The sequence below is a fragment of the Papio anubis genome, chromosome 12, assembly GCF_008728515.1.
Source record: "Papio anubis isolate 15944 chromosome 12, Panubis1.0, whole genome shotgun sequence".
Lineage (NCBI taxonomy): Eukaryota > Metazoa > Chordata > Mammalia > Primates > Cercopithecidae > Papio > Papio anubis.
The window spans coordinates 117364467-117436555 of NC_044987.1; the positions used below are offsets into that span (position 1 = coordinate 117364467).

At 44.4% G+C, this 72089-nt stretch overlaps 1 protein-coding gene across 8 annotated transcripts; it reads right to left on the minus strand.

The window, feature by feature from the left end:
- Nucleotides 1–1002: 1002 nt before the first annotated feature.
- Nucleotides 1003–60021, minus strand: KMT5B (lysine methyltransferase 5B). 8 transcript variants are annotated; one of them, XM_009185479.4, is made up of 11 exons: nucleotides 59913–60021; nucleotides 36875–37110; nucleotides 32409–32556; nucleotides 26484–26552; nucleotides 21418–21583; nucleotides 20208–20317; nucleotides 17973–18139; nucleotides 17662–17681; nucleotides 17445–17581; nucleotides 13098–13294; nucleotides 1003–5318 (listed from the first exon to the last, which is right to left on the minus strand). In XM_009185479.4, exons 2-11 carry the CDS (start codon nucleotides 37032–37034, stop codon nucleotides 3835–3837), a joined length of 2658 nt encoding a protein of 885 aa, XP_009183743.1. In that variant the 5' UTR covers nucleotides 37035–37110; nucleotides 59913–60021; the 3' UTR covers nucleotides 1003–3834. The 8 variants fall into 8 exon arrangements, with proteins under 8 accessions (XP_009183743.1, XP_003909494.1, XP_031509629.1 ...); XM_003909445.3 differs by lacking the exon at nucleotides 59913–60021 and adding an exon at nucleotides 59574–59767; XM_031653769.1 differs by lacking the exon at nucleotides 59913–60021 and adding an exon at nucleotides 58966–59300.
- Between the last annotated feature and the right edge of the window lie 12068 nt (nucleotides 60022–72089).

Consider the following 72089-nt stretch of genomic DNA (forward strand, 5'->3'; position numbering starts at 1 on the left):
GAGACCTCACCTGCCTTTGCAAGCGAGGGTCACACATGCCGTAGTCACAGGGATGCCCTGGAGCTGGCGACTTGCTTGAATTCTGCTCTGGGTGCGACCGGGTTCTGCAGTAGGGTATGCGATGGTGCTGCAGGTCAGTGACAGAAAGCTGACATTTGTGAAACGAGTCACACAAGGGTTCCAGGCAAGTTAGCTGCCATTGGCTATTGGAAGAGTAGAGAGAAAACCCAAGATGCTGAATAAGACTCCTAAGTACTTAACAGACATGCCACGCTTAGCCTTTTTCCATAATGGGAACCCAAGTTTGGGTGGATACTTCAATCAATTAGGAAAAATCAATAATCAATACTTGACTAGTCCAGTGTGTGCACCACTCACCCAGATTATCCTCAAGAGTGAATGCAGCTCAACCAGAAACTTAACTGATGACGGGACCAGGCGTCCACACTGACCTCTGACACAGAATGGTGCTAGGTGCTGGGAAAGAGACATGCAGATTAAGCAGCTTGCTCAGGGATACTCAGAGGTTGCGGAGTTGGGCAAATTCAGGTTTCCTCCCTCTTGTACAGTCATATTTCCTTTCAATAGTAAATGGGAGAAAAAAGGATCCAGGCCAGTTCTGGGTATGCTAACTTGACCAATACGGTGAGGGGGGGTGGGGAGAACCTCCAAGTAATCAGGAACTATTAATGCATTTGGGTTGCAAAAGCCTTCAATGTTCTTTTGCTCCATATTGAGGGCAAACATTGCTTGGGTTCAAGGACTAGGAGGGTATGTAGTTTAGTGTCCCTACTAAAAGAAGAATGAATGTTTACCCTCTCTTCTCTTAAAAATGAGTGGCACCAGACACAAGAGGAGACCAGGGCCCAGAGAACTCAACACTCACAGGTATTGAAAAGCTTTAGAAACTGATTTTACAAGTTCTGTTTTACATGAAAATTTTGTGGAGAAAGTCACCACTTTGATATTTTTTTTTTCCAGATACAGTGCACACTGGCCAAATTGTTTTAATTTCCGAATTTATTAAAATGATTAACCTCAATACTGCAAGTGCATGTACAAAATATTTGTAAAAAATGTTTTTAATGAAACGTTAAAGAACTTACCTCAAATGCTGAAAAAGTCCTTTTTCATTCTTTCAGTACAAGGAATACATTGTATCTCAAAAGTATTACAACTCAGCAAAAACAATTTATAACAGTAATTTGAAAATGATTGAAAATTGAATACTTTACATATATTTCTATGATCATCTCCTAATTCTTACAATGCCAAAATCTTAACCAATCATTGCATAAGCTCAAGCTAAGAGTTTTATTGAACGCAACCTCTTCCAAACTGGTCAACGGTGTGTGGATGTCACCATTCCACATGGTGAAGTTCTACAGCAGATCCAGAACAGTTCTGAGGCCCCTACCTTTACCAACGGAAATTAGGTTTCCCTAGAAGGCATCAACAGTGGCTGCTGAGTGCTTGTGCATACCGACTCCTGAGAGGCAGTGATCCACTACCAAATGTCACTGCTTTGAGACCTATGGGAAGGTCAGCCTCCAAAGAGGAGGCCATGATAAAATTAAAACATCATAAATAAGTTACTAAAATTAAGCTTAAAAATGAAGAAAAATGGGAAATGCATTTTGTCACTTTTTAAGATTGAAATTCCCAAAATAGCTATTGTTGGTATTCAAATAAGGTTTAAGGTTTAGTCTCTGAACCTCTTTTAAAAACAACCCAAACTAAGATGGGAATAGAAGAGGCGACCCTCTGCCCTCCAGCACCTCCAGACACAGGGTCTACCTTCATCGTCCTCAGTGGCAGGGGTTCACATTGCTATGCAGGGACCCCATGAGGGCTGGATGTGCTCTGAAAAGTGCTCCGGGTGCCTCGGACAGGTGCTCCTGAGAGGCTGTGTGGGCTGCCCTACTTCATTGGTGAAGACCTCCAGACGCAGCGAAGGGGGGTGTGGGGGAGTGTGGAAGGAGGTCTACCACATGCTTTCCAAATGCCTGAGGAGTTTGACTGCACCACAACAAACAAGGATGAGACTATGTAAGACTACAGAAGTAGTTCCTTAGAGAACCAGGAGAAAACAATCTACTTTCTAAAAATGTTCATAAGTCTTATTAATTTCTATTTGGAACCTATGGGCAATCAATAGTCTTAAGGAGCTTCATTTAAATAATATCCCCCCAAACCTGGAAACTAGTAGGAATCAATTAGTAGTAACAGTAAGCATTGAGATTTTCTCCACTGGACTTTTCATTACCTTCAGATTCCTTTTAATATTTTAAGACATGGGCTACTTTCCTATAGACACTACACAAATCCCCTAAATTGATTTTTACTTAGGAACACTGTATATCAGAAAGTACATGTACACATTTCCCAGAAATAAGAGAGACCTACTGGTGTCAAACACCTGTTACAGATTTATATTCCCAAATTCTCTGTCCAATGATTTGCAAAATAATCCAGAGAAATGAAAAGAACCTGGTATGGAATATAAAGTAGTAATAAAAATTTGCTCATTAAGTTAATTAAAATTAATTTCTCAAAGTGCTTCAAAAAAACAAATTAAATCTGACTCCTTGTTGTTTAACTGATAATATAGTCAAAAAAATCTGATATTTTCTTAATAAACTAACATAAGCCAAGAACTCCCACTGATGCAGTGCTTAAAACTATATATTTATAATTTCCTATTTTATTGGCATGAATATTTCTAAACTTAAAAACCTTCCTGGTAAGTTCTTTTAATTTCTTATGACAAAAATTTCTCACAACACACAAATATTTACAACATATACATTGTTTTCAGTTCTTTACATTGAATCTCAAAGACAAACTTTTTTTATAGGTTACCACAGAACAAAAGCTGTGACTCATGTTTTTATTTCATAAACTATTATAAGTTAAAGTGAATAGATTTTTTTTTAATATTCCTTGTAGCATTTTACAAGTGCAACAGAAAACTTGAAGAACCAAATTAAGATAGCTGTAGTTCATTAGATAAATGTTGCTTGTTGTCATCACGTTGTTCACAGCAAATTTTTGAAAAAATAAGCACCAATCATTCTTGCAAAGAACAATTTTATCTAAAAGGATTGAAAAGAGTTAAATACAAGGTTTTTAATTTACATGACAAGCAATAAATACGCCGTATCGAAACTCATCCCACACACTGCTACCCTCGTACGTATAATGTACTGAAAAGTGAGCTCTCACATAGGTCATTGTATTTTTTTTTTTTTTTAAGAAACCAATCTGACTCCCAACCAATGGTTTGTGATATTAACAAAGGCCACAAACAGTACACCTGGGCCAGCAAACAGTGTGAAACTGACAAAACTCCAAGGGGGAAACATCTAGCAAATAAATCAAAAAGCCAAAGATCATTGCTGGTGATATTAGCATACTAGAAACCCTTAATATGCTGCTACTATGATTTGTTTTAAATTATTGTTTAGTCATATATTAAAGAGCCAGCTGATGCTCTTACAGTTAAAAAAAACTGTGTAGCCACATTACTGTTTTCAACGTCCTGTGTGGAAAGTTGCTATCACTGTACAATTTTGCTTGAGCCTTTATTTTACAACAGGGCTTTACCTCTAACTCAGAATTGCACGTAAGAAGGCTATTTAAAAAGTACGATAAAAATTTGCACAAATCAGACTTAAGAATTGAGTCAGTACGCTGTACACTTTCTACAATAGTATGCTGATAAGTGAAGGGACAATAGAAGTGCTGCCACTAAACTTTCAGTTGAGGAATAATTGACTGGAATTTTTTTATTTCTTTAAAGTAGTTATCCCAGGTCAAATGAAGACCAAGAGCTTAGGCATTAAGCCTTAAAGACTGATCTTCTCTTCTCCTTGAAGAAATGTCAATATCTATAGAGTCTTTTCCAACTATTAACCTCAATCGCTTAGCTGGAGGAAGAGGAATAAAATCGTCTTCAAAGTCATCATCATAGTCATCCTCCTCTTCGTCGCCCTCAGAAGAGGAGGAATCATCTGTACTTTCTTCCTCATATTGACTATAGTCATCCACCTCCATTCGAGACTCCAAGAGAGAAAGAGGATCACTGCAGCACACCCCATTTTCATGAAGCCCTTCTGTATAAGACCCCCTATTTTCCTCATCTCGTTTTAGTTGGATTTTTAATTTTGTAGAACTACTGCCTGATCCTGAGTTAAATCCATTATTAAGCTTTGCTACATAGAGATTGTTATCGTTGTCATGGTCTTTGCTTAACTTGATGCTTATTTTTGAAGAATTCATTCCATCATTCTCTTGGTCATTTGTCTTGCTGCTGCTATCATGACGCCTACGAAGAGTCAATTTGGGAATCCCAGAGTTATTTTCTAGGATTAACTGTGCGTCATACCTTGTGATTCGCCTCTTCTTTTTACTTTTTGCAGTTCTAAAGCTGTCTTTTGTTTTGAAGCTATCTGATGTCACAACTGAACAACCGACGGGTGAAGGAGCACAGTCTGTGTAGTTCACAGGCATGCCCACAGTGCCACTGTGCTCGCCCTGGTCAGAATGGGGCCCCATCAAATCTGGTACCGCATCGTCTTTTCCAGGAGAATCACGCACTGGAGTAGATTCCTCTATTTTCGCAAACTGTTTCACAAGTTTTCCTTGTCGTGACTTCTTTTTGGACATGCCTGTGTCACTCTTATGACACTTAGCCTCCCCCTTTTGCGCAGTCTCATGAGCCAGTTCTTCCTCCTGCACCACGGGAGCTGGCTGTGGCTGTTCCCCACTGTCAGGGCAAGGTTCCGTCACACTGCTTTTATAGCCATCCAACGTATTTGGTTCAAGCTTGATGTCAGAGGCCTCCTTCAGATTTGTTCTTGTCCTCACTGACCGCCGGGTTATGTAGGTGCAGGGCGAGCTCTCCCCCTGCGAATGAGCACCTCTCACAGGATTCTGTCTGTGTTCTCTCGCCGCATGTCTAGTCAAGCACCCGCTGGCAACTGCGGCTTGGGCTGGTCCCTCTGGCTCCTTATCTTTTTTAATGGGCAAATTTTTATATAGAACTACTTTAGGCTCTTTCAGTACTAAGTTTCCCATTTCGAGTTTTCTTGAAGCATTCTTTTGCTCCAGCCGCTTGCAATGATTTCTCAATTTTATCTTTGAAAGTAAAGGCTTTGCAGGCTTCTTCAGTTTCTTTGGTACCCTGGAATTATTTATATGAGTTAGCTTAGATGAGGTAGAGTTGGAAGAAGCTGGAATTCTTGACATAGATTGCCTCGTTAACGTTCTGCTCTTGCTATTCTTTTTTACACCAACTGAAGATTTTCGGTTAGAAGCTGTAAGGTTAAAGAGAAAAAGGTGAAAAACAGCCTTGGTAACACCAGAGTTCAAGAAAAGAATGCCCAAACCCAGGCTATTAGCTATACCGCGTTTAGATTACACAAACGCCAACACGGCTCCTGCTGCAGATTGTGCCGGCGCACCTGCATTCCCTGCACTGCTTCTCTTTGAAGTTCTTTTCTAATTTATGGGGCATTTATTCATTTTCGAGGTAAGCAGTTGTATGGTTAAGGAGCTTTTAGCACAGCAGGGACCTAGATTCCACTCTAAGCTTCTTAATCTGTCATGACACTGGCCCAAACAAAGGCTTTCTTCTCCTGATTTAGGAGTTTCCCACATAAAAGATTTGAAAGAAAGTTAACATTGTTTTTTCCTTTCACAGATTCTCCTTAGTCATTTAAAATGTTTCTAAAATCCATTACTCATTAACCCAAAGGAAGTACAGCACTTGGCCATTAACATAGAATAGAAATATAATACTCATGGGCTCTAAGGAACAAATACTATCGTAATGGTTTCAAACAAGAAAAACAGATCTTAGATCTTAAGAACCACATATTATCACTCTGAAAAGTCCAGTCACTATCAAAAAAGAAATGCACTATTCTAAATTGTCCCCTTCAACTCCGTGAGGACCAGAAGAGGCAACCAGTGGGCTGTCAACTTAGAAGAGCTGCAAAGCTTACTTGGCCCCATCCCTTCGGTGACTGCCCAGTGCCAACAATCACAGTGAAGGAAGATGCATGCTGCCAGAATTGTACTCTCTCAGGACAAAGGGAGATCCAACTTCTTTCCTCCATGGCCAGGACAGAAAAGGGTTACAACTGACCCTAATGGTAATCACAACCTGAGTAGTGATGAACATGTTTCAATTTGAGAATGAGTGTATTCTTATCCACTGGAATTATACCGAACTACTAGGTAGAAAATATTTTTTAAAACATAAGGATATTTAGATAATTCTTTCGCTACAGAATTTCTTTATGCTTACAAGTCTTGCCTACAAGGTGGATTGAGTAGATGTGCTGTCAATATAAGGAATAAAGTTGAATGGCTTCTCAAAAGGCTTCATATGTGACTCAAGCTTAAGCTGCTCCTGTAGTGTCTCTGACCTTGCCACTGACTTTCTGCTATGTTCATTTTTCCTCTGTATTGACATGCTGGACTATTATTTATAGAAGTTTATACAAGTCAGTGTCTCAATTACCTAGTTCCTGCATGTCCAGTTGAAAAACTTCTTCCTAATCAAAACACTCCATTTACAGATTTGCTAGAGAAGCCAAGATAACAAAACGAATCATCACCACCTCTCACCAGAACAGGGAGAATAAAAACAATAAAATACGGGTAAGCTCAGCACACTGCCCACCCAAGTGAGGACCAGGATCCTGCAGAGAAAGTCTCTGTCGCTTTCTACATGCCTCAGTTTGCCAGGGAAACTGCCATTCTGCCCAGCTAAGCAAGTAAGTTACCCTAAGTTCAGTTTTTATTGAGAGGAGCAAGAATGCATCACAAGCATTCCAAAAATTATCAAACCACCAAGAATAGAAGGCTCTGTACCTGAGGTCAGGAGTTCGAGACCAACCTGGTCTCTACTAAAAATATAAAAATAAGTCAGGCATGGTGGCATGTGCCTGTAATCCCAGCTACTGGGAAGGCTGAGGCAGGAGAACCACTTGAACCTGGGAGGTGGAGGTTGCAGTCAGCCAAAATCTAGCCATTGTACTCCAGCCTGGGAGGTAAGAGTGAAACTTCATCTCAGAAAAACAAGAACAAAAATAAAGAAGGTCCTGCACATACAGACTGACTCGTAAGTGGCTTCGGGGTACATAAACCAGAACGCACAGCAAGGAGATTCACGGTTTGAACCAAGAACATACTTACACATGTGGGCTGCTACCAAGGTGGTGCCCTATTTTTAGAACAGTAGGAGTGGTGAAGTTTGAATATGATTCAATTTGAGAACAAGTGATTTATTATCCACTGGAACTATACAGAACTACGTGGTAGCAAATACTTTTTTTTAAAATAAGAAATTTAGAAAATAAGAAAAAATAGGGAACTCTTTGGCTAAAGGGTTTCTTTATGCTTACGAGGCTTGCCTACAAGGTGGACTGAGTGGACGTGCTGCCAACATAAAGACACACTAGTGAAGAAAGGACCGCACTGCTTGCTTCCCTTCACTTGGCTTTCTCAGATGTGGCTACGATGATCCTTTGCTCATTCTATGCCTCTGCAAGGACCAATTTATGATCAATCTTAGTGGTTTCCAACCTTTTATTTCTCCTCTTTCCATTCCACTCTCATGATGCACCTGCAAGCATTCTCCACAGCAATCCCCACCGTCTGGGTCCAGCCTGCTCCTCCAATGAGACAGCCTTTGGTGATCCGACAACTCCTTGTCGTCAAATGCAGCACACACTCTTCAGCCCTTCCCTTTCTTCATTTCTCTGAATGTGACACTGACAACCACTTTTTCTTGAGAAAACCTTTCTTCTCTTGGCTGTCAGAGCGCACTCTCCTGGTTTTCCTTCTCCATCCCTGGCACCCCTCCTTCATCGGCCCCCTAGACTGTTACTCTTCAGGTCTGTGCAATCCTAGACCCCAGGTGATAAGCACCCATTCTCCCATGGCTATTACCACTTACAGGCTGACAGTTCCCAAACTCTAGCCAGACTGTCTCCTAAACTGCAGACCCAGGTCACCAAATACCGACTGTCTCTAAGCCCCTAAATGGAACTCACCATCAAGTCTCCTGACGACGTCCCCTTTTGAGGTCTCCATCTTGGCCAATACCACCACCACACGCCCAGCTGCCGAAGCAGAAAGCTGAAGGCCCTCCTTGACTCCTGCTCTCCTTGACTGCCTCACCAAGCCAATCACCATGTGCCGCGGAGTCCACCCCTGCAGTGTCACTGCAACCTGTCTACTCTTCCCTGTCTGGAACACCACAGCCTCCTGCATTGAACTATGGCAGTTTTGTTTTTCCTATTGTTTTCCCAACAATCCGTTTACCACCACATAGCCAGGATGACCTTCCTAGTGTATCATGCAGCTTCTGGGTTTTAAACCTTTCAGCAACCTAATGTCCTAAGAATGAAGTCTAAAATTTTAACCTGTGCTCACATCTTTCTTCTTTGCCTGTACTCGTCATGAAGAAAAGCCTTGACTCAAACTCCCCTCTGTCTACAGAGCTGTCTGAAAGGCCCTCTGCTTTGAATATGCTTCACTTGGCCAACTTCTCATCCCCCTGTAAGACTCAGCTTAGGCAACAACTCTCTCAGGGAGCCTCTGGGGACTTTCTCTGCAATGCCTTTTCTATGTCTTCTCAGCACCCAAGAAGCTCCTTCCTTGGTACTTATTTTTACGCTTTGGATGACTCCCATTTTACGGTGATTCTGAATTCAGCCCTCCCCATCCCATCCCTCCTTCCAAGACATTCATTGTTGACAACAGAAAACCAAAGCACTTTTATGGGTTTGTGTCTAAACTAACATAAACGCTCCATTTTTGAGCACAAAATGGATATGTATTGATGCTATGTATTGTATTAACACAGAGATTTCACTTACATGTTACCAATGTATTCTAAATTTTTTCGAAAAGCATTTTCTCATCAAAAGCCCTGTCAAATGGTATGCTCATCAAATCAAAAGGAAAAAAACGGCAAAGAATATGAGAAATGTGACAAAGATGAGGGTCCAGTAGAGTGACAAGAGTCCTTCAATGTCCAAAGAAGCTGCACTGTCCTGGCAGGGGTTGAGAATTTCAGACAGTGAAGGCTAAAGGAGGAAGACAGTGGTCACAATGACAAATTAAAAGTCAATGATTTTTAAAAGTCCATCAAGAAACCAAGGACTAGGACCTAAGTGGGGTAAGCGCCTGTGTTTGAGCTTGCTCTGGCACTTACATGCCTCATATGACTCTTCCCCTAGTGGCTGGGACAAATCTCAAATGCATGGACCTGGACAGTAATTTTAGGTGGAGGTACACATTCTTTTCAGCAATTACTACATGCTAGGTACTGTGCAAAATGGCCACACTCATCCTAATAAATGCCTTTGGAAGGAAATGCGATTAAAGCTACGTGAAAACCAAGCTCATGTGGACTACTGTGCCTAAGGTCATCCATCTGGTGAACAGAAGAGATGGGACTTGTTAGGCTTCCTGAGCATTAAAATGACTCTTATGCTGCCTGTAAGGCATACTACAGAAGAATTATGGTGTTGGCCTCAACTTATGGGTAAAGGCCCAACTGCATGGCTGTTACGGTCACTTCAGGGTATCCTCAAAATCATAAGGCAGGGTGGCACAAGACTTCCAGCCAGACAAAAGAGTTGTGAACGACAACAAAGCCTTCCTGAGTACTCAGGCTGCACTGGAAATGCGCACCATCAGCGTGAACTAAGATAATACAAGGGCCACAGTCGAGCATCTCCAGAACTTGAGGATCCAGAAAGCCTCTGACAGGACTTTAAAGACCTCGGTCTCAAGGGGTTTACTCGGCACAAGCAGCTTTCATCTGACGTGACCAGCATAGACTGCCAATGGCTACCTGGAACAGGGGGTTAGAACTCGGAAGCAGCCCAAAGGCTCAGCAGAAAACAGTGTTCAGATCAACTGATGACATCAGTGACAGGGCAAGAGTGAGAAGCAGCGCCCCAGCCTCTGCATCTAGGACGGGTGCTCCATAGCTAAGATCAACTTCTCCCTCTGGCTGATTCTTCCGGGGCTTGTCCTGACTTGTGGCACATGCAGAGACCCGTGTCTGCATCTCCACAGACTGCTCGCGAGCTTCTCTCTGGTCTCACATTCCCTATCACAGCACTAACTTCAGAGGGGGCACACCAGTCAGCGAGGCATGAGGCCTGAAAAACCAGACTCCTCCAGTCCTGGCATTATAATTCAGACGTGGGGACTGGATTTGTGAAAACGGATTCCTTGTTGTCTCTACTTCTGTATGCTAAAGCAGAGTCACACTGTAGCTCTCAAGGTACTTTCCAAAAAAGCACCTGTATGGAAGAAAATTTTCTTCCAACTACTCAAAACATTTCTTTATACATGTGTTCAAAGAAAGCAGTTCCTCTATCAGCTGCTAAATTCTAAACGAACCACAGGATAAAGACCAGCAGCCACACAGAAAAAGCACTCCACAAACACGCACAGCATGTGCATCCACCACCCTGGGAGGAGGGCCTGGCAGTGCTGGCTTTCTGGCAGGCTGTGTCTTCCAGAGCCTTTCTTTCAGACAGGGGGAGTGGATGGCTGAGACAAACACCAAAATAAATACAGCCTAAGAGAACACATGTAAGAACTCAAGAAACCCTTATGTGAACATAACATACAATGGTCTCAGAGACAACTAAAGCCTCCAGCTCCTTCAAAGAGAGCACTGAGCCATGCCTATCCACTCTGCCCATGACCTCAGAGTTAGTCACACTGACCCCTGGATTGCTCCAATCATGCTGTGGAAAGGGAATTGGAAGAAGGCAAGCACCCCAATACCAGCAGTCACTGCAAAATGTGCACCTTTCTTCTGTAAGGCTGAGACTCCAGCTTAAAGCAATTATTCCATCCCTCCAAACTTGAAAGCCTGTGCCTCCAGTCTGTTCTGCTAACTTGTGCACCTTTCTTCTCCTGGAGCTAAGGCATAAGCTCCCTGAGGAAAGGGCCCGTCTCAAACATCTTTGTATGTCTTCAAGAACTAGCAGGATTTCAATAAGTATTTAGTTTATTAATATATATTCCCAAATATTAATTGGCTTAATAAATATTAATAAATGGTTAATTAGTATACCCAACATCTTCCAAAAATTATCTGTATTCTTATCTTTTAAACTAAGTAGTATATTGAGTTCAGTAGCTTATACACTAGTAATAAAGTTACTACTTAAGCATAAAACACCTACATCACACAGCCATTCAACATGGGCAACTCTGTGGCTGTCTCCACACACAGACGGCAGCACGAACCTAAGTGTTTTTGTTTAAAAAATCACAGGTCTCTGGCCAGGTGCAGTGGCTCACACCTGTAATTCCAGCACTTTGGGAGGCCGAGGCAAGGCGGATCACCTAAGGTCAGGAGATCGAGACCATCCTGGACAACATGGTGAAACCCTGTCTCTACTAAAAATACAAAAATTAGCTGGATGCAGTGGCACATGCCTGTAATCCCAGCTGCTCGGGAGGCTGAGGCAGGAGAATCGCTAGAACCTGGGAGGTGGGGGCTGAGGCTGCAGTGGGCCTAGAGTATGCCACTGCACTCCAGCCTGGGGACAGAGACTCCGTCTCAAAAAAAAAAAAAAAAAAAAAAAAAAGGACACAGGTCTTACTATGTTGCCCAAGCTGGTCTCAAACTCCTGGGCTCAAGTGATCCTCCCACCTCAGCCTCCCATGTAGCTGGGACTACAGGTGTGCCACCATGCCTGGCTTTTAAGTGTTTTTATGTCTGCATTGATAAAATGGGCTTCACAAGTCTCCAGTTTCACCAAGGAACCAGACTCAGAAAACAAATGTTCGTTATGCTGCATTTATTATGAGAATCAACAGTCAACAGTTAATGATTGACTAACTCTTGTTCACTCTGGACATTAACGAAAAAGACTGGAATAGGGCTACAGCACTGCTTTTACGCTACACGGGTTATGCTTGGACTCTGACTCCCAGCAGCAGGTAGATTCAGGAATTCATGGTAGTGACATTCACCATCATAGGAAACACCTTCCCTTTTCTTCAGGATTCTCTGTAGTGGAAGAGAGCACCCAGTGTTGGGCTGAGAACATCTGAAAGTAGGGAGAAGAACCTAAAATAATCAGTATCTCAGAGGGCTCTAAGGTGCCAAGAAGTCTCACTGGACATTTAAGTGCCAACAAAGGCATACTTTCGGAATCACCAAGTCAAAACTTTCTAACTTCTGTCTCTCTCAGAGACAAGTCAGACTCAAGAGTCTACTGCTTTAGTGGCAACTACAGAAAACTGATGGTACCCAGAAAAACAGGAGCAATTAGAATGGTTCCAATATTTCAAAGCTCCACAAACAGGATGTGCTTTCCTTTGCCCATTTAGGGTTTCTTCTCTTTCCTTTCTCTTTGTTTAGTCTTCGTTCTCTTTTTCAGTTTCCATCAGATCTTGCCCCCACACACCACTGGAATCTCAGAGGTTGCTTCTTTCTCCTTTCCATCTTTACTCCTACTTTCTGGAGTAGCCAATACAGCATGTCACAATACGGCACTGTTCAAAATGCTCCTCTATCACAATTCTGAGTCTGGTACTGGTGGTCTGTTGAACTGAGTCAGTTTGTTTTGAAAAAGGTCAGCAAGCAATGAAAAGGTGGAAGCCTTGAGGCCAGAAGCTATGAATTCCCCAAGTCCATCATCTTTTCTAACAAACTGGCTAGGTACTGGAATGTACAGAGCCTAGTAATTCTACTCAGTCCTTTTGTCTTCTTGCAGGACCTAGCGACATCATCACAGTCTCTAACACCTTGAAAATGTTTAAAACATATGATGACCTTGGAACATATGACGAAGAACTCATATCCAGTTACCAAGGTATTCAAGAAAAATAGTCTAGAGGACGGTACTGAAGTTGGAGGTGGGATACCAGACTGTGCCTCTGTACTCAAATCATGTCTAGAGCCTTGAAGTGCTGCCAAAGCTCACAAGTCCCAGTCTCTCTCAGTATTTAAAAGTTTAAAACTACTGAAGCACACTTTATAAAGCAAATTGTGTGAAAATACTTTTAAAAGATATGCTTATCAAATCTCCCTTACTTACTTGCATTGTTTTTTTCCTGAGTGGTATCTGCATCAGTGTTAGAGCTGACAGATTGACTGTCTGAATTTTTGCTGCTGTCACCTAACTTTTTAAGCCTATTTAAACGTTTATCTGTTTCTCTGAGTCCATATTTGCTATTGATAACAGGAGCAGGCGCAGGCAGTCCCACTCTGGATTTAAAAGCACCAGTTCCCCGTCTGAAAGAGAAAATAGCACAGGTTAAACAAACAGAACACACTTTCTTATAATAAGCTTAACTGCTGAGGGTACTTGGCTACAGGTTAACAGATGTGATGAGCTGCTGAGGCCTTAATCACCCCTGGAAACCCAAGACTTGAACTCACAAAGGAAATTAAGCATCTATATTATAAAATTAACTTTATACTTAATAAAACAACTTGTTATGAGTATTATCAATCATTAATAGCCTATGAGAAACTACCGGACCTTAGAAAATTTCTTTTCCTTTTTTTTTTTCGAGACAGGGTCTCACTCTACCGTGCAGGCTGGAATGCAGTGGCATGATCATAGCTCAATGCAGCGTCAACCTCCCAGGCTCCAGCAGTCTTCCCACCTCAGCATCCCGAGTATCTGGGACCATAAGAGTGTACCACCACCAGCAGCTAATTTTTAAATATTTTTGTAGAGATGGGGCCTCGCTATGTTGCTCAAGCTGGTCTCCAACTGCTGGGCTCAAGGGATCTTCCCAGCTGGATCTCCCAAAGTGTTGGATTTACAGGCGTGAGCCACCACACCCAGCCCTTTAATAAACATTGCCACATTACTTTGCCAAAGGAATAGAGTAAATCATGGTCCTACTAGCATGGTATGAGTTCCTGTTTCTCCATATCCTCACCAATGGTACACTGTACTCCTTAAATTTTGCCAAAGTGGGCCGGGCACAGTGGCTCACACCTGTAATCCCAATACTTTGGGAGGCTGAGGTGGGTGGATCACGAGGTCAATAGATAAAGAGACCATCCTGGCAAACATGGTGAAACCCTGTCTCTACCAAAAACACACAAAAAATTAGCCGAGCGTGATGGCGGGCGCCTGTAGTCCCAGCTACTCGGGAGGCTGAGGCAGAAGAATCGCTTGAACCCGGAAGGTGGAGGTTGCAGTGAGCCAAGATTGCACCACTAAACTCCAGCCTGGCAACAGAGCAAGACTCCGTCTAAAAAAATTTTTTTTTTTGCCAAAGTGATGAGTGAAAATGACTACCTAACCTTGTTTTAATCTCCTTGTTTATGGTCATTTTTTTTCCTGTGAAGCATCTCTGCATCTCTTTCTCCTTTACCTTTTTTCCTATTTGACTGTCTTTTCCTTATAAGCTTATAGGAGCTTTTTGTTATCAGAATTTTTGTTTTTTTTTTTTTCCTGCGACACAGTCTTCCTGTGTCGGCCAGGCTGGAGTGCAGTGGTACAATCTTGGCTCACTGTAACCCCTGCCTCCAGGGTTCAAGCAATTCTCCTGCCTTAGCCTCCTGAGTAGCTGGAATTACAGGTGTGCACCACCAGGCCTGGCTAATTTTTGTATTTTTAGTAGAGATGGGGTTTTGCCATGTTGGCCAGGCTGGTCTCGAACTCCTGACCTCAGGTAATCCACCTGCCTCGGCCTCCCAAAGTGCTGGGATTATAGGCGTGAACCACATGTGTGTGGCTTTTGCTTTAAATTTTCTAGAGTACAATGTGCAGTACTTGTGAACATACTACAACTACTATTGTCAGTACAGCGTAGCACAGAAACATGCTTCAAACGTATCCTGGAGAGTCTAGCGCAACTCAGTGTCTGCACACGACTCCATCCACTCCATCCATTCTAGCTTCTTCAGAGAGCCTCTTCCTTTTACCCTCTGGCTCTCGGCACAGTGTGTGTCCCCTTCACTGAACTGACCTGACAGCTGGCACTGTGCTGGTCTTGTTTATCCCGCATGTACCTGGCCTAACATTAAGTAACTGCTCCGTTACTATGTAATGAATAAGGGAATGAGCTCCTAGATGCATCTTCCCAGCTAATTTCTGTAAAGGCAGAAATAATTTGGTGTTTCTGAGAATTTCTTTTTTTCTTTTTTTTTTTTTGAGACGGAGTCTTGCTCTGTCGCCCAGGCTGGAGTGCAGTGGCCAGATCTCAGCTCATTGCAAGCTCCGCCTCCCGGGTTTACGCCATTCTCCTGCCTCAGCCTCCCGAGTAGCTGGCACTACAGGCGCCCGCCACGTTTTTTGTCTTTTTTTTTTTTTTTTAGTAAAGACGGGGTTTCACCGTGTTAGCCAGGATGGTCTCGATCTCCTGACCTCGTGATCCGCCCGTCTCGGCCTCCCAAAGTGCTGGGATTACAGGCTTGAGCCACCGCACCTGGCCGAGAATTTCAAGAATATATGCAGCCAATCTTGAAATCAAACTGCTCAAACAGTCTGACAATAGCCATGGCCACTATTCTGTTCCATTTAAAAAGGACTTCCACATGTTTCTATTTCTCACACTAACCCTGTGGAGTAGGTGGGATTATCCTCATTTTCACCAGTGAGAAAACAAAGGCTCACGAAAGAGAACTAAACCGCTCAATGAAAATGGCTATACCTGCAGCTCTAAACCAGGGAAAGAGCTGTTTCAGTGTTGGTTTGGAATCCTGAGTATGTGGTTAGGTGTTTTCAGGACCGCCTCCAAAAACTTCATCATATTTATTTACTCTATTCATTTGTTTACCAAATATTTATCAAGGACTTACTATGCGCCAGGGTACTGTTCTGTATTCTGGGGACATAGCAGAAAATGAAACAGATACAAGCCCCTGCCTTCATGGAGCTTATATTCTAATGGGAAAATAACCAGAAACCAATAATTATAGTTAACATGTATGTATTAACTGTGTGCTATTCTACATGCTTTATAGGAAATAACAAATTTAATCTTCATATCAACCCTACAAAATAGGTTCTGATGTTATCCCCATTTTACAGATGGGGAAATTAAGGCACAAAGCAGCTAAATGACTTGCCTTACACATCACATAGCTAATGAAATGCAGAGTTGCAGGATTCCAACCCAGGCAGTCTGATTTCAGATGACAGGCACTTAACTGTTATACTATGTTTCCTCTACAAAATGATTTTGAAGCATTATTGAACTATAATTAAACTACTTTATAGATTAAAGGGTATGTTGTGGACTGGTCAAAGATCTAACCAATGTGAATAATTTTTATGTAGAAAAAGGTAAATTTTATGTCCCTCTGCCCTGGCAAAAATTCAGCAGCACTAGGAACTGGTTTTCTGCCACACCTTTATGGTAAGGAGCCCACTCAACGCTGGGAGAGAGATGGCTATGGTCGCACTGTGACTTTATGACTCCATCCTCTCTCACTAAACAGATGGAAATCCCTGGCTATCCAGAAAGGAGGGAAATGGTGACTGGGGTATCTGCCCACTGCAACCTCTAGGCTGGCTATTTGTAGGTGTTTTAAAGTGGGAGAGGTGACACTAATAACTTTGATCGTATCTCCAAAAGCAGTATGAAGTAGAAAGAATGAGGACTCTGAAGTTAGGCTGACTGGGGTCTGATACTTATGTTTTGGTACTTGCAATGTGGGCACCTCCTAGCTCTTTCATGAATACCTGTGAGAACTGAACAAAGTGAGGTGAGTAAAGTGCCTGGCACAGTGCAAGCTGTGCAAAATGGACTTCAGGTTTCCTTCTCTGTGGCCTGTGTGGTCTGCACTGCCTTTGAGGGGACTCTTCCTGCAGCCCTTGCCTGCCTGCGCCTGTGGCGCTCCCTTCATGGTGCTCTCATGTACAGAAGTCACTATGATGAGCAATATGAACTGCTGGTCCTGCCAATGCAGATGTGGGGGGTTTCTGTAAAGACTCCAGGACTCTGGATGAGGATGAGACACAAAAAGAGGCTCCTTATTGAATGACTGATAGCAGGTAACAAATCTTAAGAACTGTAAAACTAAAATTCCAGAAGACACAGCTTGATAATATGCAAGATGGCTATCAGTGGGGAACTCCACTTGACATTATGAAAGGGGCAGCCCCATTCTGGCACTGCGTGTGTGATGTGTGGGAGCTATTAGCCATTCTCTCCTTAAGCACAGCTGTTTTCTGGCCCACTCTTAGCTGGTAATATTAAGATTTTAAAGGGCAATTTAAAATTTATTTAAGGACATTCCAGTGTCCCTAAATAGTTGTGCAGCATTTGACTGTGTTCACATACATTGCACCGGCTGCTATGCTAAAGAACATAAAGACTATCTCTGCATTTAAACAATGAAGAGATGTGAGTTTAATCCCCAAAATCAGGTTGTTAACAAAAAATGTTGAGGCTGAACATTTTACTTAACACTTTACCTTTCGCAAGTGTAACACTCGCAGAACTCATTATTTTCTCCAAAGAACCCATCTCCATAATAACAAGAAATTTCTTCTCCAGGTTCAATATCTCTCAGAGCCTTCACACATGCTGTATCTCGACCAGTTGACACAAACTAAAATAAAAGTAACTCAGTAAGAAACTCACACCTGAAGCAAAAACAAAATACTTGAAGAAATTTTTTTTAATGCTTACCTTACAATTAGGTCTGCAATCTGAAAAATGTCCAAAAGATAAAGTCAATTAACTGTTGATAAGATCAGAAACACGAACAATTACAGAAATCTGAAATAAGCTTTCCATATAACTTTACAACTTTTGACAGGAGTTTAGATCTCAAGTTCAACTAAAGGAATATACATTTATTTTAATAAGTTTGTGGAAAAATTTCTATTTCAAATTCTCCTTTAAAGGAAGATAAAGATTTGACTGAGGTTGACGAGGCCATTCTAGCCGTTAGCAAGAACGCCCAACACTAGCGCCAACACCTTGGAAATACAGCTTACCATGGTTTATAAATGCAGCAGGACCCAGCCAGAGTTGAGCACAGTTTTTCCTTGTGGAATACATGACACTGAAGTCGTTTTCTCCATGTCTAAGTAGCATGTTCTCCTCAATTTCTGAAAGTTCGGCAATACAACCCACCAGTAATTCTATTTTGTCATTTCGTTTCCTATTTAAAATATGTGATGTGTTAAAAATTACTAGTAATTAAAAATAGTAAGGCTTCTTTTAATAAAATAACCCTGACAATAAATATCAGAAACTGAAAAGGCCTATACTTTAGTTAGCTCACTGGGATCCCCACCTGGCTATCCTTCTCTTCCACCTTGGAGCTCCACAGCCTTGTGCCATGGTTACTTGTGTACCCATCTTATTCCTGCAAGAGAGCGGAAACTCAACCAGGACAGGGACTATGCCACCTACGTCTCTGAACTCCCTGGTGTGGTGTTTTGCAAGCAGAAAGTACTCAAATACTTGCAGCACTGAATTAAACTTTCTGACTGCTGGATGAATGAAGCAGGCAGGGACCAGTGGCAGTAAGGGTTATGAGGATCCGGAATTGTGGTGCCACTCTTTAGAGCACACCATCCACTAGGAATGTAATGCAAGCTAAATTTTCAATCTTAAATTTTTTAGCGGCCACATTAAGAAAGTTAAGTGAATATAGGTGAAATTACTTTAACAACATATTTTATTTTATTTTATTTGAGACGGAGTCTCGCTCTGTTGCCCAGGCTGAAGTGCAGTGGCGTGATCTCGGCTCACTGCAACCTCTGCCTCCTGGGTTCAAGCGATTCTCCTGCCTCAGCCTCCCAAGTAGCTGGGACTACAGGTGTGCACCACCACACCCAGCTAATTTTTTTTCGCATTTTTACTAGAGATGGGGTTTCACCATGTTAGCCAGGATGGTCTTGATCTCTTGACGTCATGATCTGCCCACCTCGGCCTCCCAAAGTGCTGGGATTACAGGTGAGCCACTGTGCCTGGCCAACAATATATTTTAACCCAATATCCAAAATACGATTTCAGTAGGTAATATAAGAACCACGAATGGGAATAAAATTTAATATGAAATCTGGTGTGTATAGCACACTTACAGTGCTTCTCAATTCAGACTAGCCACATTTCAAGGACTCAAGGGCTGGTCGCTACTGTACTGGATGGCACAGCTCTAGGACCCTAGATCTCAAACCTACACACCCATCTGCAACACAGGCAGCCACACAATCCAACTAGCAGGCTTAATACATTCTGAGGTAAACGAGGCACATTTCATGTATGCACACTCACCCCAGAGGCCTGGCAATAAGGTTCTTTTACCTATTCCATTTTCAGATATCTGACCCCCAAAATTTTTGCTGTAGAAATATTGGAGAATGGGTACATAAGGAGCTACATGTCTTTCCTGGGAGATAGTATACGGAACAGGCACGACAGGAAAGAAAATAGAGTAGTATATATTCTCTTTCATCTGTAATTTTTATCCCTCTTAGCTGGGCTCAACTCTGATTTTTTTGAGATGGAGTCTCACTCTATTGCCCAGGCTGGAGTGCAGTGATGCGATCTCGGCTCACTGTAGCCTCTGTCTCCTGGGTTCAAGTGATTCTCCTGCTTCAGTCACCCAAGTAGCTAGGACTACAGGTGTGCGCCACCACGCCCAGCCAATTTTTGTATTTTTCGTAGAGACAGGGTTTCACCATGTTGGTCAGGCTGGTCTCGAACTCCTGACCTCAAGTGATCCACCTGCCTTGGCCTCCCAAAGTGCTGGAATTATAGGTGTGAGCCAACACCCCCCACCAACTCTACTACTTTTATTGAAGCTGGCATATATATATGTATTTTTAAGCAACTAGTGCTTTAGGGAGGTTTCCACCCATAAAACTAGGATCATTAAGACTTTAGCCCCAACCTTTCTTCTAGGCTAGTAGAAGACTGACTGTGGAAGCCAGGTTATCTAATAATGGTGTCCACAGCCCTTCAGCAATCACATCACTGAACAGGCATCCAGAGTCAACAAAGGGAAAATGAAAAGCAATTTGGCCTAGAGATGGGCTCTGGTTCAACTGAGACTTCTGATTTCCTGATTCTGACTCCAGTTGATGGGCCAAGGCAACGGCACTGCATTGGCTACCTCAGGCTAAACTCTGGCTTCATTCCTTACCATGCATTTCTTAACACTTCAACAAGAATTTAGAAGAGAACTTTAAATTAAAGGTTTATACTAGTAGAATAGTTACCACTCTTTTGTTGCAACTATTTTGGCTCCATTTTGTTCTGATGAGTATCTATTACATGGCAATATTTCAAATCCACTGTCAGTTGCAAACATTCGCAAATAAATAAATACCTAAAACAGAAAAAAAAAAATTGATAATGACTTTAAATGGTATACCCTGCTAGACTTTCTTAGAGAATTATAAAAGCAAACCACCCGCAATGATGAAAAAAATGTAACATCTAGCCTGGGCAACATAGCGAGACTATTTCTCTACGAAAAAACATTAGCCAAGCATGGTGGCATGTACCTTTAGTGCCAGCTACTTGGGAGGCTGAGAGGAAGGATCACTTGAGACTGAGATGGAAGCTACAGTGAGCCATAATCAGGCCACTGCACTCCAGACTGGGTGACAGAGCAAGACTCTGCCTCTAAAAAACAATAAACAAAAAAAGTAAGATCATTAAGTAACAAACTTTATTGTTACTCAGGAGTTTTGAATGTCACAATTTTTCTGATTTTGCAATATTTGCACTACAGTAACTAGCTGAACACCTCTAACCAAAAAATTCAAAATCCTCCCATGAGCATTTCCTTTGAGTGTCATGTCAGCATTCAGAAAGTTTCAGATTTTGAAGTGTTTCAAATTTTGGGGTTAAGGGTACTCTCTCTGTATGAGTACCTAATGGTTTGTTTCCCTTAAGGCTCACAATGAATTTCACCTCTATATGACAAAGTTTTCTCTCCTTTTTTGGTTGTAGAGACAGGGTCTTGCTCTGTCTCCCAGGGCTGGAGCGCAGTGGCATGATCATAGCTCAGTGCAGCCTCTAACTCCTGGGCACAAGCAATCCTTCTGGCTCTGCCTCCTGAGTAGCTGGAACTACAAACTACAAAGGTGTACACTACCATGCCTGGCTAATTTTTTTATTCTTATTATTTTAGAGATGGAGTCTTGCTATGTTGCCCAGGCTGGTCTCGAAGTCCTAGCCTTAAGCAATACTCCCTGCCTTAGCCTCCCAAAGTGCTGGGATTACAAGCATGAGCCACTGAGCCTGGCCCAGTTTTTTCTTTGGACTGTCATTCAAATGACTATGTGTTACAAGATCTTCAGACTGATAAGTTTTATGAAAAATAAACTTAAAATTTCAGTATTAACTAACTAATTTAGGGTTTCAATTTACTTCACTATTCTTACCCAAATAGGTTAGCAGCATCAGTCTTAATAAACTTACATGTTCTTTGAATAACTTCTCCTGCATTTTATTCTTGTTGAGAAAATAGTGCCGTGCCCATTCGCCTGAAGTCAAACATTTGAAGGCTTTCTCCAAGTGTTCATCTTTCTTAAAACGTTCAATTACTTCCTTTAGTTCTTCCTGCCTTCCTTTAATAGGCCGAAATCTGAAAGAAATCAAAATAATGAATGGGTTATCTGCCACAATCCTTGCACCACTGATCCATCTTAAGAGACCTTGAGAAAGAGCTAATACCCTAAAAACAGCCATGGTTATCAGAGCAAAGATCTAAGAGAAGAGAACAACAAACAATAGTCTTGACTACTACTATTCAAGTAATACTGATCACCTGGATACGCAACTTCTCTTTTTTCAATCTGTTATTTTAATATTTTTATTTCACTGTTATCTCATTAACTGTGAGGTGAGCAGATGATTCAAACAAAAGCTGTCTGATTCAGACTTACACTAGTTATCAACTTAGGGAGATATAAAATCAAAGCTCTAAAATACAGCACACCTAATTTAGAGTTAGAATGACAAGAATCTTTTTAAAACATGCAAAATCAAGCTGGAAGAGTGCCAGGCAATGAATTTCAGAAGTATGATGATGTAAACAAAACCATGCCATACACAAAAACATTATGTACACAGTTAGAAAAACACCCCAAACCAAGTATTCCGACTGGCTTTGAAACACACCTTGATGTTCTAACCACCCATGTCAAAGTCACCTTTGATGACGGCATTCAGAGAACAAAACGAGTACAAGCAGTATAACTCTAGTGGTGAAACTGCTATACTGGTAATGTAGGAAAACTGATGGGGTAGAGTTTTATTTATTTATTTTTTTTAAGATGGAATCTCACTCTGTGGCCCAGGCTGGAGTGGAGTGCAGTGGTGTGATCTTGGCTCACTGCAACCTCTGCCTCCCGTGTTCAAGCAATTCTCTTGCCTCAGCCTCCCATGTAGCTGGGATTATAGGCGTGCGCCACCATGCCCAGCTAATTTTTGTATTTTTAGTAGAGACCATGTTGACCAGGCTGGTCTTGAACTCTTGACCTCAAGCCGTCTGCCCACCTCAGCCTCCCAAAGTGCTGGGATTACAGGTGTGAGCCACTGTGTCTGGCCTGCTGGGGTAGAACTGAAAATACTCCTATTGTAGAATCAGCCATAATGATGTCTTCAGAATATTATACCATTAGGTCTATATTAATGCACGATGCAGTCATGGTCCAAGCAAGACAATATTTGTGAACCCCTCATTCTAAAGCTGTGTTTTCAGTAAAACATGTACTATAAAGTTACTCACACTTAATTTCAAATTTTCTTTTCATGTCAATTTCATAAAGCTAATTCTCCCAACCAAAGTTTTTATTAAAAAAAAAAAAGTTTTATTTTATTTTCATAAAGCTAATTCTCCCCGGATTATGGCCAGGTGTGGTGGCTCTCGCCTATAATCCCAGCACTTTGGGAGGCCAAGGCAGGTGGATCACGAGGTCAGGAGATCAAGACCATCCTGGCCAACATGGTGAAACCCCGTCTCTACTAAAATGCAAAAAATTAGCCAGGCGTGGTGGCACACGCCTGTAGTCCTAGCTACTCAGGAGGAGGCTGAGGCAGGGGAATTGCTTGAACCCGAGAGGCAAGTTTGGAGTGAGCCAAGATCACGCCACTGCACTTCAGCCTGGTGACAGAGTGAGACTACGTCTCAAACAAAACAAAACAAAACAAAACAAAAATAAAACATCCAACAGAAAAAAGGAAATCACAGATTGACATTCAAATAAAATACATTAAGAAAAAATATTAGTGGTTCAGGAGGAAAAAAAATGTGTCTTACTCTGACATTTAAAATTGTACATTTCATAAACCTGAATATGCTAAAATTGAGAAGTAAGATGTAGCACAAACTCCAGCAAAGGAAGCATTCAGCAGAATTGTTTTCCTAGAGAAGCTATCATACATGCATTCATAGTATTTCAGTAAGATTTCAAGCCACAATATTTCATCAAGGATTATTAGGTGCTGTGTTGTGTATACAGTGGCATATGAAGTGCTATGGTGAAAAATACAAGAGAAGACATGGCCACTGTTCTTGAATGGAAAATGTAATTGGGACTAAAAGACATATATATGCATCAAACAATTAAGCAAGCCATCAATATGCAAATGCATGTTAATATGCTAAAAACTACATTGCTATAGCACCTAAAAGTATGGAAATTATAACTAGGGGGTCAAATGTACGTGGGAAAGGTTAAAAGCACATTACAGGCAGGGAAGAATCAAAAAGAAGGAAGAATGAGGGGAAGTCTAAGCAGAAGATCTTAATAAAGCTGGATCCAAAGAGTTGACCAGGGTCAGCTAGTTAGCAATAATAAAGTGAAGTACCAGAATCAGGAAGAGGAAAGACATGAGGTCCTGAACAGCTATAATACTGTTTACTGCACAGGATCACTGGAAGACTTCAGGTATATTAATGCATACTGATCCTACCAGGAGCTTACTAGCTACAGGCTCTAGTCATGTTTTGTTTTGTTTTAAATTCAGTAATCCTGAATTCTCACAACTATTAGCAGAACCATCTGAGAGTTCAAACATATCCTAAAGATAATACTGGATGAATGAATGGGGCTCTATTTTCCATTTTCAATCAACTGGTATACAAGCCTCTATAGACAGATAAATGCAAGTCCTTTAAAAAATTCAGAACATCTTACTAGGCTGTCGATATATGGTGTCAGAGAACCACCAAGAAAATAAAGAGCTGCAGAACTGGGAAAGCATCCACACATCCACACTAAACTACTTGCAGCCATCACAGTTGATTGTGTCAAGATGCCATCTCTAAGACATTCAACTGAAACCATTCTTGCTGCAATCCTACACTACATGGTTATTTGCATATGAAGGACAGATAAGACAACAAAGAAGCTCCCAGCTAAGACATGACCCATCAAGCAATATGCAATATGGAATGGTGGGAAACAGATAACCCATGTTTTATGTGGCAATCAGAAAAGCAATACTTCACTTTAAGCAAATGCAATAAATTATCCATGCCGTTAAATGACAGGGCTACAAACGACAGAAAGGGCCAAGCTATCTTTACACGTTCAATGTGAAAATGACCAATGGGAACATTATACAAAAATTAGTTATAGACCTGGAATGAAACTTGGCTATTTTTAATAGGCTTTATGTGTGTTCTATGCTTCCTGAAACAAGTTCATTCCTATCTAAAAATGCCTTCAGGTACCTTCAGTTTTGTTTACTTTTTATTTATAATGCCAAACAATTTATATGCTGAAAACCAACACAAAATAGTCAACTCTTGATTTAGTAGCATTCTGCCTACCTTCCCTGTGTTAACTTCTGTTTCCGCTTTCCTGACTTTATTGCCTCAAACATAAATAAAATCCCTGAAACTATCCCTTGCTACCCATAGCAAGAACCTCTATTTCACTGAAACTATAAGTTGCTGTCCCAAACCTGTTAAAACTTACTGTCACAGTTGGCTGCTACGGGCATGAAATGACAGTGAGGAAAAGGGGGAAGAAAATGGTTACAGGTGCAGACAGGCAGGAGATGAGACAGTTTTCAATAATCCTACAGAAGTATGTAAAAGTCAGCTGGCTGACAGTCCAAATCAAATCCCATTATAACAAATACCGTGGAAAATAGAAGTTAAGACTGTTACACCTATTAGGGCCGGTGCAAACGCACTGAGAACCTTAGGGGAATTTTTTTTCCTATTATTGAACAGAAAAATACCTCTCTCCTTAACCACCATCACTCTAAATCTCCCACATAAACTGCATAAAACTATCCTTTTACTCTGGCACTTAAAGGCCAGATAATTTAGAACCACCCTTTTGTTCCACAAATGAGGAAAATAAGGCCCAACAAGGATCAGTAGATGGCCAGTGACTTAAGGCTGATGAAGGGAAGACCTGGGATTTACCCTGGCCTTTCTGGTTCCTGTTACATGACCTGGCTCAGGAAAGCCTTCCTCACATTGTTTCATGGTTAGAAGAGGATTTAACTTGCGTTTGCCATCAAGCATCAGCACTGGGTCCAGCCAGAGAGAGCTCTAGCTTGTATACTGACAATACAGTGGAAAGGATGGATGCAAATGTGAATTTTAAGATTTAGTATTTGGGTGGGTGGTAGGTGGCAAGGGAGGCAAGAAAAACAGGTATTCGGCATTTCCAAATCAATATGCCCCGTCCTCCCTCCCTTAACAGAAAATTTGTTACTTTAAATCAACCAAACATATCTATTTTTTCTCTTCTTACACTTCTGATCAATGGCTGGTATAAGAAAAACAAAAATGTCATTTACAATTGGTTATTATTAAAGGGGCAGGAAAAAAACATATGAATTCACACTCCCACACACCTGTTCCCCACTCTTTCCAGAGACTCACTTCCCAGGTTTTCTTGCTATTTGGTTTTTCTGTCTCCCCACTGTGGCAGTGAAGAAAAGTTGTAGACTGTATTAGCTGTGCTACTGTGCCCTTCATTAGCATGCACAATCAAAAGCTGACTGGAGGGGTGGGGAACAGGAAGGGGAACAGAAAAAAGGGAGACAGGGAAGGAGAGAGGAAGAGAGAAAAATGCTCAAATATTTAAGATATAAAATAAAACCATGAGGCAACATAGTGAACACATTTCCCCCTCTGAAGAAAGTTTAGCTGCAAATCGACAGTTTGTAGACGCTGAGCAAGTAGTCACAGAGCAGCTCTTCATTCCTTCTTGACCTGAAAATAAACAAGAACCAAAAACATACCTGGCTGAGTCCTGCAATCAGTGCTCAGCTAATCACATGGAGTGACTCCTGATCTTTTGATGAATGATTTGTTTCTCTTAAAATCACCCTGTTATGAAGTACAAGTGGTTTTTTAAAAAATACAACTATTATCAAACTACTTTAAAAGGTTTGTAAAATTTTCTAAAACTCTAATTTATGCTGACACTTCAACTTACTCAACATAAAAGAACATTTTAAAAGGCTGGAATGGGTTAGTCAGTATCTCATTGTTTGTAACACACACTACCTACCTCACAGGGTTGTTGTGAGAAAAACTGTCAGATTTTGAAAAATGCCTTGAGCTCCTCGAAGGAAAGGCGCTATATAAATGCAAAAACAAACAACAAAAATAAAAAGCTATTTGTATAATCTGTACTTGTAATCTCTAAACAGACTTACAATATTCGTTGTTGCAAAAATCTTTAAAACTCTGTGATACTTAAGAACTTTAAGATGCCACGGGTGGGCGTGGCGGGATAGAAGCCATGCTGCTGAAATTCTCTGCTTCCCATAGAATACACCTTACCATGAAGTTAGAAGCTTTGAAAACGTCCTTTACGGATTCTAGTCAAGCACTTAATTTTAAAGTGATATTTAAAGTGATTCATACTTTAACATCCAATAGTGGATATGAATAATCAAATACATATATAAGCAAAATAAAAATTAGATGGTTACAGCAGTAGAAAGATGAGTAAGGACTGTACAGGCTGACGTTCTGATTAGAAACACGAAGAAAAGTTCCAAAGAGAAACTCAGTGTCCTGACTCCGCCGATGTTTAAATGCTGTCTCCTGCTCAGCTCACTGCTAGCCTGAGTCTCCTTCAGCCTCAAAAAGGGGGCATTACTGAAAGCATTGATCCCTTTCTTACAATATCCCGCTCCCACTCCATTTAAAAATCGGAAGTATAGGCCGGGCGCGGTGGCTCAAGCCTGTAATCCCAGCACTTTGGGAGGCCGAGACGGGCGGATCACGAGGTCAGGAGATCGAGACCATCCTGGCTAACACGGTGAAACGCCATCTCTACTAAAAAATACAAAAAACTAGCCGGGCAACGTGGCGGGCGCCTGTAGTCCCAGCTGCTTGGGAGGCTGAGGCAGGAGAATGGCCTAAACCCAGGAGGCGGAGCCTGCAGTGAGCTGAGATCCAGCCACTGCACTCCAGCCTGGGCGGCAGAGCGAGACTCTGTCTCAAAAATAAATAAAAAATAAATAAAAATCAGAAGTATAAACAACAACTATTTTTTTCTTGTTAAAAAGAAAAATTTAGGTTTCATAATTGACAAAAGTCAATTAAGTTCAAATTTCTCCCAAAAAATTGAAATTAGCATTTTGTTTGTACTATTTCTAAGTATTCACACTACAACTCTCGCTTGTTAGTAAATATAAGGATATATTAAGATTAAAACCTATGCACTCAAAATATAGCCAGTTTTGAAAATTATCCAATCATTAAACATCTACTGTTTCTTTTTCTTTTTTTTTTGGAAGTAAGAGTCTCACTCTGTTGCTCAGGTTGGAGTGCAGTGGTGTGATCTTGGCTCACTGCAACCTCCGCCTCCCAGGTTCAAGTTATTCTCCTGCCTCAAACTCTTGAGTAGCTGGGATTACAGGTGCACACCACCATGCCTGGATAATTTTTGTATTTTTAGTAGAAATGGGGTTTCACCATGTTGGTCAGGCTGGTCTCGAACACCTGACCTCGCGATCTACCTGCCTCGGCCTTCCAAAGTGCTGGAATTACAGGCATGAGCCAACACGCCCGGCCTAAACATCAACTGTTTCTAAACATTCTTCCTGTTGGTAGACTGAAAGAAGTAAAAGGAAAGCAAAAGAGTATAAAAAAGAGAAACTAAAAAGTGACAAATTACAGGTGCATAAACACGAACAAAGAGCGCACTATACAAGGAATAGGTAGAGAGCTTAGAAATTAAAATCCAACAGCAGAATATTTTCTCGTCACTTCTTTTGCACCCCAAAGAGAGAGTCCATAAACTAGTAACTTGAGAGGTATTTATTATCAGTTTTCCTTATTTTCTAAATCCACATTCTAGTAAATTCTTGCTCAAAAGATGAAGAGCTAGAAGGGATAGTTTTATTTTCAAGTAAATTCACTAAGGTTAAATGAAAACATGTATCTTTCACCAAGATTAACGTAAAGGTCATTAATAAAGTTTCTGTTCCCAAATATCAGTGTACACAAGAGTGTAAAAACACACATAAACCGAACACTCTGGTGGGAAGTGGACAGGATGTCCCCTGCACTGCCACACCAGCCTGAAGTGCTGGCATTGCTACGAACCCAGCCTGCTCTAACCAGGGAAGTAGAATCGTCTGTACCTCCACAGGTTATTTTAGGAACTGCATAATTAAATGTTGCACTAAAAAATATTTTAAAAATGATTTCTTCTGCAAGTTTAACCAGATTTAATTTTAGATGCTTCAATTTCTATGGGGAAAAATCTTACGCACTGGATGCATTTTAATTTAGGAGTCCTCAGTTATAGTAATGTCTTGAGTTCTAAAAGTATTTGTGTGGTAATCCTGAAGTTTACATTTATGACTACATGGTTTTATGTGAGCCCTAGGAAACGCCTACTAAGATATTTTAAGCAACTTATCACATCACAACGAAACTGAGAGGCCAGATGGTTTAGGACCTAAGTATTCCAAGTGTAGTCGGGGAGCTTGTTAGAAATGCAGAATCTCAGGCCCCACCCCAAAGCTGCTGAATCAGAACCTGCATTTCAACCAACTCCCAGGTGACTCTCACATAAACTAATTACGAGAAACAAGGGTATAGGAGGACTTTTATAGAAAATTGGAGTGTTTCCTTTTTTTTTGTTTTTTTTGATATAGGGTTTCACTCTGTGGCCCAGGCTGGAGTGCAGTGGTGCGAATACAGCTCACTGCAGCTTCAAGCTCCTGGGCTCAAGTGATCCTCCCACCTTAGCCTCCCAAAGTGCTGGGATTACAGGCATGAGCCACTGCAGCAGAAAACTGGAGTATTTACTATTGCAGATGCTAATAACAGGCAGCCTTCTGGAATACGGCATGGGGATTTTAGAGTACATGAAGTTCTGTCATAAGCCACTAAAATTTTCATTGTAATTTTTTTTTTTTTTTTTTTTTTGAGACTGAGTTTCACTCTTGTTGCCCAGGCTGGAGTGCAGTGGCATGATCTTGGCTCACCGCAACCTCCGCCTGCCGGGTTCAAGCAATTCTCCTGCTCTCAGCCTCCCAAGTAGCTGGGATTACAGCCATGCGCCACCACACCTGGCTAATTTTGTATTTCTAGTAGAGATGGGGTTTCTCCATGTTGGTCAGGCTGGTCTCAAACTCCCGACCTAAGGTGATCTGCCCACCTCAGCCTCCCAAAGTGCTGGGATTACAGGTGTGAGCCACTGCACCTGGCCCATTGTAATTCTGATGTAACACTTTCTAAAATGTTTTATATGCTTCCCTATCTTGATAATAAGGCATAATCAACATAACCTTCTTAATGACCCCAGGTCAAAATTCTGGGCCTTTGTGGTGACTTTCTGAACGCCACTAAACTATTGTGTCAGAGTGATTCATTCACACATTCACATTTCTTAACTCAGAAAAAAAAAAAAAAAAAAACAGAAAAAAAAACACTGGGGGTGCTACAGGGTGACAAATATCAGCATCTTCTAGGAGAAGAATGAGCACTGGTCTCATGTTCAATGGGCAAAAAAAAAAAAAAAAAAGAAAATGGACTTAAAATAATGAAAATTAGTCTCTTTTTTTTTTTTTTTTAAAGGTGGAGTCTCACTCTGTTTCCCAGGCTGGAGTGCAGTGGCATGATCCTGGCTCACTGCAACTTCCACCTCCCAGGTTCAAGGGATTCTCCTGCTTCAGTCTTCTGAGTAGCTGGGACTACAGGTGCATGCGGCCACATGCAGCTATTTTGTATTTTCAGTAGAGACGGGGTTTCAGCATGTTGGCCAGGCTGGGCTCGAACTCCTGAGTTCAGGTGATCCACCCGCCTCGGCCTCCCAAAGTGCTGGGATTACAGGCGTGAGCCACTGCGCCCAGCCCTGTATCTTTTCTTTTGAGACAGTCTCACTTTGTTGCCCAGGCTGGAGGGCAGTGGTGTAATCTTGGCTCACTGCAACCTCTGTCTCCTGGGTTCATGTGATTCTCCTGCCTCAGCCTTCTGAGTAGCCAGGACTACAGGCGTGCACCATCACGTCCAGCTAAATTTTTGTATTTTTAGTAGAGATCGGATTTCACCATGTTGGCCAGGCTGGTCTCGAACTCCTGACCTCTGGTGATCCACCCAGCTCGGCCTCCCAAAGTGCTGAGATTACAGGCATGAGTCACTGCGTTCAGCCTGGATCTTAATCAATCAGGGCATCTAATGGCAGTCATTTGGCAGGGAACTGTTCAAATAGTCTCCCAACTCCATTTCCAGTATTTCACACTTCATTTTAGTAGGTAAAGATATATGATAGAAAATTTTATGGCCAGGCACAGTGGCTCATGCCTATAATCCTAGCACTTTGGGAGGCCAAGGCAGGCGGATCACCTGAGGTCAGGAGTTCGAGACCAGCCTGGTCAACATGGTGAAACCTTGTCTACACTAAAAATACAAAAATTTGCTGGGTGCAGTGGCGCAAGCCTGTAATCCCAGCTACTTGGGAAGTTGAGGCAGGAAAATCACTTGAACACAGAAGGTGAAGGCTGCAGTGAGCTGAGATAATGCCACTGCACTCCAGCCTGGGCAATAGAGTGAGACTCTCTCTAAAAAAGAAAAAAAAGAAAAAAAAATTATGAAAAAAACAAAAGCACATTTTTAGCTGAATTACTTCTTTTGGACTTAGACTATAATTGGTAAGTGAAGCATATATAGTAAGTGAAGCATATAGTATCTTAATCTAGCAAGGGATAAAATTAAAAGGGGGGAAACAGGACACAAGACTTTCCTCCAATTACCTGTACTCACCAATTTCTACCTCTCCCAACTACTGATCAGTGACTATCTACCTGGGTATCAAGATCCCCCAGGGTTGCCACTGAAATTGGAGCTATATAATAACCCCAGTCTGGGTATGATGGAGATGAACTAGCTCTATCTTCTAAATCTCTGCTGTTATGCTTTCCCACCACACTAAAAAAGAGATAAAGCATAAAGCAAAGTTGCAAAGTTCTGACCTGTTTGGTGGCAGAAACATTTGTGAAATGATCTAATGGTCTTTTTTGAGGGAGAAATGATACTTAAGAGAATTAGAGAGAGACCTCAGCTGTTAAAACATGACAGATTTCAAGATTAATGTAATAATGTTTTTTATATACAGCATTTGGTACTCAAACACTTACACATCCACTTTCTTACCTGTATGCTGAATATAAACATGTCTTTAAAACTATTCACTCTTAACAATGATTAGCTGAATCCCAAAGATTAAACATGATGACAAAATTTCCCATCTCTACAGAGACAATGTGTAAGAGAAAAGTCTACGATAAAATCAAGAAAAAAAGGGACATACCCTACTTTAATTGGAAACAATCATACATTTTCAAGGTTTTATAGGATGCTTGTCAGATTTTTCTTTTCGGTAAGATAACTGTCATCACTTTTTTTTTTTTGAGATGGAGTTTCACTCTTGTTGCCCAGGCTGGAGTGCAATGGCATGATCTCGGCTCACTGCAACCTCTGCCTCCCGGGTTCAAGTGATTCTCCTGCCTCAGCCTCCCAAGCAGCTGGGATTACAGGCGTGCACCACCACGCCCGGCTAATTTTTTTTGTACTTTTAGTAGAGACGGGGTTTCACCGTGTTGGTCAGGCTGGTCTCAAACTCCTGACCTCAGGTGATCCACCCACCTCGGCCTCTCAAAGCGTAGGGATTACAGGCGTGAGCCACTGCGCACAGCATCATCAACTTTTAAAATAGAACATGAGGATGCTCCTCCAGCTTTGTATGTTGATAGAAATGTTCTGAGGTAAAATAAGAACACAGAGTTAGAACTGACAAGATTCCTGGAGTCTTGTTCTCTGCTTCTCTTGGCTCACACACAGAAAACCCTTCCACTGCAAAGAACTTTCCTTTACTGTCATTTTAAATTTTGAGCAAAAGTAAAATTAGCCATCTACGTTCTTGAATTCAACATCATCATCTGTTCCATTCAGGATAAAGACTGAAAATTACCTAGTATTCATTTTGTGTGTTTGAAAACCTAAATAGGGATCAAGAACCAAACTGGTTGCTAGGTCATCATTTTCACAGAGTTCCTTGGCGGACATTCCAGAAGATGGTACATAGCGACTCTGTCCTTCAAATCCCGAGTTACCATTACCTGTGAAAAGCAAAAGCAAGAAAAATTACTCAAATTGAAAACTACTTAAATCTGCCTTAAAAATTCTTTAGCCGCATCGACCATTCAAGCTGGTAATAAAGAACTGAAAAATCAATCAGTTTTAGTAATTAAGAATTTAATAACCTTTGCATAAGACAGAAAACCAAATGCAGTAAACCATCTCCATTACTGAGAGTATTTTGATTAGCAGGTAGTAATAGCAGGTTCCAAAGGTTCACAAGAACAGGGTCTGCGTAGTTGTGAAAATTTGGTTCAAATGCTTGGCTCTCCCCCACCCCCTTCTCTCCAAGGAACACTGAGAAACAGGGGACAGGAGGATGTTCACTATTTTAACAAGTCAGTACACAGGGCCATTACAGATAGGACTGGGGTGAAAAGGCAAGAGGAACACAAGATAGTTTTTGCAAGAAGCGCCAGAACTCCAGATCTCAAGTATCAAAAGGAATCTCATGAAGTTCGGCTTCCTGCTTTTGGGCAGGTGAATGATTATTATCCTCACTTTGCAGGAAACTGAGGCACAGACAAAAAGAAACTTGCCCACAATTCCAGAGCTGGGTAGTAGAAGTGGGGAAAGAAGTAGAGAGAGAATGACAGACCTATTTCTACTGACCTCTGTTTGAAGCAATTTTGAATGAATGGATAAAAATAGAGACTCAAATATGTAACTGAAATAATTGGGTTTAACTGTGGAAGAAAAGTAACGTAAAGAAGGAAACGAAGGCCAAGTTATAAGAAGTTTCATCAGAGTTGATTAAGTTTGATGTATGTGCCACTGACAGTCCTTCCATGGACTTAGCACATAGTTTACGGAGGACAACAGCAATATAACGTTCAGGCTCTCAAAACCAAAATGGGGAAGAATGAAACACAGAGTAAAGTTTAACCTTTTCATCTACTTTTTCACAGAACAAATAGTTAAATGTAAGTTCCTGCCAAGGGCAGACATATGATTCTGCAATCAAATTATTTGCATGGAGCTATGTGAAAAGCTATCAACGTTGTTAAATTTTTTGTAACAGCATAATAGCTTTATTGAAATACAATTCACAAATGATATAACTCACTTTTTTTTTTTTTTTTTTTTTTTTAAAGACAGGGTCTTGCTCTGTCACCCAGCCTGGAGTACAGTGGCATGATCACAGCTCACCACAGCCTCGAATACCTGGGCTCAAGGAATCATCCTGCCTCAGCCTCCCTAGTAGCTGAGACCACAGGCATGCATCACCAAACCTGGTTAATTTTTGTATTTTTTTGTAAAAATGGGGTCTCACCATATTGTCCAGGCTGGTCTCGAACTCCTGGGCTCAAGCCATCCTCCTGCCTCAGCCTCCCAAACTGCTGGGATTACAGGCATGAGCCACCAAGCCCAGTCTTTTTTTCACACAGGCATTTACAAGTATAAATTTCCCTCTAAACCACTGCTTTGGCTGCATCCTATAAATTTTAGTACATTTTATCTTTCTTTTTATTCACCTCAAAATGTTTTCTGATTTCCTTTTTGATTTCTTCTTTGACCCACTGATTACTTAGAAGTGTGTTTCATTTCTATATATTTGTGAAATTCCCAAATTTCCTTGTTAATTTCTAATTTTCCTCCATTGAAGTCACAGAACATACCTTTTATTATTTCAATCCTTTTAAGTTTATTGAAGCTTGTTATACGGTCTAGCATATGGTCTATCCTGGAGAATGTTGCACTCGCACTTGAGATGAATGTGTATTCTGATGAGGTTCTAAAGATGTCTGTTAGCTCTCATTGGTTTACAGTGTTAAGCTGTTCTATCCATTATTAAAAGTGGCGTATCAAAGTCTCCAAATTATTGCTGAATTGTTGATTTTTCCCTTCAATTTTGTCAGTTTTTGTTTCCTGTATCTTAAGGCTCTGCTGCTGGGAAAGTCACTCATTGTATCTGACATGGGGCACTGCTCTGTGCTCTCCCATTTCTCCTCATCGCTGGCTCTCTTTCTGCACCATTCTGGCCCAGTAACATTCAGTGTAAGGCTATGTTATCTTCACACTCCGGTTTTCCCAACGTAGCCTTCTATATTTATCTATGCTTGGTAAAGTGTAACCAACATAATGGCCATTTTCTTTTTTTGAGACGGAGTCTTGCTCTGTCGCCCAGTGGCGCAATCTCGGCTCACTGCAAGCTCTGCCTCCAGGGTTCATGCCATTCTCCTGCCTCAGTCTCCCAAGTAGTTGTACAGGCACCTGCCACCACGCCCGGCTAATTTTTTATTTTTTTATTTTTTATTTATTTATTTTTTTGAGACGGAGTCTCGCTCTGTCGCCCAGGCTGGAGTGCAGTGGCCGGATCTCAGCTCACTTCAAGCTCCGCCTCCCGGGTTCACGCCATTCTCCTGCCTCAGCCTCCCAAGTAGCTGAGACTACAGGCGCCCGCCACCTCGCCTGGCTAGTTTTTTCTATTTTTTTTAGTAGAGACGGGGTTTCACCGTGTTAGCCAGGCTGGTCTCGATCTCCCGACCTCGTGATCCGCCCGTCTTGGCCTCCCAAAGTGCTGGGATTACAGGCTTGAGCCACCGCACCCGGCCAATTTTTCATATTTTTAGTAGAGACAGGGTTTCACCATGTTAGCCAGGATCGTCTCAATCTCCTGACCTTGTGATCCACCCACCCTGGCCTCCCAAAGTGCTGGGATTACAGGCGTGAGCCACCACACCCAGCCTGTAATGGCCATTTCTAAACTTTTTTGCTTGTTTTTGAGACAAGAGTCTCGTTTTTTTGTCCATGCTGGAGTGCAGTTGTGTGATCTCGGCGCACTGCAACCGCTAACTCCTGGGCTCAAGTGATCTCTCCAACCTCAGCTTCTCAAAGTAGCTGGGACCACAGGTGTGCAACACCATGACTGGCTAATTTTTCTGTAGACACAGTATTTTTCGTAGACATGGAGTTTCACCACGTTGCCCAGGCTGGTCTCAAACTCCTGGACTCAAGAAAATCCATTCACCTTGGACTCCTAAAGTGCCGAGATTACAGGTGTGAGCTACCATGCCCAGACGCATTTTCTAAATTCTTGTGTATCTATAACAATTCAACTAATTAAAACGGTTTTGCACTATGATACACAAAAGGAGGCCAACAGTGATTTGCTAAAAAGCTTAAGATATGCCTAGTTTACCGACCAGAATGAATACACTCTGATGTGATCACTGTGTTTCTCAATTCTTCACGTTCACGCTAGCTACTAAGGAGTGAGGCAGGACAAGGGTGCATGCGGCCAGCAGCCTCAGGAGTGAGTGGTGTCCATGCAGAGGACTAACTCATTCGGTCTTGCCTCTTCCTACTCTTGCCCTGAGCAGGAATTCTGTCTGGTTTCTACAGCAACAGTGACCTGATCTGAAATGGAAAGGTTAAGGGTAGCCTGGGCCCAATGAGTCGCATAAACCCTAAAAGGTAAGAAGGAAATCAATCAGAACTGGATTCAATCTGAAACTACAGAAAAACCACAGGCTAATCCAAATCCCTGGAAACAGGCCAACGCCAATCTGAATTAAGGATATTCAAAAGTGGCTAGATTCATGTTAGAAAAAGAAGAAAAGCTGTCCTCTTTAACATGACATACATTTGGACATATAGCTGCCTAGTTAGGTATACACTTGTCCTCAGTCATTTTACTACTTTTAGAGGAACTACGAAATATGCACCAAATCCACAACTTCTGAACCCTTAAAAAGCAGCCTCTTTCCCACCAAGAGGTATAGAGGAAATAAAGTAACTTATCAGCAGTGTTTCACTGTCAGGATGAACAACTGTCTACCCTGTATAAACAGAATAAATTGCTACGATTTGTGAGGCTGCCCTAAAGCAGTCAGTTCTATCCATCCTCCATTCTACTTACGTAAATTACATAAGTAGAATTAAATAAGTTGGCGTCATTATTCATATTATTCCATGAAACATTTGTGGAAATTAGCAAAGAAGTACATACTTATACTTACATCTATTAAAAAAATACAGGTTAACCTGTAAGAAGTTCAATTAAAATTTTAAAAATTTAATAAGACATATCAACCATTCAGGTATAAATTCTACAAAATATAAAGTAAGAGAAAAGCATGATTAAAATAACTATATGAAGCATTAAACTTGAGTTTTATATATTGTTTGATGAGAATAAAAATTGACACAACTTTGAGAGTAAAAAGACTATATTGTTAATTATGAAAATGCAAAAAATTATTTAAGACAAAAGAAAACAGAATATACATTACAAACTAGAAAGAATTACTACCTCATATCACAATTAGAACATTGAAGGTTTAAGTGTGTACATACATCTGCTCGACCTCCTCTCGACTGCATTTTTGCCAGCCTTCAGGGTGTCCTTCCCCGTGTGCTGTAATTTTGATTGATTCTGCTGATGGTCATTAGACAACTTGCCTCCATTTCTCCTGCCATTCACCACCATGTTCTTGGATTCTCCCAACCACTTCATACCCACAGACAGCCTGACCCAGGTGCATTTAGTCACTCTCTTCAAATAGCTTAGAGAATACTTTCAATGTTCTCTCCTAACAGAAACAAAATATGAAAAACAAAACAAAATGGGGAGGTAAATACATGAAAGATCATGCTAAACAGACCCTTGAGAAAGATATATAATATTAAAAGGACAGTCATTCACAGCATAATGATGTTTTGGTCAATGACAGACCACATAAACAATGGTGGTTCCATAAGATTATAACAGAGCTGAACACACACTTCATAAAATTCGTATTGCCTAGTATTTACTATATTATATTTTTTTATTGTTATTTTAGAGTATATTCCTTCTACTTTTTTTTAAGTTAACTATAAAACAGCCCCAGGCAGGTTATTCAAGAGCATTCCAGAGGAAGGCACTGTTATCACAGGAGATGACAGCTCCATGCATGTTACTGCCCCTGAAGACGCTCCAGTGGTACAAGATATAGAGGGAGAAGACAGTGATATGGATAATCCTGACCCTGTGTGGGCTGAAGCTAACGTGTGACCTGTGTCTGTTTTTAATAAAAACATTAAAAAATTAAAAGTAGGAAAAAGTTTATAGAATAAAGATATTTAAAAAAGAATATAGTTGGGCATGGTGGCTCATGCCTGTAATCCCAGCACTTTGGGAGGCCATGGCAGGCGGACTGCTTGAGTCCAGAAGTTGAGACCAGCCTGGGCAACATGGCAAGACCCTGCCTCTACAGAACATAAAAAAGTGAGCCAGGCATAGTGCTGCGTAAGCCTGTGGTTCCAGCTACTTGAGAGGCTGAGATGGGAGGTCACGCCTGCAGTGAAGCCATGATTGCAACACTGCACTCCAGCCTGGGTGACAGAGCAACCCTGTCTCCCAAAAAGAAAAGAAAAGAATAAGTACATTTTTGTGTCTTTTTGTCTGTTTTTTGAGACAGTCTCACTCTATGGCCCAGGCTGGAGTGCAGTAGCATGATTATGGCTCACTACAGCCTCAAATTCCAGGGCTCAACCCATCTTCCCACTCAGCCTCTCAAGTAGCTAGGACTACAGGCAGGAGCCACCACATCCAGTTCATTTTAAAACTCTTTTCTTTTTTCTTTTTTTTTTTTAGAGACGGGGTCTCACTATGTTGCCCAGACTGGTCTCCAACTCCTGGCCTCAAGCAATCCCTCCACCTTGGCCTCCCAATGTGTTGGGATTACAGGTATGAGCCACTGTGCTTGCTAAGAAAGAATATACATTCATTTATTTGAGACAGGGCCTTGCTCTGTCGCCCAGGCTAGAGTGCAGTGGTGCCATCTCTGCTCACTGCAACCTCCACCTCCCAGGTTCAAGTGATTCTTCTGCCTCAGTCTCCTGAGTAAGTGGGATTACAAGTGTGTGCCACCACACCTGGCTAATTTTTGTATTTTTCGTAGAGATGGGGTTTTACCATGTTGGCTAGGCTGGTCTTGAACTCCCAACCTCAAGTGATCCACCTGCCTCGGCCTCCCAAAGTGCTGGGATTACAGGCGTGAGCCACTGCGTGTGGCCTGAACATATTTTTGTATAGCTGTATGTGTTTGTATTTTAAGCCAAGTGTTACCATAAAAGAGTCAGAAAGTTAAAAAAAAAAAAACAACTTTATAAAGTAAAACAGTTACAACAAACTAAGGTTAATTATTAAAGAAACATTTCAAAATAAATTTAGTGTAGCCTAAGTGTACAGTGTTCACAGAGTCTATAGTAGTACATATGTACTAGGTCTACACAATTATTCACCACTCACTCACTCACCCAGAGAAACTTCAAATCCTGCAATCTCCATTCATAGGAAGTACCCTTTACAGGTGTACCATTTTAAAATCTTTTATTCTGTATTTTTACTGTACCTTTTTTATGTTTATGTGTGTTTAGATAACAACACTGTGTTACCAGTGACTACAGTAGTCAGTACAGTAACATGCTGGACAGGTTAGTACCCTACAAGCAACGGCCCGGGTGTGTAGTAGGCTAGACTACCTAGGTTTGTGTAAGTATACTCTATGACATCTGCAAGGCAACAAAACCGCCTAACCTCACATTTCTAGAATGTGTCCCTGAGACACACTCTATGAGTGCCCTCTATGATATCTGCATGATGACGAAATCAACTAACCTCACATTTCTCAGAATGTGTGGTATCCCTGTCACTAAACAATGCATGACTATAATTTAATAAATGATGTCTTCGCTCTTTAAAGACAATCTTGGCTCTCCCCAGTCATATGATGCCTGCTCAGGAATACAGTGGCCCCAGACTGAGTAGAATGTAGACAGAAGGTAGGGGCTCATTCTGACTTGTTCCTTGCTTGTGTTTAGAATAGTACTGACAAATAGCAGGTGCTCAACAAATATTTCTTTCAGTAAACAGTAAGAACTGTCTTTGCTCCTTATTATACTGATATCTAGGTACAGCTCTATCATCTGCTCAAATCACAGGTTTTGGTAATGCTCTGAACTGGGTGAGTAAACTACACGGAAGTTACTTATCTCCTTTGTTCCAAGGCAAGCTTAGGAAAAGGCATCTATGCTAAGCTTTGTCCATCACAGTAAGAGACTCCTAACTGTTACGCTGGCTACTCATCACCACAAACAAAACTGAGCAGACAGACAAGAGTAAGGAAAGTAAAGGACTCTGTATCTTTTTGTTGTTGTTACTTTGAATTCACTGTTCTAGATATTTAAGAAACCAATACTCAGATATCAAAGTAGTGCCCATCTGGAAATGTCTACCTTATCATTCCTTCACAATGGCAACAAAACTGAGAAGCTACTGTATTTGGTAATATAAATGTATCCCTTACTATCTGAATTTGGGAACCGATTGATATGAATAGTGGGGGATGCTTGTAATTTATAATGACATTTGGAAATGAGGATATTATACATTGCATTCATTACTAACGGAATGAGAAAAAGGATGACCATGATCCCACCTCATTAAGGAATTATGTGTTAGTATAAGTCAGACTAAAAAGGCCCTACAATAAAGTGCAAAAATACAGAACTTCAGAGCCAGAGCTGCCTTAACATCACCAGTGTGACGCCTTCAATTTACAAACAAAACTGAGACCACATGCCTGAAGCCACATGATCCGCCCGCAGCAGTCTCATGAGTAGAACCCAGCACTGCTGCCCAACAAATTCTCAACTACACCAGACGCAGGTCAATTTCCTTTCCACAAACACATAGAAAAGTACAAATGATAAATTACTTTGAAGTATTCACAAAAATACATGCCTGGACATACCTTTAATGATACTCAACACAAACACAAAACATGAATTTTTACTTGATCTCAGATCTCTTTCCTGTTACAGGAATATCTGTGTGAGTTCACTGGAGGGTAAGACGTGCATGTGAGCAGCATGCTTAGGGGAATGGCAAAAAAGAAAATCTGATCAATGCTGAAGACAACTTTACAATTGTTTTCTAACATGAATTTTTCTTTTGGTTCCCTCACTGTTTTTTTTTTTTTTTTTTTGAGACGGAGTCTCGCGCTGTCGCCCAGGCTGGAGTGCAGTGGCCGGATCGCAGCTCACTGCAAGCTCCGCCTCCCGGGTTCACGCCATTCTCCTGCCTCAGCCTCCCGAGTAGCTGGGACTACAGGCGCTGCCACCTCGCCCGGCTATTTTTTGTATTTCTTAGTAGAGACGGGGTTTCACCGTGTTAGCCAGGATGGTCTCGATCTCCTGACCTCGTGATCCGCCCATCTCGGCCTCCCAAAGTGCTGGGATTACAGGCTTGAGCCACCGCGCCCGGCCGGTTCCCTCACTGTTTAAGTTCAATTATAGTATTTAACTTTTAAAGTGCCTTTTGATTTTTCTTGTAGGTGTCACTAAATAGTCTTGTAGCTATTCTACATCAGTTATAAGGATTTTTCAATTATTAAATTTTACCAAATTTAACATTAAAACTGCTCATTAATGATCATGTATGTTACACTTAGGAGAAAAGGCGTAGAACTCAAGAGCAATATACCTTTTTTTTTTTTTTCAAGGAGACAGGGTCTTGCTCTGTCACCCAGGTTTGAGTGCAGTGAAGTGATCATGGCTCACTGCGGCCTCAAAGTCCTAGGCTCAAGCGATCCTCCGCCTCAGCCTCCCAAAGTGTTAGGATTACCAGCATGAGCCACCACACTCAGTAAGAGCAGTATATTTTTGAGGTATAAAGTACAAAGAAAGCTTGAGAAAAAGAGCAATGGGTGGTCCATTGCGAGTCTTGGATCTTGGATCCCAGCAGTTTTGCACAACACTGTTATCTACGGACTCTAAAATGGACTTTATTTAAAGAAACCCATGGGGCCGGGCGCAGTGGCTCAAGCCTGTAATCCCAGCACTTTGGGAGGCCGAGACGGGTGGATCACGAGGTCAGGAGATCGAGACCATCCTGGCTAACATGGTGAAACCCCATCTCTACTAAAAAAATACAAAAAACTAGCCGGGCGAGGTGGCAGGCGCCTGTGGTCCCAGCTACTCAGGAGGCTGAGGCAGAGAATGGCGTGGACCCGGGAGGCGGAGCTTGCAGTGAGCTGAGATCCGGTCACTGCACTCCAGCCTGGGCGACAGAGTGAGACTCCATCTCAAAAAAAAAAAAAAAAAAAACCCATGGAACAGTAACAGAAACATAAAACAATATGAATTGTGGCATTTGAATCCTAGCACTTGGGGAGAGCATCAAGTACCACTTTTTTTTTTTTTTTTTGAGACAGAGTCTCGCTCTGTTGCCCAGGCTGGACTGCAGTGTCCACAATCTTGGCTCACTGCAACCTCCGCCTCCTAGGTTCGCTATTCTCATGCCTCAGCCTCCCAAGTAGCTGGAATTACAGGTGTGCACCACCATGCCTGCCTAATTTTTGTATTTTTTAGTACAGACAGGGTTTCACCATGTTGGCCAGACTGGTCTTGAACTCCTGGCCACAAGCTATCCTCCCACCTTGGCCTCCCAGTGCTAGCATTTCAGGTATGAGCCACCATGCCCGGCCAAGGGTTCAAAAATTATAGCCTATCATCACAATGCATTCAAAATTTGAGTTTGAATAACCTCATCAAGACTTAGATCTCTAAAAGCTTCAAGTTTCACCTGCATTAAAGCTCTTCATCATTGAGCCATCTCACAAAAATAAAAGCTTAAAGGGACTAAAATTCGTGACTACATTCCATTTTATTTCCCTTCCTCAGTTTTCTTCAATTTCCTTGACCTCTAGGGTCTTTCATATTACTTATGTTCCTTTAGACAAGAGCCAAAGAAACAGCACTTTCTGAAAAAATGGATGTTCTGTGACTGTAAGCTTTCATTGGTAGAGAAGCATAAACTTGGCATGATAAATTTAGAATTAGGTTTTTTGTTGTATCCTATAAAAAGCTGCATTAACAACAAGCAAATGGGCCAGGTGGTGGCTCATGCCTATAATCCTGGCTCTTTGGGAGACCAAGGCAAGAGGATTGCTTGAGGCCAGGAGTTTGAGACCAGCCTGGGCAACACAGCAAGACCTCAATGCTACTAAAAGTAAAAATTAAAAAATTAGCCAAAGATGGTAGTCACAGCTACTCATGAGGCTGAAGTGGGAGGATGGCTGCGGCCCAGGAAATTGCAGATGCAGTGAGCCATGAGCATGCCATTACACTGCAGCCTGGACGACAGAGTGAAAAAAAAGAAAATGATGAAGTGGTAAATGTATATAAATGTATTTTACATTTCAAGTTAGATTATACTCTCAGAAGCTATGTGGTTTAGAGAAAATAGACCTCAACAAAAGTTGAGGGCTCCTATCCTACCTCTGTCTCTTACTAGGCAGTTGGTAATTGGGAAAGTCACTTAACCTCTCTGAACACCATCTCTTTGCCTAATTCCTTAAGTCCCAGTTCAGTGTTCACATCCTCTAGGAAGTGTTCCTTGACCTTCACTGCCAAATCTAGTTATATATTTATGCTACAAAACTTAGGTGAAAACCCTTATGTGATTATATTGTTTAAGAGTCTGCTTCCTTAATTGAGAGTTCCGAAGGTTGAGAACCTATTTTTCTTATCTCTGGCCCTAGTGTATCTAGTATACCACACAGTATATCCTAGAGGCACTCAACTAATGAAATAAATAGGCTGTAATCTAAACTGCATCATAGAAACTATATTTCTGCATTTAAAAAAACCTGTAAATTAAAGATACTGCCTGACCTCTTCAAATCCTCTCCTTTCTCAAGATGTCCATGGTGTTAAAGGGGGTGAGAGAAGCTCCTGCACAGATAAAAATAGGGCAGGAATCACAGCAGATAGATACCACCACTAAGTTCCCTACCACTTGCCATTATACTTTCTGGTTTACTCCCTAGTCCTTGACCCTCCAGAAAAAAGAACCAGGACCAGGAAAAGTGCTTTTGGTCCTTTAGGAAATCATCTGTAGAATGCGATGTTTAATACACAACTTACAGATAATGATGTAACAATGTATTTTTAGGCTTCTCAGGAGTCCTAATATTCCTCAAAAATAAGACATGAAGCATAATTACATGAAATAGAAATTAAATATATGGAATAGAAAGACTATCCATGGAGAGTCTTTTTTTTTTTTTGAGACAGAGTCTGGCACTGTCCCCAAGTTAGAGTGCAGTGGCGTGATCTCGGCTCACTGCAACTGCCACCTCCTGCGTTCAAGCGATTATCCTGCCTCAGCCTCCCGAGTAGCTGAGACTACAGGTGCGTGCCACCACAACCAGCTAAGTTTTTGGTATTTTAGTAGAGACGGGGTTTCACCATGTTAGCCAGGATGGTCTCGATCTCCTGACCTCATGATCTGCCTGTCTCGGCCTCCCAAAGTCCTGGGATTACAGGCGTGAGCCACCGTGCCTGGCCATGGAAAGTCTTTAAGTCTCAACCAAGACGTCCACTCGAGAGAGAGAAAGCAGAAAATCTGGGGATGAGGCCCAGCAATCCGTGTTGTAATAAGACCTCCAGGTGATGCAAGCTCCAGTGTGAGAGCTATTGCTCTAATTTACTCATTCATTCATTTTATCATGTTAGGGCTAAGAATAGATACAAAATTGTAAAAAAAACTATGGAATAAAAAATTAAGGAAATTATAATATATCAACCAAACATTTTTCTGAGAATTAGGAAAGGTTCACCAATAAATCACTTTAGTAATAGCAAACTTTGGCTCAATTCATGGAACACAGACTGAGATCCACTCTAATGTATACATAATTTAAACTAAATGTGGGTTAATGATCCAAACTGGAACAAATCTGTGCCCTCGGGTCTCATTTATATTGTGGTCAACTGATATTATTTGAACCCAAAGTACTTTAATGTAACAGGCACTTCTGTCAATCACAGAACATGGCTAAATTTCACTAGTATGAATGCACTGGCACATCTCTGGATGTAGCCTAGCAGACAGAGATTCTCCACATGTCCATATGATAAAAGCTATCCAAAGACTTTTCTTTTTTTTTTTTTTTTTTTTTGAGATGGAGTCTCGCTCTGTCGCCCAGGCTGGAGTGCAGTGGCCGGATCTCAGCTCACTGCAAGCTCCACCTCCCGGGTTCCCGCCATTCTCCTGCCTCAGCCTCCCGAGTAGCTGGGACCACAGGCGCCCGCCACCTCGCCCGGCTAGTTTTTTGTATTTCTTAATAGAGATGGGGTTTCACCGTGTTAGCCAGGATGGTCTCGATCTCCTGACCTCGTGATCCGCCCGTCTCGGCCTCCCAAAGTGCTGGGATTACAGGCTTGAGCCACCGCGCCCGGCCTATCCAAAGACTTTTCTTTCTTTTTTTCTTTTTTTTTTGAGATGGAGTCTCACTTTGTTGCCCAGGCTAGAGTGCAGTGGTGCCATCTCCGCTCACTGCAAGCTCTGCCTCCTGGGTTCACGCCATTCTCCTGCCTCAGCCTCCCGAGTAGCTGGGACTATAGGCGACAGCCACCACGCCCGGCTAATTTTTTGTATTTTTAGTACAGATGGGGTTTCACCGTGTTAGGCAGGATGGTCTCGATCTCCTGACCTCGTGATCTGCCCGCCTCAGCCTCCCAAAGTGCTGGGATTACAGGCTTGAGCCACCGTGCCCGACCCCAAAGATCTTTCTTAAGCTGATAAATGAAACATTTGTAAAAACAATTCTAATGAAGCTATCAATAATTTGGGGGCTATTTAAAAAAATTTTTAGCTCAAAATGAATACATATTCTACTAATGATCCAGTCTTCATTTGTTCTGCCCTCCTAAGTGTGGAATCTGTTCTTGCTGGCAAGATCTTCCCTCTAAGGCTGCACACTTACACATTAAAGGTAGTGACAGGATTTTAAAAAGCTAACACACGTCGACACCGTAGTAGAGTACAGACAAATAGGGGTTGAAAACATTGGGTAGAGGCCAGACGCAGTGGCTCACGCCTGTAATCCCAGCACTTTAGGAGGCCAAGGCGGGCGGATCACCTGAGGTCAGGAATTTGAGACCACCCTGGACAACACAGTGAAACCCCGTCGCTGCTAAAAATACAAAAATTAGCCAGGCGTGGTGGCGCACGCCTGTAATCCCAGCTACTCAGGAGGCTGAGGCAGGAGAATAGCTTTAACCTGGGAGGCAGAGGTTGCACTGAGCCAAGGCTGTGCCACTGCACTCCATCCAACCTGGGCGACACAGTGAGACTGTGTCTCAAAAGAAGAAAGAAAACCGAAACAAAACACCGGGTGGATAGCAAAGCCTAAAATACTTCATGGCTACCACAGAGGTGCCCCCTCCCAACAAACAAACAAGGGTGCAGACTTCCATGGAACATAGCTGGCTCACGTGGAAATGTCCCACGGTCATGGTTTGGCTGACACACTCGGAGCTCATTAGCCACTGACTACATTTAGAAGTAAAAATTGCCTCAATTTTGTCCCAAATTATTAGGAAAAAAATTTCAAGAAAGTACTGACTGCTTTTTTTTTTTTTTTTTTTTGAGACAGAGCCTTGCTCTGTCACCCAGGCTGGAGTGCAGTGGTGCAATCTTCACTCACTGAAGCCTCTGCCTCCCGGGTTCAAGCAATTCTCCTGCCTCAACCTCCTGAGTAGTTGTGACTACATGTGCCCGCCACCACGCCCGGCTGATTTTTTTTATTTTTAATAGAGACGGGGTTTCACCATGTTAGCCAGGCTGGTCTCGATCTGCTGATCTTGTGATCTGCCCGCCTCAGCCTCCCAAAGTGCTGGGATCACAGGCGTGAGCCACCGCACCCGGCCATTACTGACCACTTCTTAAGTGGCATATTAGCCTAGTGCAAAAGTAACTGCGGTTTTTGCTTTTTTTTTTTTTTTTTAAAGTTACAAATCCTGTTCTGATTTCCCAATATAAAAATGTCAGGAAATTTATCGGACATCTACTATATTCCAAACACTGTTGCAGGCACTGAGGATACAGCATGGAACGAAATAGGGCTGTGCCCTCATCTGTGCTTATATTCTAATGGAAAAAAGCACTACGAAATAATAAATTAATGAATAAATGCCAGCACCTTTTGGGAGAACAAGCCATTTATGGTGGCAGGGAGTGTTTCCGGTGGAGAAGGAGGGTGATAGTGGCTACTTCCTAAGAGAGCAAGGGATGTGAGGGGACAGCTGGGCATCAGGCAGGAAGCATGCAGTAGACAAAGGGAAGGGCAAGCACAAGGTGCAGAGGCTGGTGCAGCTGGGGCAAATATGGGCGAGAGTGGGAGGATGAGGTCAGAGAGGCTGCCACAGGGAAGAAGGGCTTCAAAGCCACTGCTGAGACTTGGGCCTTTACTCCCAGTGAGACGGAAAGCAGAGGAGTGACACGATCCAACTCACAGTTTTAAAGGACCATGCTGGTAGCTTGCTACATGGTACTTTAAAAAAGCAGTTCTAATGAAACTACAAATAATTTCTAGGACAAGAGAATGCAGGGAGACATTATTATTAGTAGTAGTCTATTTACTAACTGATTACTGCTGTAAAACCAGAGGAGAACTAGTGGTTGCAGCAGCAGAGGTGGCAATAAGTGGTTGGCTTCGAGATCTTTTCTGAAGGTTCTGCTGATAGTTAGGAATTGCTGACAGACTGACTGTGGGTGTTAAGAGAAAGAGGACTCAAACATACCTCCAAATGAAGAATGGAATATTTAGGAATGTGACAAAGAGTATAGGAAGACTGGTTTTCCCAAGGATTGCGGTGTGGGAATTTGGTTTTGGTTATTTTTTCTTCCTTTTCTGGGGTCTTTTTTGGTTTTAGTCATTTTTGAGATGCCCACTACAGATCCTAGTGGAGTCGGCAGCTGGATACAAGGGTCTGGAGTCCACCTCCAAGCTGAAGATAAAAATTTGGAGTCAAAACATTAATGGCATTTCAAACCATGGAATCAGATGAAATCTAGGAATCACTGTAGATCAAAGAAGGCCAAGGACTGGGAGTGGGGGCACTTTCACATGTATAGGTCAAGAGGAAGAGAAGCAGCACACGATTGTAAAAGGAGCAATGAGCGAGAAGAAGAGCTGAGCGTGACAGGGACCATGCCGTGAAGGGAGTTAACAACTCAGGCAAGAACTGTAGGTGCCCAGAAAGCAAATACTTTTATTTTATAAGTCTAAACTCACGGAAAGGATGGGCTGTTGCTGATCTTTAAGCCTTGCTCAGAAACAACAGAGAACTTCTAAAATGGACATAATGTCTTAAACATGCACTTGTGAGGAAGACAGGGGGCTTTGCTTTAAGAAACAGATGGCAGAGAGCAACATAAGGAATGGAGAGGGAGAGAGAGAGGGAGAGGGGGAGAGAGAGAGAGAGGGGGACAGAGAGAGAGAGAGAGAGAGAGAGAGAGAGAGAGAGAGAGAGAGAGAGATTGACTCACAGACCAGGAAAGACAAATGTAAATTAAAATTACGGAGTGGAAGGTGATGGCAATAGGTTAGTTAATTTGAGAAGGCAAGCATTCAGAGGGCTTATAGGATCTATGTCAAAAAAAAAATTTAACTAATAGATTAGTTAAAACTCTGGACTGGAGTAATAAAGATGACCTGAGTAGGAGAATGAGGTGGAATTCCTGAGGACTACTGTGCAAGGCTTTGTGCCTTCTACTTTTGTGAATATTAACAAAAATGATGCAATCAGGCTCTAAGAAAATGCAACTGGGATTCTGCTCCAAGATGGGCAGCATCACTTCCCCAAGAGATTTACCCAACACTGAAATCAACAAGAAGAGTCACCTTATGCGGTTTCACTGGACCAACAGATGGGAAAAGAAGCACTTACTACAGATTCTGGTACCAAACATAAATAAGGAGGTGAGGGGTGGAGGGATAATTTATGATCAATATAAAACATACTGGAAAACTGCTAAAATAAGAAATGTATTTAAAGGGGACAATATTGCAAGAATGATTTCTAGTTATATTTAAAGCGGAAACTCCTAATCATAACATAACGCCACTAAGGTCAGAAGCGTGACACCCACCACCACCACCACCACCACCACCACCATCACAATGCATTCCAAATCACCAGTGCTACCACTGGTGGGGGGAGGGATAACTTTAAAAAATATTTTTTCCCCAAACGTTTATAGTGAATCTATTTACTTATAATCAGGAAAAAAAAACACCGAAAACCTTAATACTTTAACACGTTTCAAAAGAAAGCAGCATTGATTCATAGGAAATGGGCTAAGTTCACATAACCATGCCTGTTCTATGCCAGTGATGGCCCCTCAACAAATGTCAATTCCCTTCTCTTTCCAGTCTCTTTATCAGATTATAAATTGTTGAGTGACTTTTGAGAAGTTGCATCCAATTTGAGAACTCTGATTCTAATCCATTTTTACTTAAACACAGGCATTTTTTGCTTAATATCCTAAAAACCAAGATTTAAAAAAAAATCTGTCAAAAAAGTTAAAACACTGATTCTGAATGACTGAAAAGAATTTTAACACAATTCCTGTGACACTGCCGAGAACCCTCTAGCCAGCTGACATGCTGAACTTGTCTGCAGAGAGTTTATCCTAGAGAAATTATCCAGTGGTAGGGAAACAATCCCCAAGTGTTTGAAAAACAAAAGTCAACACACATTTTTAAAAAGTCAGTTCTGGCTGGGTGTGGTGGCTCACGCTTGTAATCCCAGCACTTAGGGAGGCCAAAGTAGGTGGATTAATTGAGCCCAGGAGTTCAAGACCAGCCTGGGCAACATGGTCAAACCCCAATCTCTACCAAAAAAAAAAAAAAAAACCTTAGCCGGGTGTGGTGGTGCATGCTTGTAGTCCCAGGTACTCAGGAGGCTGAGGTGGGAGGATGGCTTGAGCCCAGGAGATTGCACCACTGCACTCCAGCCTAGGCGACAGAGCAAGACTGTCTCAAAGAAATAATAAAAAGCAGGTTCTAGCTTGTTAGAGGACTTTCATAAATTTTTATTCAGAAAGGCAAAGAAAACATTTTTCAAGTGATTCAGTTATAATTTGGTAAGAAAACAATTCAGTACACCACTGGTTAACAGTGACTGAGATTACACTGGAGAATGAGATCACAAGCAATGTTTACCTGTTATATGTTCAACTTTTCAAAATAAACATGTGTGACTTTTGTAACAGAATATTAAAGATACTTACACAAAGGAAAAGGAAACAGCTTGGCAGCTTCCCACCACAGGGCCTTTGCACTTGGGGTGCTGCCAAACTGCTTATCAGCCCCTGCCCAACCCCACTTCTCCAGCTACATAGATTTCCTTGTTATACATTTGAACCCCTTAACGTTTCTCAGCATGGTGCTTATTACAACCATACTCACTACTCTGTGTAATTATTTCATAACACCTGCCTTCCCTACTAGCTAAGATACACCTTTTTTTTTTTTTTTTTTTGAGACAAAGTCTCGCTCTGTTGCCCAGGCTGGAGTGCAGTGGCTCAATCTCGGTTCACTGCAACCCTTGCCTCCCAGGGTCAAGCGATTCTCCTGCCTCAGCCTCCTGAGTAGCTGGGATTACAGGTGCGCACCACCACACCCAGCTACTTTTTCTATTTTTAGTAGAGACGGGGTTTCATCATGTTGGTCAGGCTGGTTGTGAACTCCTGCCCTCGTGATCTGCTTGCCTCAGCCTCCCAAAGTGCTGCGATTACAGGCATGAGCCACCGCACCCGGCCTTATTTCCATGTTTTGGCTGAATAATCCTGGTGAGAACATGTGTGTACAAGATACCTGTTTGAGTACCCGCTTTAATTCTTTTGATGATACACCCAGAAGTAGAATTGCCGGGTCATACGGTAATTCTATGATAAACTTTTTTTCTTTTAGACGGAGTCTAGCTCTGTCACCCAGGCTGTAGTGCAGTAGCACAATCTCAGCTCACTGCAACCTCTGCCTCCTGGGTTCAAGCGATTCTCCTGCCTCAGCCTCCTGAGTAGCTGGGATTACAGGTGCCGCGCCACCACACTCAGCTAATTTTTGTATTTTTGGTAGAGACGAGGTTTCACCATGTTGGTCAGGCTGGTCTCAAACTCCTGACCTCGTGATTTCCCCACCTAGGCCTCCCAAAGTGCTGGGATTACAGGCGTGAGGCACCACACCCAGCCCCATACACTTTCATATCATTAGAATCCAGCACAAGACCAGACATAGGTTCATTCATATCACATCCCCTTTCTATTCTCAAACGAACTGCTACACATAAGCGGAATCAGTTTTTAGTTCTCCTAAATCTAAAATTACAAAAGGACTTGATATCAAAGAATTCCAAATCAGTCTTTATCAATGACTATTCCAAATCCATCTGCAATCGATAGTGCAATAACTAAGGCTCCATGGAATCCTATGGTATCAATCCCAGCAATTAGGCCAATATAAGAAGCCCTGCAAAGCTATCAGAAACATTTGTGATCAATATTCCATCATAACACCATAACATTGCTTGACGGGGCAATTTCTCAGTTGCTAATTTGTTAGAAAACTATCATAAATTCACGTTCATACCTGTAACCCTAAAACTTGCTCCTATAAATATTGCTGTCTCAATTGAGAAGCTAGGTGACTTGTCAGAGTAGTTCAACTGGTGCTAGTATTATGAAAACAGAAAAGCCTTCGGATTTTCATTTCCCTGAATTCACAATTATGCTTCTACCCAGGGCAGAGCCTTTATTTTAAAACTAGAGCGTCATGCTAATTCAAATGCTAATCAGGTATCTAGCACCATCAACTCCATAGCAAAGAATATGTCTCTATACTTGCAAATAATTACAAATGTCCATGATATTATCATTCCTACTTTCCTTCTGTAGCTTTCACAGGGTCAAGCTTGGATGCATTCTGCTTCACCCAATTCAACAGCTTTCCCAAGTCCCCTCAGGTGGTAATGCCCTCACTCAGGCCACCAAGGGAATGGGGTCTGAAGCTGAGCAGTTTACCTACCACCAAGGCAGAATGCTTCACCCACTGCCCTTTCAGAATAAAATGATGGCCACAGACACCATCACTAAGTCTTGAAAAAGACTAAACTTGTTGAGCTAACAGCTCTAAAGCAGACCGCAGTATGGTGGAAAACGGCCCCCAGAGACATTGGCTCCTAACCTCTGGAGCCTGTGAATGTTACCTTATAATGAAAATGGTCTTTGAAGATGTTATAAAGGTTTTTGAGATAAAAGAGATTATCCTAGATTATCTGGGTAAGCCTTAAATGCCACCCAAATGACTTTATAAGAGGCAGAGGGAGATCTGACACCTCACAAAGAACAAGAGGTGAAGCAGACTGGAGTGATGTGGCCACAGGTGAAGGAATGCTGCAGCCACCAGAGGCTGGAAGAAGCAAAGAGCAGCTTCCCTCCACAGCCCTGCCAATGCCTTGATTTTGGCCCAGTGAAACTGATACTGAACTTCTGGCCTCGAGAACTGAGAGAGAATACACTTCTGGCTTGTTGTTGTTGTTGTTGGTGTTTTGACACGGAGTCTCACTGTGTTGCCTAGGCTGGAGGCAGAGGTGCGATCTCAGCTCACCGTAACCGCCACCTCCCGGGTTCCAGCAATTTCTTCTGCCTCAGCCTTCTGAGTAGATGGGATTATAGGCACCTGCTGCCACGCCCAGCCGATTTTTGTATTTTTAGTAGAGATGGGGTTTCGCCATGTTGGCCAGGATGGTCTCGAACTCCTGACCTCAAGTGATCTGCCCACCTTGGCCTCCCAAAGTGCTGGGATTACAGGTGTGAGCCACGGCGCTCAGCCCATTTCTGTTGTTTTAAGCCACTAAGTTTATGGAATTTGTTACAGCGACCACAGGAAACTAACAGAGATTACGAAAAACTAAACCAAAGTAGAAATGCTTTATAGTTACCACGCTCCAAAAATATATAAAATTCCAACATGCCACAGGAAAAAAGATTTTAAACAACTTCAAAAACGGTGTATTTAAAACAAGTTTTTAAAGACTGGGCAACAAAGTGAGACCCTCATCTCCACCAAAAAAAAACAAAAACAAAAAGGTAGCCAGCTGTGCTGGTGCGCAACTTCAGTCCCTGCTACTCAGGAGGCTGAAGGATCATGGGAGTCCAGAAAGTAGAGGCTGCAGTGAGCTATGATCATGCCACTGCACTCCAGCCTGGGTGACAGAGTGAGACTTCACCTTTAAAAATGGAAATAAATAAAAAGTTTAAATCATACAGCATCCTTCAACTGAAGGTATAAAATACAGCTACTGAGTTATATGGATTTTGAAAATAGAGCTAGCCTCTTAATTATGCCTCTGATTACTCACACACTGTGCTAGGCCAGATAACCATGATCTTCCTGAAAAGCATTATGATTGAACAGTTTTCTATTTATATTAAAACTTACAATAAAAACTGAAACTATTAGAATTTCTCCTTGAGCAAAACATTTTAAGCAGCAAACTACCCACCACTGGTAAGTTTATGATCAGACATGCACAATTCTTAAACTTACTTATTTGGCTACTAATCTACAACCAGACACGTAAGAAACTCCTTATTGCCTTATCACAGAAAATACTGCTTCATTCTTACGTATCACATTCAATATGTATTTACGATGAGGGATTTCATGTAAGAAAGACTCCATGTCTTCATCTCAGTAGATAGTTTAAAACAAAGGTTTTCACTGATGGGGTTGTTGAGGGAAGTCCTCAAAAAAACTTCCAGAAGAAAACAAAAATGCCGGATTCCCCATCTCTCCACATTTGATCCATCTGCTTACCTAGCAGTGCCTAAAAATAAAATCAAGGATGCTTTCTTTGTTACAGTTTTGTCTAGGACCCAAACAGCCATTCACGTTTCCAGAAACAGATGCCACCTAGTGTCAAACGTCTGTAAGTACGGCCTGTACAGGTCACAGTTTCTGTCAGAAGTTACAAGAAATACATCAAAGATTTTTACTGGGCAAGGACAAGTGTTAGGAAAAACTTCCAAAAGGTGGTTCTTGGGCTGGACGTTACAGGCTGCTTTGAGTTTGCCGGCTGGTGGGCTTTGCAGAGGCAGCCCGCACAGGGATTAAGGATGTGGCTCTGCAGTCAAAGCACCTGTCCCACCCTAGCTTCATCCTTACCCCAGCAGCCTGAGCAGGCAAGTTATTTAACCTCACCGACGCCCCATCAGTACAATGAAAAGAGGGCCTCCCTGCTAGGTTTGGCACAAGATTTAAAAGAGCACAAACTGCTAACAAATTAAGGTCTCCCCTTGCAAGTAACTAAGGCAAAAGCAAAGCAGGCCAGAAACATTCTATACAAAACTTGAATCAAGTAGAAATTTCCCTTCCATTCCTCCCCACCATAAGTCACACATGGGGAAAAAAAAAAAAAACTCATCACCTCACCTATTTAAAAAAGAACAAATGTGCAAAAGAATAATTATGACACAAGGCTGAGCACCAGTTCTGCTTTCCCTACGGTTCCCAAAGAGAAGGAACTTAACTTCTGGCAACAACACGCATGATTAAAAATCATGCCAAGCTACACCTCCCATCGTAAACATTCAGAGGGATGACAGACTGGACTACAGGCTTTCTTACAACACAGTTTAGTTTGTGATGTAGCTGGTCAAACAGATTATTTTCACACCCTATAAAAGAAGATACACACATCACAGTTCTTTAACACACATTCAATACTATCATTCCCATTTTACAAATGAGAACAAAACTTAGAGAATTAGGAAAAAAAGAAAAAATGAAGCCAAGTCCAGATTGAGAGACTGTTGTCTACTCTTAATATCACACAAAAAACCAACACAGGCTGGGCACGGTGGCTCACACCTGTAATCCCAGCACTTTGAGAGGTTGAGGCAGACAGATCACAAGGTCAAGAGTTCGAGACCAGCCTCACCAACATAGTGAAACCCCATCTCTACTAAAAATACAAAAGTTAGCCAGGCATGGTGGCGCTTGCCTGTAGTCCCAGCTACTCGGGAGGCTGAGGCAGGAGAACTGCTTGAACCCAGGGGGCAGAGGTTGTGTAGAACCAAGATCGACCCACTGCACTCCAGCTTGGGCAACAGAGCGAGACTCCATCTCAAAAAAAAAAAAAAAAAAAAAAAAGGCAACACAATAATGACCCAAACAAATTATTTATTTTTTTAGACGCTGTCTCATTCTGTCGCCCAGGCTGGAGTGCAGTGGCACGATCTCTGCTCACTGCAACCTCCGCCTCCCGGGTTTAAGGAATTCTCTGTCTCAGACTCCCGAGTAGCTGGAATTACAGGTGCCCACCATCATGCCCAGCTAATTTTTGTATTTTTAGTAGAGACAGGGTTTTACCATGTTGGCCAGGTTGGTCTTGAACTCCTGACCACACGATTCACCCGCCTCGGCCTCCCAAAGGGCTGGGATTACAGGCGTGAGTCACCACGCCTGGCCCCAAACAAATTTTTAAACACACTTTGCCCAGGCCAGGCACGGTGGTTCACACCAGTAATCTCAGCACTTCGGGAGGCCAAGGTGGGTGAATCACGTGGTCAGTTCAAGACCAGGCTGGCCAAAATGGTGAAACCCTGTCTCTACTAAAGATAGAAAAGTTAGTTGGGTGTGGTGGTGCGTGGCTGTAATCCCAGCCACTCGGGAGGCTGAGGCAGGAGAATTGCATGAACTGGGATCTGGGAGATAGAGGCTGCAGTGAGTTGAGATCACACCACTGCACTCCAGCCTGGGCAACAGAGCGACACTCTGTCTCAAAAAAACAAAAACAAACAAACAAAAAAACACTTTGCCCCCATATTTGAGGAGTAAAACTCTAGCACAAAATAGACAAGGTTCCTGACTGCGTAGAGATCACAGCATACTGTGGGAAGAGACATAAATATGTGATTATCAATCTGGTGCAAGCTGTAAGAAAAACAGGATGTTAGGAGAGAGACTAATATGAGAATGGACTTGAGATGGGATGATCAAGAAAAAATAAATCAAAATTATAAATATAAAAATGAGGCCAGACATGGCAGCTCATCGTATAATCCCAGCACTTTGGGAGGCCAAGGCGGGAGGACTGCTTGAGCCCAGGAGATTGAGGCTGCAGTGAGCTGGGATTATGTCACTGCTCTCCAGCATGGGAGGCTACAAGACCCAGTCTCAAAAAGAAACAAACAAAAAACACCTTTTTTGGGTCAAAACCCCTCCTGGTACATACTTATATGCACCAAACAAATATTTCCTCTAAACCCTCCAGGACCCTGAATGACGTCTGGTTTTGTTTCCTTTCCAAGGGGGAGAGAGAAGGAGGGGTTTCCTATGGTGTCACTGGCCCACTGGCTGAAGGATCAAGCCACCTTTTACTTCTCAGTGAGGAAAACTCCAGCTTCCTAAAATCAGATTGGTTTTCTTACTAAAAATATCTATTTCTCCATATGATGCAACATAAGCATTTCCTCAAAAATAAAAATACCCCTCAGAGATCATTAAAATGTATCAGATATTTCAACCCTGTTACACAAATCAGACAGGCAAATAATTCATCCGGCCGACCTAGAATCCACTCAGTTCAACAAATTTATGAAGAACCTCCCAGAGCCACCAGGCACTGTTCGTGGTGCTGGAATACTAGTCATTTTCAGGGAACACTAGAGGGCGCGGGAGAGCGTCTACTTTCAGGAAAATCAGTCAGGGCTACTACGTGAGTCAGGGACGAAAACCAAAGGGATGCATGTGGGGAAAACAAAGTTACCTGAGTACAGGGTAGAAAAGTACAGAATACGAAACAGAATGACCCTTCACTGAAGGGGCCTTTTGCGTAAGGCTTGAGAGGCAAGCCCAGTGCCTTTAGAGATCTGCTGATCAGGCATTCCTGTAAAGGTGGCACAAGGTAGAAACACAGGTGTCAGAACACACGCATTCGGTTTCTACTCGTTCTGGTAACATGCAGGACTCGGGATTCGCTAGCTCAGCAACCCTATCAGGTGAGACAAGTATTAGCACTACAACAAGGAAGTTAAAGCTCAGAAACAAATTGCTTTCCTAAACTCAAAGTGCTACTAAGTCATAAGGCTAGGTCTAAAACCATCTTTTAAACTGTAGCCTGGGGTTTACTCCAGTGCTTGAGCCACGTGTACCACCTAGAGGTTTATCACCAGCAAATGATCCCTGGATCTAGGTACTATTTTCTTCAGTGTGCTATTAAAACAGACAAACTAAGACAGCTTACAGAGGTGCAACCGGCATTGCAGGAGCCATACAGGCCCCCAATCAAGCTTTGGGCGGGGGCACTGATACCCTAGTCTCTCAATTCTAAAATTCAACTGATTATCTCATAATGACATTTCAAAAAAAGGAGGTAAAACTACAAGAAACAAGCATATGAACTAAGTAAGGTAATTAGAGAGATATCAAAATATGATTAAAATCATTCTTAAGAGAAAATAGGATGGCATTGAAGTGTAAAGGATAAAGTATTAACATAATTTTGGATTGGAAGTGACCTGAGAGGTTTAGTCGTTTTGTAGACGGAGACTAGGCCCTATCAATGACTTATACAAACAGTGACAGAGCAGAGAATGGTATTGATTCTTATTCCACGGTCCTTCAACTATTCCTAAAATTATACTTCTATACAGCAGTCATCATTTGACATACAGCCCTAAGAAGACGGCCCGGTGTTTAAGTCTGTCTCATTCGCAGACCAGGTAGTCCCAAACCAACCCCATCCACACACATAATGGACCGTCTCCTGCATTTACTTAACATGCAGTATTATAGCCAACAGGGTGATGGAGTGGAGGGAGGACACGTGGTCCCTGTCGTTAAAAGTGTGCGGAAGATTCCATTAGAGTGTTCCAGGGCTGACACAGTCGGGGAACTCCTGCCCACGGAGAAGGATTTTGCCAATGGAGAGAAAGTAAAGCTCATACATGGTACACAGAAACACGAAATAATGGGACCACGGCGATTTATCTGAAAGGATTTTCTCTGTAAGCCATGGGAAGGGCATTCCTGTGGACAGGGAGCTGCTTAGATGCCACACACACAAATCTCTTTGTCACACAACCTGGCCACGAACCCAGGCCCTATAAACCCACAAACTGATACTCGGGTAAAGGAAAACCAGATTCAACCCCCCTTTTAAACAACCCAAGAGAAAAATCACGAAACAACATCCCCCACCCACCAAACTCCCTGCTGAAAGACACGCAGACACCGGGACACTCCTTCACACGCGTCTCTCCCTCTCAAGAGTCCGCTACCCTCCATCCACATTCCCCAGTACTGCCCCCTGGCATTCGCTGTGAGAATGAAAAGTTCAGCGCATGAGCAATTCAGGGTGTTTGGGACGGCAGATGAAAATACAGGCGCGAGAGCACCTGGAAATGATCATGGATAAAGAATCAAGCCCTACCTTACTCTCTTATTGAAGAAGTATCTACCATATTCCCTTCACTCTCCAGCTCAGTTTTTAAGATATAATGATGTTTGTAAATAACATTAAAGTAGATTTACTTTGAGAAACTAATACAAACTATTAAGCTTGACAACTTGGAGATTAATAAATTAACCCATTCATTAAGTGTCTATGAGCATCTACTCTGTACCTGCCCGTGGGCGGATGAGATAACACTAGACTCAAAAGCTCACAAGAAACCACCCCAACGGCTGTGTGTGTGAAGGTTTCACCAGGAGGCAACATTCTCACGGGGCCTTTCTGAAGGACGAATGTGTACAAGGTGGAGAAAAGGGGTGGAGGGATGCCAGGCAGGGCACGGCCTACAGGGACCACGCATGGGAAGCTACTGGAGACAGAGCTTGGGAGAGGGACCAGAATGTAGAATGTTTAGAGATTACAAAGTGAAAAATGGGCTGGAGTTCCCACACATGCCGGGATTAGAGCGTTTGTGGACTCTAACCTCGGAATATAAGGCGCTCCAAGAGGGACAGGGCCACACCTCTGATTCAAATTGCTAAACCTTCAGATACACAATAAATCTATATCTACAGCAAGCAGCAATTTATGTATTTCAACATGCACAATTTATCTGTGATTATTTCAGGCAAAAGTGGTTTCCTCCTCCCTTTTCAAAATATTTGTTTTTACTACTAATTAACAGTATTCTCAATATTAACGTGTTCTCAATATTAAAGACTAAGGGAAAAAAGTTATAGCTGGCAACTGCTTCCTCTGAAGACCCTACACAGCAGAGTTCAGACCTATATGGCCATCCTCGACTCCACTTTATATCAAACTGGTTTAAATCGAAAAAGGGCCACATCACAAAGAATCACAGTCAAATTAATTCAACAGCCCTCTATTCTAAGGAAAACTCCCCTCACTCCAGATAAATTTCATTTGGCAAATTCTTAAAAATTAATTCCTAAAGTTCCACCGCTTAATAGATCCTAAGTTACTGCACCAGACCCGGGTTAATAAACCCAAATAGACTGAACTTCTCAGCACCCAACTTGTTTCTATCTTAATCCAGCAAGTTGCATCGAGCTGTCATTGTGAAAACCTGCCTGTTCCTCCTTCCAAGGCGGAGGTGACAACGGTGCACATCATCCGCGGATACGTGGAAGGACAGACACACACCAGGGAACCAAGGGAGAGCGGATACAGCACAAAGGGGAGGCAGCGGCCGTGGGGCGCCGGGCCACGGCCAGAAGCGCCGTCGGGGAGGAGGGTGGGCTGCAGGACGAGCACGGGAGGGCTCCGAAATGCGCTTGGGCCAAAACAAAAACAAAAAGTTCAGCGCCGACAGTGGGAGCAGATTGGGCGAGACGGTTCACGGCTGCCCATTGGAGAAAAGGGAAAACAGAGTCCCCCAATCGCGAGCGACGGGGCTGCTCCCCTCGTGCGGCCGCGGGCCCGGCCCCGACGCTGCCCGGCGGCCGCTACCGCTCCCTTCCGGCCGCGGCCACCACTGCAGGCCCCGCGCCGGCCCCGCACCGGCCTGGCCGCAGCCCCGCCCCCCCGCGCCCAGCCGCTTGCGCCCGGCCCCTGCCCCACCCGCCTTGGCCCCGGCGGCCTGCAGCCGGCCCCGGCCCGCGGTCCCCACGTCCCCGCCCGCCCCGTCGCCCAGGGCCGCCCCCAGCACCCTCGCCGGCGCCGCGCCCTCACGACTCACCGCCCGCGCCGCCCGCTCTCCTTCTCGGGGCGCGTCCGAGGCCCTGCTGCCCGGCCGCTGCGATGCGGGGGCGCCGCGCCGCCGGGCCCCACGTCCCAGTCCCCCCAGAAAATTAATCACCAAAAATAATTCCAGAGAAAAATGGAGAGTAAAATCCAAGATGGCGGCGCGGACCGCAGCACCGCCTGCTCCCTCCGCTGACGGGAAAAATGAGTCCCCACGGCGGCCAAGCCCCCCGCCCCCAACCGGTCGCCGCCGCCGCCGCGCCCCCCGCGCCCCCGGCCTCGATTCGCCGCACCTCCGGCGCCGGCTCCCGCGCCCCGCCACCCGGGGTCTCACCTCCGCCTCGCGCACTGCCTCCCGTACGAAAAGCGTCCACCGGCTTCAGGACTTCGCGTCCCACGTCCGTGCGCCGCGCGGTGCCGCCTCCGGTCCCCGGGCGTCCTCACCTCATCGCTCCGCAGCCCCGCCGCCCGCACCGCCGCCGCGCCGCCGCCCCCGGTGAGCCGGCCGAACCCCGCCCGGGCACGGTGGAAGGATACGAAAAGGAGGCCGCGGCCTCGACGGCGGAGGGACACCGTGCCGCGCGAGAGCCACAGTGTGCGCGCGCCTCCCGCCAGGCCCAGCCGCCGCGGCACTTCCACGGAGCTCTGTGCGGGACGCGGGCACGCGCGGGGAGCGAGTTCCGCGCCGGGCGCTCCCGACGGCGGAGGGACAAAGGGCGATTCAGAGCTGGCCGTCGCCTCCCCTCGTGGCGGAGGGATCCGCGGCCGGCCTGGCGGCGGCTGGTATCCCTCCGCCGTCGCTGCCCTTTAAATCGCGGCTGAGGCGGCGTCGCCCGCGCCCCACGGGCGCCACCTTAGGGTCCCCTGCCGCCTTTACGCGACTGCGTTCCGGTCCCGGTTCCCGCGGGGCCCCGGTGGCTCTCTCGGGCCCTGGGTTGTTGCACACCTGCCCCTTCCAGGGATGGCTCTGGAGCCAGCCTCTCGGGCTGCAGACCTGGGGAAGGGGACCCCCTTTGCCCGCCGCGCCTCCCGGTTGCGCCGAGGGAATTGGCCCCAGGCAGGCGAGCGTCTTTGTTGTGGGAATGGGGGTCACTGGCAGCAGATGCACCCTAAGACCATGTGGGCAGGCTGAGCGTTCCTGCGCGGAGCATGCGAGGGAGGAGGAGAGCGGGCGCGCCTCGGCCTGGCCCCCCGCTGGCCCCGCCGCCCCCAACACCCATTGCGCCCCGCGCCACGCTCCGCCCCACTCCGGGTGTGCCCTACGCGCTGGCCGTGCGACCCCTCCTCGGGGAGCCCGGGCTGGCGGGGAGATCCTGACGGGCCGGGCCGCCTGCGAGCGGGGGAGCTGCGAAGCTTGCCTGGACATCGATCTTGCAGTTCAGACAACAGAACAACGACGAGCGCACGCCCGACCCCTGCGGGGCTGCCCAGGGCCTCCGCGCATCCTCCCTCTCACGCCTCAGGACAACCCCCGGAGGTGGGAACCATGTGGGTCCTACTTTATACCTAGGGAAACTGAGGCACGGGGAGTTCCGTGACCTCTGTGACAAGTAGTCAGGGCTTGAGCCAGAGCCCCCATCCAGCATTCGGGTGAAAAATGCAGAATAAATCAGGAGGCGGGTGCGGAGGACCTCCAAGAAGTTGAGGTTGGCATAGGCGTGCAGATGCCCGGAACTTGGTGCCGGCAGGTAACCCGAGGAAGCGCAGACCTGGAGGGTGAATTTGAGCGTGTTGGTAAAAGGGGGTGGCTAGGACTTGTATGGACAGTGGGACCAGTCAGTGTCAAGGCCCTGGGAGGGGAGAGAGGCTGCCCTTGCCATAGAGAGGAGGCCGGCAGGGCAGGCAGCTCAGTCAGATGCCAGGAAGAGCCGCAGTCTGCCTTAGTTTTCCCCTGCGGCTCCAGGGCCATCATCCTCCACGAAGGATGATGAATGGAGGCCGTGGACGACCACCTAACACAAGGACTGGGCTAAGTCCAACTAACACTGACGCAAGCGCCTCCCTTATTTGCCCTTATCCTCGACCTCGACTTTGGCTGGTAAACATGATGCTCCTTACGGCCTTCCACAGAGGGAAACTGAGGCACGGCGACTCGCTGGGGGCACATGGCTGATGGAGGCGGAAGCAGGTCTCATCTTCAAAACAGAGCTCCTCCCACTGCCCTCACCTGCACCATCAGCAGCTTCCTCCCTCTGGAGGCCGACTCAGGGTTGGGCGGTGGGCGCCTCTCCTGTCTGCCCTTTCACTAAAAGCAGCGTCATCTGTGGCAGCAGAATCCACTCTGCCACGTTCGTCTTTGCAGACGCTACTAGCAAATGATTGCTTTGGTGTTCTTGGTTTCTGGTTTATCAGAAACTTTCCAAGATTTTCATAGTGCCTGGCTCCAAATACTCAGCTTGCACCCCAGAAACACCGAGACTGCCTTTGCCAACGCCCACCACCGAATGCCCACGGGAGGCGAGCTCACTGAGGAAACACCATCTGGCTCTAAGTCTACCTCGGTCTCAGGCCCCCAAGTCCAGCTATGCCTGAGCAGCCCTCCAGAGTCCCCAAAACCGATGTCCTCCCCACTCCCACCTTTCCAGAGCCCACCCCAGCATAGAGGTGTCTCCACATGCCCTTCAGGGTGAATGCCAAATCCTGAGTCCTGTGAAGCCCCCATACTCCCAAGATGCAGGCACTTCCTTGTATTCACTGCCCGATGCCAAGTCAAGTGTTCTGGGCACCTTGCAAGGCTGGGCCCACAGCCTGGCAGGGACACAGATGAGCAAACCCAAGCCCAGCCTGCTCCCAGGCCCCCAGTTCTGTGTCCATTCTTCCCTCAATCCCCCTACGTTGCCAGCTGCTCTTCCAGCCTCAGCTGAGAGGCCCAGGGTAGGCCAGGGCTCCTGGCAGAGCTGAGTTGGGGTTCAGGACCTTGGTGGAGCCGTGCAGGGGGCTTGAGGCCTTCGGGGGTCCCCGCTCAGGGAAGCCAGGGCTAAGCTGGGCTGAGAGCACAGCCCAGGAGAGCCCTCCCTAGGGAGACTCCCACAGGAGAGGCCAGTTGGAGGCTCCTCCTGCCAGCTGGCAGGGGAGGGAGAGCAGGAAGTAGGCGGCCAGGCACCTGCCCAGTCCCTGTGTGACAGGAGCCTTTGGTATTTACACTGGGAGACCTCTAGACGCCCCAAAGTGGAAGAGCTGAGCCACAGAGGCTGGGGGACCTCCCCAGCCTGGCCGGACCGAAAGGGATTAACAGCTCTAAAGAAAGACCGAGTCAGCGGAAGGGGCCTGGCTGGCCCCGGAAGCACCGTGAGGCTGGCCAGGAGTGCCAGCCTAGCCCGGAGCTGGCCTGGGAATGGCACGCTTGCCAGGGCACTGACTGAGGCCATGAAGTCTATTTTGGTCTCCCTAGCAGGGCTGGCTCTGGTGTGTCCAGGGGCACTCCAGCCTAGTGCTACCCACCCTGCTATGCTCTCCCACTCCCTTTCCTCGAGTGCCAGGTTCACCCAGTGACAGGATGGCAGGGATTCACTTGCTTTGATCCTGTGCCTACTAGGATGGCCCACAGGTCACGTTGACCCCACAATTCCAGGTTGGAGGCAGGTTGCTTCTCATTGTAAAGTGATGTGTTGTCTTCTGTGCTCCGCAAATGCGTCTGCCCCGGGTCCCCACCCCACCCCGAAGCTAGGACTACTCTGATGGGAGCAGGTGTCTGAAACCAGAGGCAGAGTGGGGCGTACCCAGCTATCCCAGTGGCCCCTCTGGGCGGCTGGCGGGTTTCCTGGTCACATTGCTGAGCACCACTACCCCCAGCACCATTCTTGCCTTCCACCTGCCCCTCCACTGCCACTGTCCTTGAATAGAAGAAACAGCCACTAAAGCTGGGCGTGGTGGCTCATGCCTGTAATCCCAGCACTTTGGGAGGCCAAGGCAGGCATATCTCCTGAGCTCAGGAGTTTGAGACCAACCTGGCCGACATGGTGAAACCCGTCTCTACTAAAAATACAAAAATTAACTGGACGTGGTGGCACACGCCTGTAATCCCAGCTACTCAGGGGGCTGAGGCAGGAGAATGGCTTGAACCTGGAAGGTGGAAGTTGCAGTGAGCCGAGATCATGCCACTACACTCCAGCCTGGGCGACAGAGTGAGACTCTGTCTCAAAAAAAAAAAAAGAAAAAGAAACAGCCACTGAAAGGTCAAGTGACACACCCAAGACCCCTGGTCAACAGCAGCAAGACTTGACAGCAGCTGCCAACAGAGGTTGGCATGAGTCTGACCTGGGTTTGAATCCCAGCTCTGCAGTTTGCCAGTCATGGAATTTGGGGCAAGTGATGTAGCCTGTCAGCCCACCATTCCCTCACCTGTGAAAAGGTCCATTCCTTGGACCGGCCTTAGTAAGTTCCTCTGTAGCTTTACAATTGTTTATGTGTTTCAGATGCTCAAATTCTCTCTCCAGCCTGGACTTCTCTGAACTTCAGACACCACCATTTCGATGCTTAATAGGCATTTCAGATATAACATGGCTAAACCGGGGGACACACACGAAAGTAAAACCCCCTCCTACCACACCCTTCCACCTCTCAAACAGGTACCCTTCCACCACTCAAGTCTAGGACATAGTTTTCTCCCCTCCCCTCCCGTCCCCTCCCCTCCCCTCTTTCTGTCCTTCTTTCTTTCTTTTTTGAGATGGAGTTTCACTCTTCTCACCCAGGTGGGAGTGCAGTGGTGCGATCTCGGCTCACTGCAACCTCCACCTCCCAGGTTAAAGCAATTCTCCTGCCTCAGCCTCCCAAGTAGCTGGGATTACAGGCGTGTGCCACCATGCCTGGCTAACTTTTGTATTTTTGGTGGAGATGGAGTTTTGCCACATTAGCTAGGCTGGTCTCAAACTCCTGACCTCAGGTGATCCACCCGTCTTGGCCTCCCAAAGTGCTGGGATTACAGGCTTGAGCCACCGCGCCCGGCCGAGACCTAGTTTTCATTCTTCCTTCATGGCTTCAGGGTTCTTTCTCCTTAGCACACACGACAGCTCTAGCATTCTGTATCTTTCAGTATTCATCCTAGGGCTGACTCTCCCTTTAGACTGTCAGCTTCTCAAGGGCAGGGAGCTTTGTCTCATTCATTGCTGTGTCTCCAGCATCCAGAACCACCCCTAGGGACATGGTGTTTGAGGCTTCCTCTGCTTTCGCTGAAGGGAGGGAGGAAGGAAGAGGGAAAGATACTAATACTAACTTTCCAGGGTTGCTACAAGGATAAAAGGAGGTGCATGGGGCTCTGTAATCACTCCCCAAACTCTGGGGGCTCAATCTTGCTTTGTTGAGAAGGCTTCTCCACCACCCACCCCACAAGGTGTGTGGTGTTCCAGCTCATGGGTGCCCTGGGGGTTGTGTGCTCAGCACCCACCTGGGCAGTGGGACAGGCACCAAGAAAATTTCCCTGTCACTGAGGATATCATTCTTTTGGGGTCCCATCGCACTCCTTTTTATCTCCTCTCCCCCAAATAAAACTCAGCCCTAACCAGCCCTCTCTAGAAGCAAACACAGAGAGGACCAGCAGCCGCCGACAAAGGTTGTCTCATGGGCAAGTGGAGCTTTATCTTATTATTATTATTATTATTATTTTATTTATTTTTTTTTTTGAGATGGACTCTTGCTCTGTGCCCCAGGCTGGAGTGCAGTGGCGCGATCTCGGCTCACTGCAAGCTCCGCCCCCCAGGTTCACGCCATTCTCCTGCCTCAGCCTCCCAAGTAGCTGGGACTACAGGCGCCCGCCACCACGCCCGGCTAGTTTTTTGTATTTTTTTTATTAGAGACGGGGTTTCATGGTGTTAGCCAGGATGGTCTCGATCTCCTGACCTTGTGATCCACCCGCCTCGGCCTCCCAAAGTGCTGGGATTACAGACTTGAGCCACCGCGCCCAGCCTATTATTATTTTTTAATAATTTCTGGCCAGAGGCAGTGTCTCACGTTTGTGATCCCAGCACTTTGAGAGGCTGAGGCAGACAGATCACTTGAGGTCAGGAGTTTGAGACCAGCCTGGCCAACATCAGTAAAACCCGTCTGCAAATACAAAAAAATTAGCGGGCATGGTGGCTGTGCCTATAATCTGAGATACTCTGGCGGCTGGGGAGCAGGGCGAACCGGAGGGAGGTTGCAGTGAACGAGATCATGCCACTACACTCCAGCTTCCCTGAGTAACTGGCGAGACCATCACAAAAGAAAAAGGCACGGTAGCGGTGGCTCAAGCCTGTAATCCCAGCACACTGGGAGGCGGGCGGGCGGATCCAGGGTCAGGAGATGAGACCATCCTGGCTAACACAGTGAAACCCGTCTCTACTAAAAAATACAAAAACTAGCTGGGGCTGAGGTGGCGGGCACCTGTAGTCCCAGCTACTTGGGAGAGGCTAAGGGAAGAGAATGGCATAGGCCCGGGAGAAATGGGAGCTTGCAGTGAGCTGAGATCAGGCACTGCACTCAGCCTGAAGCTAGGCGAGACTCCGTCTCAAAAAAAAAAAAAAAAAAAAAAAAAAAGAAAAAGAAAAAAAAAATCAAAAATGAGATGTTACAACTACAGCAGTTTTAGTTTACCTCATTATGGAGTGATGCCCTTGGGTCACCAGTAATGTAGTTTAGGGTGTCAGGCCTGCTCCCCTTGACAGGTCTCACTTGCTTGCCCATTGTAATAAATAAGTTTTCTGTGGAGAGATTCATTGAGGGGATGTGAACATCATTCCTCATCACATCATATATATGTGTGTGTGTGTGTATATATACATATCTATCTATGTATACATATATACACCTCAGAATGGATTTGTGGGTTCCTAGTTTTGTTCAATTGGTGTCTGTTCCTTCCTCTCTCCTCCTCTTCTTCCATCCTTTCTTTCCTCCTCTTTCTCTATTTCTTTATTTTTCTCTCTTTCCCTCCCACTCTCTTTCTTTATTTCTTCCTTTATAGTTATTTGTGGTAGCTGTATTTATTATAGCTGTAAACTGCAAACAACCCGGATGCCAACCACCAAAAGAATGGACAGACAAATTGTGGTCTCTCCATGTGATAGAATCCTGTTCAGAAATAAAAAGAAACGGACTACTCTTACAAACACCATAGATGAATTTCAAAAACATTACATTGAGACAAAGACGTCAGAAACTATAGAGTAAAAATTGTTGGGTTCCAAACAATGAACTCATGGAAGAGAAAATCCCCTAATCTATGGTGATAGAAATCCAAAGGGTCGTTAGTCTCTGGGCAGCTGGGATTGCCCATCAGGGGACATGAGAAACTATGGTGAGATGGAAATCTCTGTTTCTGAGGGCTGATTGTCAGGGTGTGTATGTTGTGAAAATTCTCAAACTGTAAATCTAAGTTTTTTTTTCTTTTGAGATAGGGTCTCACTCCACCACCCAGGCTGGAGTGCAGTGGTGTGATCTCAGCTCCCTGCAGCCTCGACCTCTCTGGGCTTACGTGATCCTCCCACCTCAGCCATCCCACTAGCTGGGACTGCAGGCGCTTACCACCACACCTGGCTAATTTTTTTTTTTTTTTTTTTTGAGACGGTGTCTCACTCTGTTGCCCAGGCTGGAGTGCAGTGGCACGACTTTGGCTCACTGCAACCTCCGCCTCCCAGGTTCAAGTGATCCTTCTGCCTCAGCCCCGCTAGTAGCTGGGATTATAGGTACGTGCCACCATGCCTGGCTCATTTTTGTATTTTTAGTAGAGGTGGGATTTCGCCATGTTGGCCAGGCTGGTCTCAAACTTCGGACCTCAGATGATCCACCTGCCTCAGCCTTTCAACGTGCTGGGATTACAGGTGTGAGCCACTGCGCCCGGCCACACCCAGCCTAATTTTTAAAAAAATTTTTTGTAGAGATGGGGTTTCACCATGTTATCCAGGCGCGTCTTGAACTCCTGAGCTCAAGCAATCCTCCCGCCTCGGCCTCCCAAAGCTCTGTGATTACAGGCGTGAGCCAAATCTAAATTCTGTGCAAATCACTGCATGCAAATTATGTGCTCAAAGAAGAGGGAAATAGTCTGGAAAAATACTACTGCTCAGTGAAAACTTCAGTTTTTCCATGACTTATCTTGACAAGCAAATTTTACAAAATAGTTTTTCCTTGGATGTTTCCCAGACATTGCTTCTGAGAATGACCCAGGTTCATGGTACAGGTTCTGGGTTTAAGGTGCAGATGAGGAACCTGAAGAATCTTGTTCCTTCAACCAGAGCACTGCTGGTGCCAGTTATTGCTACGTGATATTTAAAGGGAGGAGGCGAGCTGGTCATGGTGACTGTAATCCCAGCACTTTGGGAGGCTGAGGCAGGTGGATCACATGAGGTGAGGAGTTTGAGACCAGCCTGGCCAACATGGTGAAACCCTGGCTCTACTAAAACAAAACCAAACAAAAAAACTAGGCGTAGTGGTGTGCGCCTGTAATCCCAGCTACTCAGGAGGCCGAAGCAGGAGAATTGCTTGAATCTGGGAGGCGGTGGTTGCAGCGAGGAGAGATGGCACCATTGGACTCCAGTCTGGGCAACAGAGTGAGACTCGGTCTCAATAAATAAATAAATTAAATAGGGAGGAGAAGAAACTGTCCCTGCTTCTAATAGATGTACTGGAACCTTCTACCAGCACACGAGCCTCCCTGCTACAGGCCCCTCCAGTCATCTCCCAGCTGCTGCCTGGTCTGTGCCCATCTGGAAGCCTGCAGCCAATTCTGAGTTGACGTGGGTCTTCTCTGGCCAGGAGATATGTGGTTTATGTGGAATCAGCATTTTGCTCTGTCTCACAATCACTCCCTTACGTTATGCCTCACAGATACACTTTGGGGTATTGGCTTGTTCCCTGATAAATTCCAAGGGGTGGCATTTCCTGAGCCAAAAGTCCGGATGGTTTTCCTCTAGGGCATGCTGGGTGGTCACGAAGAGAGGGTGACCGGGGGCCTCAGCCCTGCATTCTCAGTGCAGAGGGCTTCCCACGCAGGGGCCACTAGAGACCTAGAAGCTCGCTCGCCATGGGAACTGAGGGACTTAGGCTTTCTCTCCATAGGATGGTCAATGGGTGTCAACTTGACTGGGCCATGGGACATCCAGATCGCTGTGTAAACACGATTTCTGGGCATGTCTGTGAGGGTGTCTCCAGAAAAGATTAGCCTTTGAATCAGGTGGACTGAGTCAAGCAGATGCCCGTCCTCCCAGTGTGGGGGGCCTCATCCAACCCACTGAGGGCCCAAATAGAACACTGGGCCTTCAACATGAATTTGGAGAGGGGAGGGCACAAACATTCAGTCTACAGCAGAAAGGGAGAGGGGAGAGAGTAGAGTTTGATTTTTAAGCCCTCCCTGGTAGTGAGAACAATTAATTACAGCAAAGAAGAGAAAGACAAGACTTAAATTTCCAAATCTAAACAGGCTGCCGGGGGTTAGGCAGGGGAAGCACCGGACGCGGGGCCCATGCTGGAAAAACACAGTGATTGTGGCCACCCCATCAGGGGTCCTTTGACTCTCGAAACCAGGCCCTTTCTGTGGGGACCAGTTGCTGCTGGGGGCAGGAGAGGCAGAGGTACCTGGCCCCTGGCCCCTGTTGCACCTTCTGCCTCTTGTGCTTCCTTCTTATTCCTTCTGGGAACAGAGTTTCCAGTGATAAAATATAACTTAAAGGCAAAGGTACTCTGGTAGGAGAGGGACCAGGGCTTGGTTCAGACCTGCATTCTGCAAACAAATTTCTTAATAAAAATAACAGGCCAGGTAAGGTGGCTCACGCTTGTAATCCCAGCACTTTGGGAGACCAAGGCGGGTGGATCACCTGAGGTCAGGAGTTGGTGACCAGCCTGACTAACTAATATGGTGAAACCCCATCTCTACTAAAAATACAAAAATTAGCAGGACATGGTGACGCATGGCTGGAATCCCAGCTACTCGGGAGGCTGAGGCAGGAGAATCACTTGAACCCGGGAGGCGGAGGTTGTGGTGAACCGAGATCGTGCCACTGCACTCCAGCCTGGGCAACAAGAGCAGAACTGTCTCAAAAAAAAAAAAAAAGAAAGAAAGAAAGAAAAGAAAAAGAAAAGAAAAAAAGAAAAATAACACCACCACACACCCATGTTCGTATTGTTTTTCACAGTAGCCAAAAGGTACACACAACCCAAGTGCCCATCAGTGGATGGGGGTAAAAAAATACGATACACCCAAAGCATGGAAGAATATTCAGCCTTAAAAAGGAAGGAAATTCCAACATGTGCTACAATATGGATGCATCTTGAGGACTTTTGGCTGAGTGAAATGAGCCAGACACAGAGCACGAAACCGTGTGATTGCACCTTACGTGAGGTATGTAGGGTAGTCGTATTCACAGAAACAGAAAGTAGAATGGTGGGTGCCACGGCCTGGGGAGAAGGAAATGGAGAGTTGTTTAATGGAGACAGAGTTTCAATTTTGTAAGATGAAAAGAGTTCTGTGGATAAAATAATGATGACTGTACCTCAGCTATGTGAATGCACTTAATACCACTGAACAGTACCCTTAAAAATGATTGAGGTCAGGCACGGTGGCTCACGCCTGTAATCCCAGCACTTTGGGAGGCAGAGACGGGTGGATCACTTGAGGTTAGGAGTTCTAGACCAGCCTGGCCAACATGGTGAAACCCTTGTCTCTACTAAAAATACAAAAATTAGCCGGGCATGGTGGCGGGCGCCTGTAGTCTCAGCTAGTCGGGAGTCTGAGGCAGGAGAATTACTTGAACCTGGGGCAGGTGGAGGTTGCAGTGAGCCGAGATCACACCACTGCACTCTAGCCTGGGCAACAAAGTGACACTCCATCTCAAAAAAAAAAAAAAAAAGAGACTGAGATGACAAATTTTACATTATGTGAATTTTCCCACAGTTAAAAACAAAAAACAACAACAACAAAAACAGCAGCCAGTTCACTGAGTTTCCACCATGTACCACGCACTGGGCAAGGCTCTGATACTGAACATTGTGATCTGCGTTTACAGATGGGGAAACTGAGGCTCAGAGTGACTTACCCAGGGCCACACAGCCTTAGTGGCAGAGCTAGTGCGCTGACTCCTCTGTTGTATGGCTGAGGTGTGAGAGTCCCTCCCACGGTGCTGCACAAGCTGCCAGGGCTGTGACTCCAACCTCCTTTGCAGGAGGACACTCTTAGAATCCCATCTGAGACCTCAATTTTTAGCATATTCTGTCCTCTTGTTGCAGAAGATGGGGTCCTTTTATTTTACTCTTTTGGGGGATGGAGTCTCACTCTGTTGGCCAGGCTGGAGTACAGTGGTGTGACCTCAGCTCACTGCAACCTCTGCCCCCCCACATTCAAGAGATTATTGTATTTTTACAAACACAAAAATGTGTTTTTGTGGAGGTGGGGTTAATGTGGAGGTGAGGTTCTGCCACATTGGCCAGGCTGGTCTCGAACTCCTAGCCTCAGGTGATCTGCCCACCTTGGTCTCCCAAAGTGCTGGGATTACAGGCGTGAGCCACCGAGCCCGGCCAGATTTTAAATGCCATCCTGGGAGTTTTCTGGCCATTGCATTCTTCTGTGAGTTAAGAGTCGGTTGGCCGGGCGCGGTGGCTCACGCCTGTAATCCCAGCACTTTGGGAGGCCGAGAGAGGAGGATCACGAGGTCAGGAGATCAAGACCATCCTGGCTAACACGGTGAAACCCCGTCTCTACTAAAAATACAAAAAATTAGCCGAGTGCGGTGGCGGGCGCCTGTAGTCCCAGCTACACGGGAGGCTGAGGCAGGAGAATGGCGTGAACCCGGGAGGCAGAGCTTGCAGTGAGCCAAGATTGCGCCACTGCACTCCAGCCTGGGCGACAGAGCAAGACTCCATCTCAAAAAAAAAAAAAAAAGTCGGCTGCTGAGTCTGAGGTTCAGTCTTTGCCATCAGCTCACTACCACCATCCTCTCCACCATCCTGGTGGCTACTGTTGCCTCCATGCCACTCAGGTGCAGGAGTAGCTCAGGCCTGTGCACCCTTCCCACCTGTGCACCTCCTCAACACGTGAGCATCTTAGCATTGTGACGCTACAGTGGGCCAGGGTGATCACCACCTTGCTCCTCAGCAGTGGGCACCCGGTGACCCTCTGGTTGGCAAATGAGCCCTTCTTGAGGGGCTACTTCCTAGGCCCATATCTGATACCAGCTGTCTCAGCCTGGGTCCCCTAGAAGCAGACCCTGAGAATATTATTTGAGAATGAGTCCTTTATTTGGGAAGTGATCCCAGGAAACACCAGTTGAGGACCAGGTGAGATGGAGAGGGGGAGGAAGCCGTAAGGAAGGGTGCATTCATAATCTGGTCACTTCTGCAGGCAACTATGGCTCAATTCTGCTGGGACCCTCCAGGCAACTGTGAGGATGTGCTTCAGTGTTCTCCAACTGAGGTAAGAGAGCTGGGGTATTGATCCACCACTTCTGCCAGTCATGGGATCAGGGAAGCTCCCTGGGATTGCAGGCTTGTGCAGCCAGGGAGTGCCCTCGAGTTAAGGCACAGGTGCTTACAGCTGGAAGGGTTGGGGGCA

Bases quoted from the DNA above. Each gene is read 5' to 3' on its own strand.
- KMT5B (XM_009185479.4), bottom strand. From the start codon at position 37,034: ATGAAGTGGTTGGGAGAATCCAAGAACATGGTGGTGAATGGCAGGAGA. The intron at 26,553-32,408 runs GTAATTTTCAGT...GCATTTATATAG, and splicing joins ACACACAAAATGAATACTAG to CGCCTTTCCTTCGAGGAGCT. The intron at 5,319-13,097 runs GTAAGTAAGGGA...TTAACCTTACAG, and splicing joins TCAGGAAAAAAACAATGCAA to CTTCTAACCGAAAATCTTCA.